Here is a 72,089-nt window from a genome sequence, read left to right on the forward strand (position 1 = left end):
ATTGGGGAGGGGTCCTCCGGAAACGGGAGGAGGGTGGCTAGGAACATCGGGTGGAAGCGATGGCTGGGGATTGCGAAGAAGGAGAGGGTTGTAAATGGGGTAAGTGAGGTCGTTTGATGGGGGACGATGGGTAGTTGAGTTGGTCGGGGAGAGGGACGGGATAGAGTCGGATGAAAGGGAGGGGGTAGGGTTGCAACTCGGACAATATTTAAGTGTGAGCTGGCATGTGGCAAATAACGGCATTGCAGTCAATGGATTATTTCCACAGAAAATAATCTAACCGTCCGGCTGGACTTCATTGGTAAAGAAAGCTTGTTGACCAGAACTGGTTCCATTAAGAAATCGGAGATAATCGGGAGAATGTGGGTATACTACTTTCCTGACATCCGAAGGCCTTTCTGCCGTATCCCACCAGCCAAATACCGGAAGTAATTATGAACATTCCGTATTTGCCTAAGTTTGTCCAGCTCCATCCAGCATTTAACAACATTCTCCAACCTATGGCTTGTATCACTTACTACGTCTCCAAGGAGGAAAAAAAAAGGTGGAAATCTGGGGAAAAGAGGCATAAAATGCCGAAAAGGATTTGGTGGTAATGCAGCATTCTGTAGAGAAAGAAGCAGTTAATGATTCAGATGTGATTCTTTATCATGGCAATGATCTTTCATCAGTTCTAAGAGCCATTAACCTGACACATTTGCTCTATTTCTCTGCAAAATGCTGACTGAAGTGGCAAGTATTCCCAGCACTTATTTTATTTCAAAAGATTGCCATTCTGTCGTTATATTATTCTCCCAGTTCCTTTCGTCCATCCCTGGGGAGCAATTTTTTTTTTGCAGGACCAGCCACAGATTAGCGTTTCAATAACCCTATGCAGTGAACCCTATTCGTTCAACACTATTGGTGTGATAGAAGAATACTAAGTTGTAGATTACAGAATGTTAAATAACCAGCACTGTAACATTCTGACTTCTTTGCCTTTCTCCCGCTGTGGTTTGGGAACTTTAAAGCTTGGCTGTTTGCAAGGCTGAAGTTTCTCAAATTTATTTTAATCATTTTCTTTTAAATGGTAGTGTAGCTGTGATTGAACAGGGAGATTGCTCTTCAGTGCCAGGGCACATCTCCTGGGCAGAATGTACTAGCCACAGGTCTTTATGATGCATGTTCTACGGGTCTGTGGTGGCCAGTGCTATCATGTTTGCTGTTGTGTTCTGAGGCAGCAGGCTGAGGGTAGCAGACACCGACAGAATCAACAACCCCAGCATCTGCAGATTATTTTGTGTGAACAGAATCAACAAACTCATTCGTAAGGCCAGTGATGTTGTGGGGATGGAACTGGACTCTCTGATGGTGGTGTCTGAAGAGAGGATGCTGTCCAAGTTGCATGCTATCTTGGACAATGTCTCCCATCCACTACATGATGTACTGGTTGGGCACAGGAGTACATTCAGCCAGAGACTCATTCCACCGAGATGCAGTACAGAGCGTCATTCCTGCCTGTGGCCATCAAACTTCACAACTCCTCCCCTGGAGGGTCAGACACCCTGAACCAATAGGCTGGTCCTGGACTTATTTCCTTGCATAATTTACATATTACTATTTAACTATTTATGGTTTTATTATTATTTATGGTGCAACTGTAATGAAAACCAATTTCCCCCAGGATCAATAAAGGTTGACTATGATTTTGGGTTACAGAGTTACCCTGGGACCAGCCTGCTGTGAGTTGCCAAGAGTACTGCGATTGGGATGCAAAGAAACTACCTGACACCATGGAAGAAGATTGAACCTTTCTCATTGAGTAAGGAAATGATTTGTAATCTGCCCTTTGGCTAGTGCCGCATTGAGTATAGTGAAGTAATTTGGTGTTGTTTTAAAATTTTGGGCTGTTTTTGGAGCGTTCAAAGGTAGACAGGTAAAACTTTCTCCACCACATTGATGACGTCATTGATGCTGTTTCCAGCTCCCGTGTGGAGCTCGTCAGACTTAGTCTGGAGTGAGCCCTGACGAAGGGTCTCGGTCTGAAACGTCGACTGTACCTCTTCCTAGAGATGCTGCCTGGCCTGCTGCGTTCACCAGCAACTTTTATGTGTGTTGCTTAAAATTCCAGCATCTGCAGATTTCCTCATGTTGTCGTCAGATTTGTCAACTTTCCCACCAACATACACCCCCTCTCTCAAATTTGCTTGGTCCATTTTCATGATCTCACTCCCCTTTCCTGATCTGTCTCTCTCTGTCTCCAGAAACGGATTACCTTCTGGCCTCTTTAACAAACCTACTGACTCCCACAGTTACCTTGTCCACAACAGTTACTTTCTGACATTAAATGGACCTATGGAAACTCTGCTCACACTGTCACTTTCAAGGATACTATTCCCTTCTCTCAGTTTCTTTGTCTCTGCTGCATCTGATTTTATGAGGAGGTTTTTCATGCTAGGACATCCAAGAAATCTTTTTTCAATCAATAAAGGGGTTTCCTGCCCACTGCAATCAATACAGAACTCACCCGTAACTCCTCCATTTCCTGCACGTCTGCCCTTCCCCATGTCCCCTCCACGACATAATAACGATAGGATTACCTTTTCTGCATCTGCCATTCACTGAAGCTCTGCATTCAACATATTCTCTGCAATTTCCACTATCTCCACCAGGATCTCACCACCAGGCACATCTTCCTCTCCACGTCCGTCTCCATTTATCACAGGGATCACTCTCGCTGTGACTCTCGTCTGCCAAACACCCTGCAACCACAATAAGTGTTACATCTATCCCTACACCTCTTTCATAATCACTCTTCCTCCCAGTGTAGCCTCCTCTACATCAGTGAGACCCAACTCAGTTTGGAGATCACTAACTGATGCACAAACACGAGGAATTCTGCAGATGCTGGAAATTCAAGCAACACACATCAAAGTTGCTGGTGAACGCAGCAGGCCAGGCAGCATCTCCAGGAAGAGGTACAGTCGACGTTTCAGGCCGAGACCCCTCGTCAGGACTAACTGAAGGAAGGGTCTCGGCCTGAAACGTCGACTGTACCTCTCCCTAGAGATGCTGCCTGGCCGACTAATTGATACATCTTCACTCTTTCTGCTACAAGTAGGACTAGAGGAGGAGTACACAGGTTGGAAAACCTTGAAAACCTTTGATTCCCCAGTTCTCTGGTGGGAAGCCACCAAGGAGAACATCAAGAAGTTCTTCATACGCAAGGGTATCCAGAAAGCAAGCCAGGAGCAGAGGGAACTGGTCGAGGCAGGTTTGAGGTTGTCATTTGAAGTTAAATTGGACAGGAAAGGAATGGAAGGTTATGGGCTGAGTGCAGGTCGGTGGGACTAGGTGAGAGTAAGAGTTCAGCGTGGACTAGAAGGGCCAAGATGGCCTCTTTCCGTGCTGTAATTGTTATATGGTTATATGGAACTGCGTAAACTCCAGACAGAGTTGCAGCAACTCCTCCTTCTGCAGGCGAAGGGGGTGGATGTCGGGGAGGAACTGCGAGAGGTGAAGAGCCGGAAAGCCCAGCACCTTGCCGCCGAATCCTCCAAGATCATCTACCGATCAAGGGTCCAAACCGTGGAGCAGGACGAGACGTGCTCAGGCTTCTTCTTCCAGAAGGTGCACAAGGGGAGCTCTGTGATCCTCAACCTTAAGGAAGAGGACGGCTCAGTCGTGTCCTCGTAGAATGACATACTGAGGATCTGCAGGTCCTTCTATGCCGGTCTGTACGATGAAAAGGCCACAGAATCCACAGCCTCCCGCAACTTCCTGTCATCTATCACGCAGGTCTTAGACGACGGCAAGCGGGAGAGTCTGGATCAGCCACTGACTCTGGTCGAGTTGACAGGCTCCATCCATTCCTTTGGGTCGGGTAAGACTCCCGGAGGCGACGGCTTACCGGCTAAGTTGTACTCGGCTCTGTGGAACTGGATGGGCCCAGACCTGCTGGAAGTGTACAACGCTATGCTTCTGGCCGGCAGTATGTCAGAGTCCATGAGGAAGGGCACGATCACCCTCATCTGCAAGCAGAAGGGGGAAAGGGAGGACATCAGGAATTGGAGACCCATCTCTCCTGAATGTGGACTACAAGATCCTGTTGAAGGCCATTGCCAACAGGGTCGAGTCTGCTCTGGGACAGGTGATCCACCCGGACCAAACCTGTGCTGTACCGGGCAGGAAGATCTCAGACAGCCTCACGCTGCTGAGGGACACCATCGCCGATGTGCAGGACGGGGGTGAACGCCTGCCTGGTCAGCTTGGACCAGGAGAAAGTCTTCGACAGGATATCGCACACGTACATGGCGGATGTGCTCTCCAAAATTGGTTTTGGGGAGGGAATCCGGAATCAGATCAGACTGCTCGACACAGACATCTGTAGTGCAGTCCAGGTCAATGGGTGGGAAACCTCACTCCCCTGTCTTGTTTGCTGCATTGAACCCTTTGCCGAAGCCATCAGGAGGGATGAGGGCATAAGAGGGGTGATGCTGCCAGGCAGTGGAGGGACCCAAGTGAAAACCTCCCTGTACATGGACGACGTCACCCTCTTCTGCTCTGATCCGAGGTCAGTTTGCAGGTTGATTGGCATCTGCGAACAGTTTGAGCTAGTGTCGGAGGCCAGGGTCAACCGCACGAAGAGCGAAGCTATGCTATTCGGCAACTGGCCGGACCGATCCAACGTCCCCTTCGCCATCAGGTCTGACCACGTGAAGGTGTTGGCAATCTGGTTTGGAGGGGCTGAGGCGTGCAACAAGAACTGGCAGGAGCGGACTGCCAAGGTGAAACAGAGACTGGGACTGTGGGGAGGGCGCTCCCTGTCGATAACGGGCAAGAACCTGGTCATCAGGTGTGAGGTGCTCTCAGGGCTGCTGTACTTGGCGCAGGTGTGGCCCGTCCCCAGCTCCTGCAGCTCGGAAATCACCCGAGCTGTCTTCAGATTCGTCTGGGGATCCAAGGTGGAGCGGGTGAGACAGACCGTTATGCACAAGTCCCTGGATAATGGGGGCAAGAATGTCCCCAATGTCGCCCTCATCCTGATGGCCAGCTTCGTGTGTGGCTGCATCAGGTTGTGTGTAGAACCCAGGTATGTGGGCACCAAGTACCACTCTGTGCCCAGGTTCTACCTGTCACCCGGGCTAGGAAGGATGGGTCTGGCCCCACTCCCGCGCAACGCCCCCGTCAGCTGGTCGTTGCCGGCATACCTGTCCTTCATAGAAAAGTTCTTCCAGGAGAACGCCTTTGACCACAGGGTCATCAGGCAGTGGTCGGCACGTAATGTCCTGCAGGCACTGCAGGAGAAGGACGAGATGGACACAGTGGGGTGGTTCCTTGAGCAGACCGTCCAGTTCATCTGGCAAAATGCCTCATCGCCAGACCTCACCAACAGTCACCAGGACCTTGCCTGGCTGGCGATGAGAGGGGCCCTCCCAGTCAGATCCCTCCTGTACGCCTGGAACATCGTCTCCGCTCCCCACTGCTCACGGGAGGACTGCAGTGAGGAGGAGTCTGTGACCCACCTCTTCGCACACTGTCAGTTCGCAGAGAGGGTGTGGAGGATGACAGAAGGGACAGTGTCACGTTTCAACCCCAGCAGCTGCGTAACCGAGGACTCTCTGATCTACGGGCTGTTCCCGGGGACGCACACGGAGACCAACATCCGGTGCTGCTGGCAGATCATCAACTCGGTGAAGGACGCTCTTCGGTCGGCCCGAAAATTGATGATTTACCAGCACATGGAGATGTCTGTGGGAGAATGTGCTGCCGACTGGCACATTCTCAGCTGCAGGAGTACTTTATTGTTGCCAAACAATTGATACTAGAGCGTACAATCATCACAGCGATATTTGATTCTGCTCTTCGTGCTCCCTGGAGTACAAATCGATAGTAAATATTAAAAATTTAAATTATAAATCACGTGCTGAGGGATGCACTCAAACTTGGTGCAGCCACCGCAAAAGCCGGCTGGAGAAGGACCACAGTTTTCGGTTTGTCACCCGCGCGCGGGAGTGCGAGGAGTCGGGTGGCGAAGAGTATTCCTCTCCTCAGTGGTGTGGATAGATGAATCAACATCGTGCTACAGGAGTGGCTGGAAATGTGGAAAGGTATAGACTGTAATGGAACATCAGTAAAGGAATGAGAGTCAATGAATGATTTATTGTAAACATCTTTATTTATTCTATAAGGACTTAGGGTCAACAAATGTTTTTTTGCAAATAATTTTATTTTGTAATATTTCTGAATAAAGTATATTTTTCAAAAAAATCAGTTCTTATCAGTTTAAAATCTGATGCGTCCCTTATCTGGGACCATATATTACATTGATTTTTGGAACAGGAAGATGGAATAGGGGCTTCCTTCGTCCACTCCGTGCATCGACCCAGTATTGCAGTACCCCTCGGAATGCTGCACCTCCCCTCGGGGAGATTAAACAACAAATAAAGAGTAGAATGCAGTTATCCGTACGCATTAACCTTCTTAGGCTTTTTCCCTATTCCTTCGTTGTACTTTTACAGGTAGTGTTAATGGTAAGACTCCTGGCAGTGTGGAGCATCAGAGGGTTCTTGAGGTCCGAGTCCATAGGATGCTCAAAGCAGCTGTGCAGGTTGACTCCGTGGTTAAGAAGGTGTACGGTATATTGGCCTTCATCAATCGTGGCATTGAATTTAGGAGCCGAGAGGTAATGTTGCAGCTATATAGACACTGGTCAGACCCCACTTGGAGTACTGGCTCAGATCTGGTCGCTTCACTACAGGAAGGATATGGAAACCATGGGGAGGGTGCAGAGGAGATTTACAAGGATATTGCCTGGATTGGGGAGCATGCCTTATGAGAATAGGTTGAGTGAACTTGGCCTTTTCTCCTTGGAGCAACAGAGGATGAGAGGTGGCCTGATAGAGGTGTATAAGATTATGAGATGCTTTGATTGTGGGGGTGTGAGCTGGGTCTGTGCGGAGGAAGCTTGACTCTGTCTGGCCCCGGGTTTGTGTGCCAGGTCTGTAAAGAGGGAGCTTCAGCCCGTGTTGATTGCTTCTGTTCCCTTCTGTTTGCGACCTTGGTGGACGTGGGTCCGATATTATACAGTATATGAGCTTCCAATCTCCTTTATTGTTTTTGACTGTGAGAGCAAGAAAGCACGCAGGAAGGTGGGGATCAGGATAGTGCGAGTATCTGGCGTGAGAGGATGCGGTGGTCAGCCGGGATGGGGAGTGAACAGATCCTGGGGACCAGACACTATCAGACTGACATCCCTCAGCCTGGAGCTGAGATGCTGCCGTACCAGTGTGAGGAGCTCACACCATTATTGCAGTTCACCGGGTGCGGTGGGCAGCAGTAACCCCAGGGTACTGTTTCTCCTCTAGTGAGACTCGAGTCTGACACCAAGACAGGAAATTACAGTGGTTTATTGATTTCATCATGACAAATGTAAATTAAACAATGTGTGAGCTGCTCGTGTGCAGGGATAAATAAGCTGCTCCCGACTCACTCAGAATCACACACAATTAACTGACCGGTGACAACGGGTGACAGTTTGAATAATCAGTCCCGTTTCTCACCGTCACTCTGCATTGGGGAACCGATGATTATAAAATCACACTTCAGGGCCGTGTCCGAGATCGCTGCAGATCCAGGGTCACTGCCGAGGTATTTGTCAATTTAACATCATTATATCAGCCAGACTGCCGAATGCACCGTCCTCAGCAAAGGGAGCAAAAGGATTCTCTCCCGGGATAATCCCGCCCCGGGACACCAGTGTACCAGACTGAGCCCCGGCCCCCAGGCTCTTCCTGTCTAATTCCCCGGGGTCTCGTGGGGGAGTCTCAAACCCGCACATCCACTGGAAGCTGTGCCACTGGACAGGAGGCGGAAATACGTCACTGTGGGAACGCTCCGAACGACAGACAGCTTCAGGCTGGAGCCAGTTCCGTTAGAACGGTTGGGAATTAAACCTGGCGTGCAGCCATTAAAGGGGAGGGCAGGGAATTGGCCAAAATGTCCCCCATCAAAAAAGGTAGTAGGGATAGTTTGGGTAATTATAGACCAGTGAGCCTTACGTCTGTGGTGGGAAAGCTGTTGGAAAAGATTCTTAGAGATAGGATCTATAGGCATTTAGAGAATCATGGTCTGATCAGGGACATTCAGCATGGCTTTGTGAAGGGCAGATCGTGTCTAACAAGCCTGATAGTTATTTGAGGAGGTGACCAGGCATATAGATGAGGGTAGTGCAGTGGATGTGATCTATATGGATTTTAGTAAGACATTTGACAAGGATCCACACGGTAGGCTTATTCAGAAAGTTAGAAGGCATGGGATCCAGGGAAGTTTGGCCAGGTGAATTCAGAATTGGTTTGCCTGCAGAAGGCAGAGGGTGGTGGTAGAGGGAGGGCATTCAGATTGGAGGATTGTGACTAGTGGTGTCCCACAAGGATCTGTTCTGGGACCTCTACTTTTTGTGATTTTTATTAATGACCTGGATGTGGGGGTAGAAGGGTGGGTTGGCAAGTTTGCAGACGACACAAAGGTTGGTGGTGTTGTAGATAGTGTAGAGGATTGTCAAAGATTGCAGAGAGACATTGACAGGATGCAGAAGTGGGCTGAGAAGTGGCAGATGGAGTTCAACCCGGAGAAGTGTGAGATGGTACAGTTTGGAAGGACAAACTCCAAAGCAGAGTACAAAGTAAATGGCAGGATACTTGGTAGTGTGGAGGAGCAGAGGGATCTCGGGGTGCATGTCCACAGATCCCTGAAAGTTGCCTCACAGGTGGATAGGGTAGTTAAGAAAGCTTATGGGGTGTTAGCTTTCATAAGTCGAGGGATAGAGTTTAAGAATCGCTATGTAATGATGCAGCTCTATAAAACTCTGGTTAGGCCACACTTGGAGTACTGTGTCCAGTTCTGGTCACCTCACGAAAGGAAGGATGTGGAAGCATTGGAAAGGGTACAGAGGAGATTTACCAGGATGCTGCCTGGTTTAGAAAGTATGCATTATGATCAGAGATTAAGGGAGCTGGGGCTTTACTCTTTGGAGAAAAGGAGGCTGAGAGGAGACATGATAGATGTGTAGAGGATAATAGGAATAGATAGAGTGGATAGACAGCGCCTCTTCCCCAGGGCACCACTGCTCAATACAAGAGGACATGGCTTTAAAGTAAGGGGTGGGAAGTTCAAGGGGAATATTAGAGGAAGGTATTTTACTCAGAGAGTGCTTGGTACATGGAATGCACTGCCTGAGTCAGTGGTGGAGGCAGATACACTAGTGAAGTTTAAGAGACTACTAGACAGGTATATGGAGGAATCTAAGATGGGGGGCTTACATGGGAGGCAGGGTTTGAGGGTCGGCACAACATTGTGGGCCGAAGGGCCTGTACTGTGCTGTACTATTCTATGTTCTATGTCTATGTTCTACGTAAGTATTTTTTACTTAATCTGAGATTTTTATTCTGCCATATATAAGAGTAACTTTTGTAATCAACAGTATTAAAAAAGGATTTAGGAAAAAAAATTGAACTTCAGTAAGTCCTTATGCTTCTTATTAATCAATTTGTAAGCGGAAAAGTTACTCAACTGAGGAAGCAGAGCTAAAACTGCCGGAATGGATTTCTCAGGGTTAGAGATATATAATAATTAATCATCTGCATATAGTGATAGTTTGTGTATCTCATTCCTGCGGGTAATGCCAAATATATTAGGAGAGTCACGAATAGCAATAGCTAAAGGTTCCAGGGCGATATCAAATAATAATGGACAAAGAGGGCAACCCTGCCGAGTACCAGGAAATAACTGAAAAAAGGGAGATCTTTGATTATTGGTAAATGCCGAAGGGGGTAAGGTATATCAGTTTAATCCAAGATATAAATATCGGACTAAAATTGAATTTCTCAAGCGAATTAAACAAATATGTCCATTCGACTCTGTCAAAAGCTTTCTCAGTGTCCAGTGAAATGACACATTCTGGAGTTCTGGATGAAGAAGTATAAACAATATTCATTGATCTAATATTAAAGAAGGAATAATGATTTTTAATAAATCCAGTCTGGTCAACAGAAATAATTGGAGGCAATACTTTCTCCAGTCTAGTTGCCAGTAATTTTGAAAATACCTTGGAATCCACATTTAGCAAGGATATAGGCCTATAAAGTTTCAAAGAAAGAAAAATAAAAAGTAAAAAAGAATAAATAAAATACAGAATCAGTAAAGAAAGAAAACTTATCCGAAAATATGAAAAATACCTACCCTACAAACCCAGGGCAAAAGCCCTCAGATTATAAAAATCCAAAGCTGTAAGCTTTTGGAGAGATGTTTTGAAAACCCTATCAAAAGTTTTGGATCTGGATCTACTGCAAAAACAAGCATGTAAGAACAAAGAGAATAAACAACAGTCCGTTAATTAGTCCGGAGCAGAGGAACGCTGATTGTCAAGAAAACTGAGCTTCATCCGGAGATTTAAACAGACGACGAGAGTTATCGGCAAGAACTATTTTCAAACGTGCTGGAAACAGCAACGCTGGTTAAGGCCTTTTTGATAAAATTCTGACATCTGTGGTTTAAAAGCTATCCATTCCCTCAGAACTTCAGGACTGAAATCTTCAACGAGGCAAAATTTGAAACTTTGAAATTCGATCATATCTTTCCGCTACGCAGCTCGTACCACACGATCCTTAATGTGAGCATAATGGAACAGAATAATAATGGGTCTCAGTTTAAATTCTCTGGAAGGTTTGGGGCGCAATGTATGGTGCACGCGATCGAGCAATGGAGGGGCCTCCAAAACCTCTGAACCAAACACATCCATTAAAAATTGAGAAAAGTATTTGGTAGGATCGGCCGTCTCGATATCTTTGGGAAGCCCGATTATCCGCAAGTTCTGTCATCGGGATTGATCTTCGAGATCAATAATCTTGGATTTATGACGTTCCAACATGGGATGTTGAAGCCAGATTTTTTTCCAGGGCTTCAATCTTTTGTCCTCTGCCAACGGGCAGCATCCAGTTCTGAAATTCTAGTTTGCTGTTGATCAATTTCACATCTAAACGATCTAATGTCATCTTGAATCATCTTCAAAACTTCTTCAAACACAGCAAATCTTTGATTAAGTTTTTCCTCTAGAAGATTCGACATTATTTCAAAAGTTATTGGTATTTGCTTAGATGCTTTAGGATCGCCATTTTTTTTTCCCGTTGCTGTTGGAGTCTTTCCCATTTTTAACTACTTGTCCTCTGGTTCACATTTCCAGCGAGTTAAAATCAAAGTTCAAAGATATATTTGTGTTATAAACCTATTAGTGTAGGTATAAACAGATTAAATAAGGGTGGTTACGGGTAAAAGAAGTAAAGGGAATGGAGCGAAGCCAAAATGTACCTCACACCATGAGCGCCTCCTGGAGAGTCCATTTCAAAAAAGGTTGTTAGCTTAATCTATAAACGGTTATCGAGTTCACGAATGATATCTGATGATAAAATTAAATGCTCTTCAAGAGTCATTTTCAGATAATCAATGGAGTAAAACTTTTCATTTGGTTAACAACTCATCTATTTGTGCCTGTCGTTCCTTGATACGGTTCAAGGTAGCGCATTGGGCCCATGTGTCAAAGGATAAACCAGCGCATATTTTCTCCAGTATTAATCCTACTTGTGACAGATGTAATATTGAGCTGGACACTTTAACTCATACGTATTGGTCTTGTATAAAGCCAGATAACTTTTGCAGAGATGTTTTTAAAACACTATCAAAAGTCTTGGATCTGGATCTACAACCTAATTTGCTTACGAAATATTCTTGTTTCCGCTCGATGTATGATAGCCGTTTCGACCTTACCGGCTGGGAGAGCCACTTTATTGGAGTGGAAGGATTCTAATCCACCTACAGTCATTTACTGGCTCTCCTCCATTATGTCCTGTTTAAGTTTAGAGAAAATAAGAAGTCGGACATTTGATACATCCTTTAAATTTGAGCAAATATGGTGACCTTTTATCCAATATTTTCATTTAATTTGATTTATTACTCTTACAATCTTTTTTTAATCGAAGTTTTAGATTTGATCAGAAAGTCTTTCTCTCTCTCTCTTTTTGGGTCGTATCCTCAAAATGAGATGCAGAGTCCCCCTTTTTTTGTTTTGTTATAGTGTAGTGTTTTTTTTCCCTTTTCATTTAGAACCCAATGTTTTTTCCTTTCTCTTCATAAACTGGTTAAGAGGAGAATTGTTATTTTCATTTTCTTTTATTATATATTATACTAGTTTAATATCTATGACTTTGACAATGTCTATCTTAATCTTGGTTTATATTGTTACTGATATATATACTTGAACTAATTCTCCTCTTTACTGTATTTATACTTTTAAATCAATAAAAAGGTTAATAAAGAAATTACTGATCACATTATTGTTCAGTGTCACACACTCAGTGACTGTAAACACAATCTCCCACAGTCTTGTACTTACCAGAGTTTCTGTATTTTACACTCCGGGTTCCTCAGAGCCGCAGACATCAGTTTCACTCCTGAATCTCCCAGTTTATTGCCACTCAGGTCTAGCTCCGTCAGTGATGGGTTTGTACTGAGAGTGGAGATGAGATCCTCGGCACTAGAATCTGTGAGACCGACACTGTCCAGCCTGGAGATGAGAGAGAGTGAGGGTGAAGGACACAGAGAGACAGGAGACAGTACAAATCCCCAGTGTTTATCAGCAACACAATTACTGATCACATTAATGTTCAGTGTCAGACACCCAGTGACTGTAAACACAATCTCCCACAGTCTGGTACTTACCAGAGTTTCTGTATTTTACACTCCGGGTTCCTCAGAGCCGCAGACACCAGTTTCACTCCTGAATCTCCCAGTTTATTGCCACTCAGGTCTAGCTCCGTCAGTGATGGGTTTGTACTGAGAGTGGAGATGAGATCCTCGGCACTAGAATCTGTGAGACCGACACTGTCCAGCCTGGAGATGAGAGAGAGTGAGGGTGAAGGACACAGAGAGACAGGAGACAGTACAAATCCCCAGTGTTTATCAGCAACACAATTACTGATCACATTAATGTTCAGTGTCAGACACCCAGTGACTGTAAACACAATCTCCCACAGTCTGGTACTTACCACAGTTTCTGTATTTTACACTCCGGGTTCCTCAGAGCCGCAGACACCAGTTTCACTCCTGAATCTCCCAGTTTATTCCTCCCAAGTCTGAACACAAACAAACAAGTTGATCAACAAAGTGATTCAAACTGTGGGTCTGAGGGAATTTCTCTCACTCGAATATTTCAGGAAACATTAAACCCTTCGGTAAATCACTGATCGGAGTTCCCATCATTATCAATGTCCCTCACTGCCCAGCTCCAGGGTATTCACCGAATGTCGGTAATTTAGTCTGTCGATGTGACCCTGTGAACTCCACATATTCTGCCTCATTTCCCGATGAGAGAAATGTTTCTGATGTGAGAGACTCCAGAGGGGTAGGGTTAACCATATAACGATATATAACAATTACAGCACGGAAACAGGCCATCTCGGCCCTTCTAGTCCATGCCAAATGCTTACTCTCACCTAGTCCCACTGACCCGCACTCAGCCCGTAACGCTCCATTCCTTTCCTGTCCATATAGCTATCCAATTTTACTTTAAATGACAACATCGAACCTGCCTCAACCACTTCTGCTGGAAGCTCGTTCCACACAGCTACCACTCTCTGAGTAAAGAAGTTCCCCCTCATTTTACCCCTAAACTTTTGCCCTTTAACTCTCAACTCATGTCCTCTAGTTTGAATCTCCCCCAATTTCAATGGAAAAAGCCTATCTGCGTCAACTCTATCTATCCCCCTCATAATTTTAAATACCTCTATCAAGTCCCCCCTCAACCTTCTACGCTTCAAAGAGTAAAGACCCAACTTGTTCAACCTTTCTCTGTAACTTAGGTGATGAAACCCCGGTAACATTCTAGTAAATCTTCTCTGTACTCTCTCAATTTTATTGACATCTTTCCTATAATTCAGTGACCAGAACTGTACACAATACTCCAAATTTGGCCTTACCAATGCCTTGTACAATTTCAACATTACATCCCAACTCCTATACTCAATGCTCTGATTAATAAAGGCCAGCAAACCAAAAGCTTTCTTCACCACCCTATCCACATGAGATTCCACCTTCAGGGAACTACGCACCATTATTCCCAGATCCCTCTGTTCTACAGCATTCTTCAATGCCCAACCATTTACCATGTATGTCCTATTTTGATTAGTCCTACCAAAATGTTGTACCTCACATTTATCAGCATTAAACTCCATCTGCCATCTTTCAGCCCACTCTTCTAACTGGCCTAAATCTCTCTGCAAGCTTTGAAAACCTACTTCATTATCCACAACTCCACTGATCTTAGTATCATCTGCATATTTACTCATCCAATTTACCACCCCATCATCCAGATCATTAATGTATATGCCAAACAACACTGGACCCAGTACAGATCCCTGAGACACACCGCTAGTCACTGGCCTCCAATCTGACAAACATTTATCCACCACTACTCTCTGGCGTCTCCCATCCAGCCACTGCTGAATCCATTTTACTACTTCAATATTAATACCTAACGATTGAACCTTCCTAACTAACCTTCCGTGTGGAACCTTGTCAAAGGCCTTACTGAAGCCCATATAGACAACATCCACCGCTTTACCTTTGTCAACTTTCCTAGCAACCTCTTCAAAAAATTCAATAAGATTTGTCAAACATTACTTTCCATGCACAAATCCATGTTGACTGTTCCTAATCAGACCCTGTCTATCCAGATAATTATATATACCATATATAGCAATACTCCAATTCTCCGGCACCATCCCCGTTTCTAATGACATTTGAAATATTTCTGTCAGAGCCCCTGCTATTTCCACACTAACTTCCCTTAAGGTCCTAGGGAATATCCTGTCAGAACCTGGAGACTTATCCACTTTTATATTCCTTAAAAGCTCCAGTACTTGCTCTTCTTTAATTATCATAGTTTCCATAACTACCCTCTTTGTTTCCCTTACCATACACAATTCAATATCCTCTCCTTAGTGAATACTGAAGAAAAGAAATTGGTCAAAATCTCCCCCATCTCTTTTGGCTCCATACATAGCTGCCCACTCTGATTCTCTAAGGGACCAATTTTATCCCTTACTGTCCTTTTGCTATTAATATAACGGTAGAAACCCTTTGCATTTACTTTGGATTTATTTTCACCTTACTTGCCAAAACAACCTCGTATCTTCTTCTAGCTTTTCTAATTTCTTTCTCAAGATTCTTTTTACCTTCTTTATATTCCTCGAGCACCTCATTTACTCCATGCTGCCTATATTTATTGTAGATATCTTTCTTTTTCCAAACCAAGTTTCCAATATCCCTTGAAAACCATGGTTCTCTCAAACTTTTAACCTTTCCTTTCAACCTGACAGGAACATAAAGATTCTGTACCCTCAAAATTTCACCTTAAAATGACCTCCATTTCTCTATTACATCCTTCCCATAAAACAAATTGTCCCAATCCACTCCTTCTAAATCCTTTCGCATCTCCTTAAAGTTAGCCTTTCTCCTATCAAAAATCTCAACCCTCGGTCCAGACCTATCCTTCTCCATAATTATATTGAAACTAATGGCATTGTGATCACTGGACCCGAATTGCTCCCAAACACATACCTTCGTCACCTGCCCTATCTCATTCCCTAACAGGAAATCCAGCACTGCTCCTTCTCTAGCTGGTACCTCTATGTGTTGCTGCAAAAAACTATCCTGCACACATTTTACTAACTCCAAACCATCTAGCCCTTTTACAGTCTGGGCTTCCCCGTCTACGTGTGGAAAATTAAAATCTCCCACACTCTCAACCGTGTGCTTACTACAAATATCTGCTATCTCCTTACAAATTAGCTCCTTCAATTCTTGCTCCCCATTTGGTGGTCTAGAATACACCCCTATAAGTGTTACTACACTGTTCCGATTTGTCAGTTCCACCCAAATAGCTTCCCTAGACGAGCCCTCTTAATCTATCCTGCCAGAGCACTGCTGTAATATTTTCTCTGACAAGCAAAGCAACACCTCCCCCTCTTGTCCCTCTGATTCTAGCACACCTGAAGCAATGAAATCCAGGAATATTTAGTTGCCAAACAAACCCCTCCTGCAACCATGTTTCACTAATAGCTACAACATCATACTTCCAGGTATCAATCCATGCTCTAGGCTCATCCACCTTTCTTACAATGCTCCTAGCATTAAAATAAATGCATTTAAGAAATTTTCCACCTCTATCTCTCTGTTTATCACAAACGGTGCAAACAACTTTACTATCTCCTTTTTCTTCCTTCTCCCCTACATCTGTTCCTACACTTTGGTTCCCCTCGCCACTTGTATCTCGTTTAAATCCACTGGAGCCTCTCTAGCAAACCTACCTGCAAGAATTGAAGGATGGAAGTAAGTCCCCCAGTGAGGAAGATTTGTGAATGGGAAAGTGTCGATGGGAGATAGTGGTGGGACTCCAGCCAAGCAAAAGGATAGGAAGATAGAACCTGCAGGAGGTAGGCGGATGAGGAAGCGAGATCCTGCGGGAGGAAGGCAGATGGGGAAGAGAGATCCAGCAGGAGGAAGGCGGATGGGGAAGAGAGATCCCACAGGAGGAAGGGGGATGGGGAAGAGAGATCCCACAGGATGAAGGGGGATAGGGAAGAGAGATCCCACAGGAAGAAGGGGGATGAGGATGAGAGATCCCACAGGAGGAAGGGGGATGGGGAAGAGAGATCCAGCAGGAGGAAGGGGGATGGGGAAGAGAGATCCCGCGGGAGGAAGGTAGATGGGGAAGAGAGATCCAGCAGGAGGAAGGCGGATGGGGAAGAGAGATCCAGCAGGAGGAAGGCGGATGGGGAAGAGAGATCCCACAGGATGAAGGGGGATGGGGAAGAGAGATCCCACAGGATGAAGGGGGATGGGGAAGAGAGATCCAGCAGGAGGAAGGCGGATGGGGAAGAGAGATCCCAGAGGATGAAGGGGGATGGGGAAGAGAGATCCCAGAGGATGAAGGGGGATAGGGAAGAGAGATCCCACAGGAAGAAGGGGGATGAGGATGAGAGATCCCACAGGAGGAAGGGGGATGGAGAAGAGAGATCCAGCAGGAGGAAGGGGGATGGGGAAGAGAGATCCCGCGGGAGGAAGGTAGATGGGGAAGAGAGATCCAGCAGGAGGAAGGCGGATGGGGAAGAGAGATCCCAGAGGATGAAGGGGGATGGGGAAGAGAGATCCCACAGGATGAAGGGGGATGGGGAAGAGAGATCCAGCAGGAGGAAGGCGGATGGGGAAGAGAGATCCCAGAGGATGAAGGGGGATGGGGAAGAGAGATCCCAGAGGATGAAGGGGGATGGGGAAGAGAGATCCCACAGGATGAAGGGGGATGGGGAAGAGAGATCCCACAAGATGAAGGGGGATGGGGAAGAGAGATCCCATATGAGGAAGGGGGAGGAGAAGAGAGATCCCACAGGATGAAGGGGGATGGGGAAGAGAGATCCCACAGGAGGAAGGGGGATGGGGAAGAGAGGTCCCACAGGATGAAGGGGGATGGGGAAGAGAGATCCCACAGGATGAAGGGGGATGGGGAAGCGAGATCCCACAGGAGGAAGGGGGATGGGGAAGACATCCAACAGGAGGAAGGGATTGGGGAAAAGATCCCACAGGAGGAAGGGGGATAGGGATGAGTTGTCTCACAGGAGGACTCAGGGGGGAAACGATAATCATACAAGATGAGGGGTTACAGAAAAAGATTGTACAGGAGGGGTGAGACTGAAAAGAGGCCCAGAAGAGATGCGCTCACGGTATCTGGTAGTGAGAAAAGTCACACACGGGGAAGGGCAGGGGAGGACAATCTCACAATGGTATTTATCTCCTTCTCACTGGGAAGGGGGTGTGAATCTCTGACCCACCTGCTGCAGTCAGTGTTGGTAACAGTGAACCATAGAAACATAGAAAATAGGTGCAGGAGTAGGCCATTCGGCCCTTCGAGCCTGCACTGCCATTTATTATGATCATGGCTGATCATCCAACTCAGAACCCCGCCCCAGCCTTCCCTCCATACCCCCTGACCCCCGTAGCCACAAGGGCCATATCTAACTCCCTCTTAAATATAGCCAATGAACTGGCCTCAACTGTTTCCTGTGGCAGAGAATTCCACAGATTCACCACTCTCTGTGTGAAGAAGTTTTTCCTAATCTCAGTCCTAAAAGGCTTCCCCTCTATCCTCAAACTGTGACCCCTCGTTCTGGACTTCCCCAACATCGGGAACAATCTTCCTGCATCTAGCCTGTCCAATCCCTTTAGGATCTTATACGTTTCAATCAGATCCCCCCTCAATCTTCTAAATTCCAATGAGTACAAGCCCAGTTCATCCATTCTTTCTTCATATGAAAGTCCTGCCATCCCAGGAATCAATCTGGTGAACCTTCTTTGTACTCCCTCTATGGCAAGGATGTCTTTCCTCAGATTAGGGGACCAAAACTGCACACAATACTCCAGGTGCGGTCTCACCAAGGCCTTGTACAACTGAGAAGGAACATTGTCAATGGACGTGTCACAGTCAGTGAGAAACACGGCCATTCCTGTGATTTACTACCATTAAACCAATGGCCGTTGTTCACTGATCTGATGAAGTCTCCAACATCCCTTCACAAGGAACCACAGAACCCTCCTGTCCTTGGGGAATTACTGACCGATCCCCTGGTCACTTGTCACAATTCTTCACAATCTGATTCACTACAGTTTTATCCAAATCCCTTTACAGGATATCCCCGGGATGTGGATTCAGGAACTGTGCTACTGCAGTTACAAACTCTTGGATGGTGAGGTGTGGGAAATGTGTACACCGCGCTCCGGGCAGAATCCTCTCTCTCCAAAAGCTCCATCAGGAACTGGGAAGGCTGCAGATTGTAGTTGATCAAATCTCCACCTGTAAACACAATCTTCTTCTCGAGCACTCCTCTGAAGGCCATCTGACCAACCCTGAGTAACACATCAGGGGACTGTCAATCTCACGACCATGGTTTTTCAGAATGTTGTAAATATAGTAGGAATATAGTTGGGGGATGGTCTTGGGAATTCGCTCTGGGTCCCTGACTCTGTGTGTGAAGAAGGGACCCAATGCCAGAGCGAGGATGCAGCAGTAGGAAGGGTTGCTGCCGCTACCGTCTGATCTTCAAAATACCTGATGAAATATTCGTTCCGTTCCTCACCTACAAATCCCAGGATTTCAGCCCAGACACTGATCTTCGCCTTTTCCAATAGATGTAACGCAGTGGGACGTGTGGTCACCAGCACTGAACACCCTGGGAGCAGCTTGCCCTGGATTAAACTGTACACAATGTCAGACACCTTGCACTTGAATTCAGGATCTGGGCACTGGTGCTTGGGTTCTGTATCTCTCTGACTGTCAGCAAAATCGATTCTGTGCTTGAATTCATCCAATCCATCGAATATAAACAGCAATCCCTCTGGGTTCTTCCAGACCTCTCTCAGGGCATTCCCAAAATGTGGATATTGATGCAGAATCAGTTCTTTCAAGTTTATTCTGCAATTAATGGAGTTTAAATCCCAGAATTTGAAACTGAAGGCAAACTGGAATTGTTGGTATATTTTCCCCGTGACCCAGTCATAAACAATCTTTTGAACCAATGTTGTTTTCCCGATCCCTGGGACTCCGGCCACTGCTGCTGAACATCCCGAAGTTGATTGTGTGAAGAATCTTTTCATTTTGTCCCAAAAACTATGTGAGTAACTATTCTCAAACAGATGAGCAATCCCGATTTTCTCCAGCTCTCTGCGGAGATGTTCCTCTCTCCACTCCTCGTGGTCTCTGCCTCTTGCCAGCAGCTCATGTTCCACCAGTCTCCGATCTCGAACAGTAGAAATGACCGTGAGCTCAGCGTATCGATCAACCAGCTGGAAAACCTTCACCTTCTCCCTCATCAGGATCGTGTTCACTCTCAGTGTTTCAGTTTGTGCCCGCAGAGTCTCCTTGTGTTTCTGCTGAACATCTTAGGATGGACAGAAATAGGTGGTCAATGCCTGATCTGATGAACACTGAACACTCACGTATTTACCCCAATAATAAGAAATTGTTAAGGACACTGTTTGGGTGAAATTGGGAGATCAGAGATAAGAGCGTCTGAAGATGAACGATGGCCCCGAAACATTTCTGATCCGATTCAGGTTCGCTGTTAAAGCCTCCCCTCTCCCCTCTGTTCGTAGTTTGCAGATTCCCCGGTGTTCCAGCGAGCACCAAGTGCACACGTGATTCTGGAGAGGAGAGTGTTGTGTGGAGCGGCTGGTTTCACCGCTTTCACTGCTCAGCTTCTGCTGAACTGGGCAACACCGCAGAGGGTAACAGTGGGGGTCGGGGGGCAATTTACTTGCTCTACTGACTTTTACTTTCTCATAATGGAGCGGATACTCTCGACACTTCTTTAGGTTGAAACTGTCAGTACTGAGCCACAGAAAAGGAACATTATTTCCATTTCCTTTTCCAAGCTCAGCCAGTCACGATGTAACACACCCCGCAGTAGTCTACAGTCTCTTCTTCTCCGAGGAACTGTTACATTAACTCAGGCTATACACCCTCACCACACCTCTACAGTCTCCTCTGCTCTGAGGAGCTAGTACGTGAACTCAGGCAATAAGCCCCACCACACCTCTACGGTATCCTATGCTCCGAGGAGCTGGGACATGAACTCAGGCAACTCCCGGATGTTGTGCAGAACAGCAGAAATCTGAAGAAGATGTCAGCAGTAATACGGGACTCTATAGTCAGCAGGAGAGGTAAGCGATTCTGTGGACTCAAAAAGGAGACACCGATGCTACTTTGCCTCTCAGGAGCCAGGGTCCGAAACGTTACTGGACACGTCCATAATATCCTGAAAAGGAAAGGTCACGAGTCGTGATAAATATTGGTACCAATGATATAGGAAGAGAACAGGGAAGAGGTCTGGAAAACAAAACACAGGGAGTTAGGAAGGAAGCTGAGAAGCAGGAACTCAAAGGTAGTAATCTCGGGATCACTGCCTGTGCCACCCGACAGTGGGGATAGGAATAGAATGAGGTGGCAGATAAGTGTGTGGCCGAAGAATACAGCAAGGGGCAGGGATTCCAGCAGGGTCCGATATTCTTGCAGGCGAATTTACTGGAGCTGTTGGGAGTGTTTTAAACTAATATGACAGGGCAATGGAAACCAGTATGATAGAGCTGAAGATGAGCCAGCAGGTTTAAATGTGGACACAGCCAAGTGTTAAATTGTACCACAGAGGCAAAATTCGATTTTGGTTGGTACGACGTTGTGGCCATTACTGAGTTGTGGCTGAAAGAAGATCTTGTTTGGGAGTTTAACATCAAAAGATATACTTTGTTTCGAAAGGACAGGCAGGAAGACATTGGCTATGTTTTCGAGATGGAATTACACCTTCAGAAAAAGGGGACATAAAGTCAGAGGACGTTGACTCTTTGTGGGTGGAGATAAGAAATTACAGGGGGTAACAAAGCACATTATGGGAATCATATACAGGCCTCCAAATAGTCGCCAAGATGTGGGTTTGAGTTGCAAAGGGAAAAGGCATGTAATAAGGGTAATGACACATTTGTCCTGGCGAACTTTAATATGCAAGGGGAATGGGAAAATCAAGCATACTTAAGGTGTCGGGTCGCAGGAGAGGGGATTTATTGCGATTGTGCTTGAGCCTACTTGGGGAAAGGCTCGCTTAGATTGGGTGTTGTGTAATAACCCAGATCTTGTTTAGTGGCTCGCCGAGCTGGCTTGTTCGCTTGCAGATGTTTCATTACCCAGCTAGGCAACATCACCAGTGCAACTTCGGATGAAATGCTGGTGATCTATACTGTTCGCCTTTTGTGTGTCCTGTGATTAGTCCATGAGTGAGTGAGTGTCAATATGGAAGCAAAAGTGAGTGGGAAGTTGGATGATTGGAAACCTTTTAAAATCTAACAAAAGGCAACTAAAAAAGCTATAAGAAGGGAAAAGATGAAATATGAGGTGAGACTAGACAATAATATCAAGCAGGATAACAAATGTTTTTGTTCAGTTACATAAAAAGAAAAAATGGAGTTGAGAGTTGATATTGGTCCACTGGAAAATGATATTGGTGAGCTAGTAATGGAAGACAAAGAAATAGCAGGTGAACTTTAGAAACATAGAAACATTGAAAACCTATAGCACAATACAGGCCCTTCAGCCCACAATGCTGTGCTGAACATGTACTTACATTAGAAATTACCTAAGGTTACCCATAGCCCTCTAGTTTTCTAAGCTCCATGTATCCAGAAGTCTCTTAAAACACCCCTTCATATCCGTCTCCACTACAGTTCCATGCACTCACCACTCTGCGTAAAAAAACATCTCCTCTGTACTTACAAGCACCTTAAATCTGTGTGCCCTCTCGTGCTAGCCATTTCAGCTCTGGGAAAAAGCCTCTGACTACCCACACGATCAATGCCTCTCATCATCTTATACACCCATATCAGGTCACCTCTCATCCTCCACCGCTCCAAAGAGAAAAGGCTGAGTTCACTTAACCTATTCTCATTAGGCATGCTCCCCAATCCTTGTAAATCTCCTCTGCACCCTTTCTGTAGTTTCCACATCCTTCCTGTAGTGAAGTGACCAGAGCTGAGCTCAAGTGGGGTCTGACCAGGGTCCTGTATAGCTAATGCATACTTTGCATATCTCTTCACTGTGGCCCGTGAGTGACGGGAAGCAGCAGTGACTGCCATCACTATTAATGAGAACAAGATTTCTGGATGGTGTGTTGCCATGGTCGGGGAAATCTCGCATCCAGTCTGAAACATGTTTAAGGGTAGTGTGAGCAGAGGTCAAGGTTCACGTCGGCACCAATGACAGGGCAGGAAGGGTGAAGAGGTGCTGCAAAGTGAGTTCATGGATGTAGGTGATAGGTTAAAGTGCACAACATCCAGGGTTGTGTCTTCAGGATTGCCACCCATACCACATGCTAGTGAGGCCTGAAATAGGATATAATACAGTCTAACGTGTGGCTGATGAGATGGTGCATTGTGGAGTGCTGCAGATGTTTGGATGATTCCAAGGAAGATGGGACCTGGACAGACATGATCGTTTTGCATCCGAACTGGAGGGGGACTGATACCCTTGCGGGAAGGGTTGTTAACACTGCATCGGGATGGGGTGAGGTGTCAAACTTGAGCTGCAAGGGGATGAAGAACCAGAGTGGATAGTGGAGTGGTTGTGTGGGAAAGATGCTGTTAATCCAACATAAAAAGTCAGGAGTCTAAAGAAAGAACATGGTGAAACAAATGTTCCCAAATGTGTATTATTTCATTGCAAGGAGTATTGTAGGAAAGGCTGATGAGCTTAGAGCATGGATCAGCGTATTGAATTACAGTATTGCAAGCATTAATGTGATTTGATTGGAGGAGGTGCAGGGCTGGCAGGTCAGTCTTCCAGGGTTCTGTTGCGTTAGACACAATTTGATTGAGTGGGAGGGATTAAAGAAGGACAAGTGACATAACTAGTTAGGGAAAATGTCCCTGCATTGCTCATACAGGACAAACTGGAAAGCTCATCCACTGAGGCCTTATGGGTGAAACTGAACAATAAGGAAGGGATGGGATTATATTACAGAGTGCCCAATAGTCAATAGGATTTGGGGGATCAAATTGTTTGAGAAATCACAGGCAACTTAGAAGGTTATGATGCTAGATGGTTGTAACTTTCCACTTATTGACCGGGACACCCATACTTTAAAGGGCTGTTTGGGATATCGTTGGTAAAATGTGTTCAAGGAAGTTCCCTTGATCAATATATTGAGGTCATAACTATAGACTGAAATACTATTAGGGTACATGACGGGGCAGGTAACAGAGGTCTGTGCAGGTAAATACTTTGGATCTAGTGATCATAATACCATTAGTTTAAAGATCATTATGGAAATGGGTAGGTCTGGTTCTAAATTGGAGAAAAGGCCAATTTTAATGGTATCAGAAAGGATCTGGTGAACGTGGATTGGAACAGGTTGATTTCGAGCAAATCTGTGCTTGGTAAGTGTGAGGCCTTCAAAACTGCTATTTTAAGAGTACAGAGATGGAATGCATAAATGACGACCAGTACAGAGTTTGAATGTTGCTGACAGAATAAAAGGCAGGGCTAACATGTTTAGGGAACCTTGGGTTTTGACAGATATTGAGACCCTGGTGAAGGAGTGCATAGCAAGTATAGGCAGGAAAGAACAAATGAGGTACTGATAAGTATAAATAATTCAAGAGTTACTAAAGGAGGGAATCAAGAGGGCTGAAGTACGGCACGAGTTTGCTCCAGCAGATAATGAAAAGGAGAGCACCAACTCCTTCATCAAATATATTCAAAACAAAAGTATACCAAAACGCAAAATTGGTCTTCTTGAAGTTCAGAGAGGGCATTAATGCATGAAGCTGACGTAGGTGGGGGAGATTTAAAATGGATTTTTTGCATTTATGTTTACTCAGGAGACAGACAGCGTCTTTACAGTGAGGCGAAACAGCAATGCGATCATGGACCCTATACAGATGATGGAGGAGGAGGTGTTTCTGTCTTGATATAGAATATAGAATAGTACAGCACAGTACAGGCCCTTCGGCCCACAATGTTGTGCCGACCCTCAAACCCTGCCTCCCATATAAGCCCCCACCTTAGATTCCTCCATATACCTGGCTAGTAGTCTCTTAAACTTCACTAGTGTATCTGCCTCCACCACTGACTCAGGCAGTGCATTCCACGCACCAGGAAGCAACAAATCTCTCTTTATATTAATCTCTGTCTAATCTTGCTGCTAACATTGTGTTTGTCACAGAGTCCAGAGTCTGGGAACAGCTAGATGGCAGGAAGCAGATGGTGATGATGGGAGGCTGGTTATTGGAGTCCAGGCCCGCGCCTCGTGGAGTTCCCCAGGGTTACACCCATTGCTACTTGTCATCTATGTCAATAATCTGGTTGAGAATGTACAGGGTATGGGGAGTGAGTTTGCAGCAAGTAATGTCAAACAATTACTTCTTTTTGCAAGATAGTAATATAAACACCCCTCTTTCCCTCTCCACACTCAGAACAGACCAAAAGCTACTTCATAAGATGCAAGTTCTTCAAATGAGCAAACACTGAGGGAATGTGAGTGAGATTAAAGAGCTGGGATACTGACAGTACATTACCAGACCAGGAGTGATTGCAACTGGGTCTGACAGAGGCATAACTGGTATTTCTGGGCACATTCAGTCTCACCATAACTATTCCCTACCTTACTCTGTACAGATATGTAATGTCTAAAGGACCAGTGTTTGAGTAAATGACACTCACCAAACTTGCTCCGGACTGAATCAATGGAAACCCTGAGTCAGAAGGGTTCTCTCCAGTTGGTGCTCTCAGTCCTCGGGCTGGGTCACTTGCTGCTGTTCCCTCATCTTCAGTCGTGGTTCTCTTCCAGTTGTGGGCTTTTCTTCCAATAAATCTCTCACCGCAGGTCTAACTTTAACATGAAAGATGATGAAGCACGTTAACAACACAAAGGAGAACAAAATATTTCTGCTCACTGAAATCTAAACATTGAAGACAAATCTAATGATCTCAGTGAACAAATCTGTAACTGCCCCTGACACGTCACAAAACCTGATGAGGGATAGGAAGGAGTCATCGTTCAGTCATCGCTAAGATATAAGATGCAGGAACAGAATTAGGTGATTCGATCCATCGAGTCTGCTCCAGCCCTCAACCATGGCTGAGATTTATTCCAACACCATATTCCCGCCTTCCTCCTGTAACCCTGAAGCTACTTAGTAATGATGAATATATTAATCTCTGCCCTAAATATACCCAAATGGCAGCCTCCAACCACCCTCTGTGGCAACAAATTCCACAGATCAGCCATCTTTTGGCTGAAGAAATTTTTCTCATCTCAGTTTTAAAGGGAAGCGTCTTTATTCTGAGACTGTGCTGTCAGATCACAGACTCTCCGTCTAATGGAAACATCCTCTCCATGTCCACTGTATCCAGGCTTCTCAGCATTCAGTAGGTTTACTTAACCACCTCCCCTTTCACCACCCCGTCTGAACTCCACTGAGCACAGCCCCATAACCATCAAATGCTCCTCACACATAAAACCGATCATTCCTGAGATTATTCATGTGAACCTTGTCAGCAACAACTGCACTGAACACATTCACAAGTAAAACAGACAATCAGGAAATGTAAACCATCCCAGAGTGAATTTAATAGAAAGAAACTGGAATCACCAGAGTCGCTCAACAGGAAAGGAACTGCTGTGGGGAGAGAAACAAATTTAACCATTCAGGTTCACAATCTTCTGTCAGAATGGGTTCAGAATTTAGTGCAGATCTCCAGCAAGTTGAGTTTCTGTTTGATTTCCACTGTCTGACAGACAAGTGACAGCGTGGAGGAATTTCCAAACACAGTTTGAACACTGAAACCCCCCCAGGTCTATTTCTGCTGGTGCAAACACAGAACAGCCCATTTAATCACAGCCTGTCCTTGTGAGGGATGGAATACAAACTCATTCTCTCCTCAGGTTAACAGCATTGCTTCCAGAGGAACTCCAGAAACAAACATTTGATCCCAGACCAGAAATACTGGCTCAACACCTCACAAACCCGGGCAGCTTGATCCCCGGGTCCATTTTACTTGGATCTAAACAGGGGTGCAGTGCTGCCGGAGCTCACCGGGGCACCACTCCGGCACCTCGGTAAAAAAACGTCAAAATGAACAAGCGGGGAATTTAACAGCGGCCGCATATTAAATAGGGGGAATTTTACAGAAGTGGGGGTTGGGGATAGGTGGTGGTGATTGGTGGGGAAAATACCACTAACAACATTAGGATAGGATATTTGATCGTTTTTGGTGAAATCCTGGATCTGTGACTGTTTTTTATTGAGGTATTTGTGAAGTTCGTCCTCGCTCGACCGTTGTTTTCCCAGCATGCCCTGCTGTAGCCTCCCGCCATTTCACAGATCCTCAGTCTCTCTCCAGCCGAGGGACGACTGTACACAAGTGTGAGCGTTTTTCCGCTCTTTCCAACGGGTACCATTGGATTCCAGGTAGCAGCTGTATTAAGCAAGGAATGAACATCGAAACCCAGGTTAAAAGTCCAAAATAATGAAAGAAAAATTCACTGCTCGCTTATCTTCGGCCTGATTTTGATGAAGAATTCAAGGTAATCATCCAAAATCTTCTTCTACATCTGGATAAAGTGAATTTAGTTTTTTTCACAAGGCAAATGGGGAAAAAAAATTTCTAGGCTATAAGCTAGTTTTACATCATTTCAACTGTCATTAATAGCGCATCAACCCCTTGGCCGAGCTCCACCAACTATAGTTGATTGGAAAGAGGCTGTTTGTCTCTTTGTGTTGATAGGAAAAAGAGTAACTTAGGGAGGCAATGAACGAGACGAAACGCATTTCCAAACCTCCCAAATGGTTGCCCTCCTCCCCTATTAACATTTATCACTTCCAAATACGATATTTTTTATTCGTATAGATACGACAATAATTTATGTAAAGATTCAAGCTTCTTTAACTTTTTATACATTTAAAGACTAAACAGAATCTGTATAGGTCTAACCATGTAGTACTCGACGTGTGAGGATATTGTGAGTATCGACACTCACAGATACACTTCCTGTCCAAACATTTCTGTGAGAGAAACGGTACGAGGCAGAGTTGCCAACCTTCCACTTTTGATACTAATATTCAGCAATATTCGTGGCTTTAGCAAAACTTCATTAGACGTTTTTTTTCATACTTGATTACTTGGTTCCAATGTAGATATCTAAAAGTGTAAAAAACTTACTTGCTTTATTTCTGTTATTTTTATACCTGCTTAGGAACACTGCTAAGCGCTGTGGGCCCTGCTGTCTGCTCTGACTCAGTCGTATCAGTAAGGCTACATCTGTGGTGGTCCGTGGATTACTCGCTGATACAAAAGTAAATTTTTCTCACTAACAACCCTATGGCTTCTAAGCAAACAATGTTAACTTCTTTCTTCCGTAAACAAGCTGAGGAGTGTAACAAGGATAACATACAAGTCATTGATAACAGTAAAACTAACAAAAGCTGTGTTTCGCCTGCATCTCGTTCAAATTTTCTAACCGGCTCCAAATGCAGTTCTGAAAGTAATGGTCCTTCGAAGTCAGGCTTGTATCCCTGTTCAGATGTTTGATAGGCTATAATCTTGTTAATGTCTTAACTGTCACTATATTTCTGTGTACATCGGTCACTGAAAGCAAGCATGCAAGTACAGCAGGCAGTGAAGAAAGCTAATGGCATGCTGGCCTTCATAACAAGGGGAATTGAGTATAAGAGCAAAGAGGTCCTTCTGCAGCTGTACAGGGCCCTGGTGAGACCACACCTGGAGTACTGTGTGCAGTTTTGGTCTCTAAATTTGAGGAAGGACATTCTTGCTATTGAGGGAGTGCAGCGTAGGTTCACAAGGTTAATTCCCGGGATGGCGGGACTGTCATATGTCGAAAGATTGGAGCGACTGGGCCTGTATACTCTGGAATTTAGAAGGCTGAGAGGGGATCTTATTGAAACATATAAGATTATTAAGGGATTGGACACACTGGAGGCAGGAAACATGTTCCCGCTGATGGGTGAGTCCAGAACCAGAGGCCACAGTTTAAGAATAAGGGGTAGGCCATTTAGAACGGAGTTGAGGAAAAACTTTTTCACCCAGAGAGTGGTGGATATGTGGAATGCTCTGCCCCAGAAGGCAGTGGAGGCCAAGTCTCTGGATGCTTTCAAGAAAGAAATGGACAGAGCAGTTAAAGATAGCAGAATCAAAGGTTATGGGGTTAAGGCAGGAACTGGATACTGATTGTGGATGATCAGCCATGATCACAGTGAATGGCGGTGCTGGCTCAAAGGGCCGAATGGCCTACTCCTGCATCTATTGTCTATTGAGCTCTGGATTTCATATATTTCTTTCATCTTGGTTTAGTGCTTGACATTATAAGAAGCCCTATTCATTTATATATGCCACACCCAATTTGTGTACCTGGTCATTACATGAAAGGGGAAAGGAAGTTACCCAGTGCATGAAATGAGCTGCTACACTAACTAGGTGTGAGATCGAGGTTCTTAGCCTAAGGTGGAAGGAGTCAATTTTGAAAACCAGTCAATTTTCAATTATCTGAAACAGAAATACCACAACAGTTATTAGCTTCAAACTTTCTGCATGATCACTCACAGAGCGGAACTACACGTACATGTAACGACAGCTGTAAACTTCAGGCCTTCTGACTTAGGCCACGAACTTATCAACCACCCCTCGTACAGCTCCAACACCTAAAAAAACTGGCACTGCACCCCTGCTCCAGCCGTCAGGCAGAGCTCGGGCCCGGGACTTTCCGAATTTAAGCGGCCCAGATTCACACAAACTCGGGGATGTTTCCACTCACCGCCGCCCCGAATCGGAGACCCGCCAGCGGTAGCTGCATTCGGCAGCGCGCATGCGTTTAGCAGGATGTTCGCGGCAGCGCCACCAGTGTCCGGAGGTCCATGCAGCGCCACCAGTGTCCGGCGGTCCGTGCAGCGCCACCAGTGGCCGGAGGTCCATGCAGCGCCACCAGTGGCCGGAAGGCCGGAGCGACAACAGGGAGGTAAATCACAAACACGACAAAGTCTGCAGATCAAAGTTGCTGGTGAACGCAGCAGGCCAGGCAGCATCTCTAGGAAGAGGTACAGTCGACGTTCCAGGCCGAGACCGTTCATCAGGACGTCGACTGCACCTCTTCCTAGAGATGCTGCCTGGCCTGCTGCGTTCACCAGCAACTTTGGTGTGTGTTGCTTGAATTTCCAGCATCTGTAGAATTCCTCATGTTTAAAGTCTGCAGATGCTGGAAATCCAAAGCAACACAAACAAAATGCTGGCGGAACTCAGCAGGCCGGGCAGCATCTATCGAAAAGAGTCAACAGTCGACGTTTCCAGTTGAACCCTCCTTCAGGACTGAGATGAAATGACGGAAATACCTGAATAAAATCGGTCCGGACGAGGAAATGTCTCGCTGGAAGGTGATAGGTGAAGCCAGGTAGGTGGGAAAGCTGAAAAGCTGAAGAAAATAGAATCTAATAGGAGAGGAGAGTGGAGAATAGGAGAAAGGGATGGAGCAGTGGACCTAGAGAGAAGTGATCAACAGGTGAGTGGACGTGGAAAGTCAGAGAGGAAGAGAGGGAGTGGGATGGAGGGGTGAGGGGAAGATTTGTTCACCGGAAGGAGAAATCGATATTCATGCCATCGGGTTGGGGGGCGGGGGGTACCCAGACGGAATATAAAGTCCTGATCCTGGACCCTGAGGGTGGCTTCATCTTAGCACAAGAGGAGGCGATGGGTTGACACGTCGGAACGGGAATGGGAATCGGAATGGGAATGAAAATGTTTGGACTCCGGGAAGTCCTGCTAGGAGCGGATAGTTCAAAGGTTAATTTATTATCAAGCAGGTATCCGTAAAAAACTCTGGAGTTTCTTTTCTTCTCCAGAGAGCCATGAAACAAAGAAAGAACATGAAAGTCGTTCAGAGAGAAAAATCAAACTCCCACCACACCCCCCGCATCAAAAAGAAATGCATCCCGATCATCAACCCCCAAAACCCACCCCTCCCGCACAAAAGGGAACAATAACATCGATCCCCCCCCAAAAAAAAACAACCCTACCCCGCACAACTGCGGAGGGTCTGGTGTCACCAGTGTCGAGGCGGCCGCATCGGGAGCAGCGGACACAACGGGCGACCCCGGAAGATTCACAGGTGAAGTGTCGCCTCACCTGGAAGGATGTTTGGACAACGGAGAGAGTTCGGCCGTCCGGCCCTTTCACTGTGACACCCCGAACTCCACATCAAATCCGTCCACACGAATCTGGGTGAACTTTAATGACCAATAAATATAATTCCTCTCAGTGATCAGCTGTCTGAGTGATCCCCTGACTCTGAGAGGAAGGGGTGTCTATGGTTCACATTGTCAGGGTGTTGAGTTTACCAGGAGACAGAGACTGCAGGGACGAGAGGTTTTCTGTTGACTAATACACTGTGTGTGGACCCCGCTGGCAATTCTGGTGTTGTGACCCGAATCGAGACAAACACCAGGCTGCCCACTCCACCAACAACACGGCACAGCCGGACACATAACAGGGGACTTTACATCTCACAACACTGGATTCAGTGATGAAACCCGTGATTAATGTTGTTGTCCCACCGAAATCATCAGAAACGTCCATTCAGGTGTTTTTCAATACAAGCGCTCCCCCACAGCTGACGTCACAAGGCGCACCCACGCGCCTGACGTCACACATGGGCTCCCCCACACCGGGATCTGCCCTCACGTGCGCGATGTCTTACGTCACCCACGCGCTGCGGTGCTCGAGCTTGTTCGGTTCAACGGCTGGGCTACGAATCACGTGACTAGACCCTCCCCCACCGCTGTCAACGGAGGAGTCAGGAGCTGCGCTATTCCCATTGGTGCGAAGAGATGTCAATCACTGGTTACAACCAATAGCCGAGGCGGACCAGCCGAGAGGGCGTTACCGCTCTCCGTCAAAACGGAACAAATCCCAAAGTAAATGTCCGCTTTCTGATTTATTTCCATTTCCCTCCGAGGGAACAAAATCTTTGACATCAGCTGTTGAGAAAATCACCTTTGTTCTACCCCCATGTGAGATGAGGAGAGGTGAGTTACTAACGGAGAGAGACAAAAGGTAAAATACCTATTGGGCGCCCGGTCGGTCTCCGCAGCCCCAGAGTGGCCCGGACACTAACTCAGTCTGTCCGCTTGTCTCTCCCTGTACTGGGATCCTGTTCATAACGCCAAATGTTAACATTAAATCTGAATAAAACTCAGTCTGTCCGCTTGTCTCTCCCTGTACTGGGATCCTGTTCATAACGCCAAATGTTAACATTAAATCTGAATAAAACTCAGTCTGTCTGCTTGTCTCTCCCTGTACTGGGATCCTGTTCATAACGCCAAATGTTAACATTAAATCTGAATAAAACTCAGTCTGTCTGCTTGTCTCTCCCTGTACTGGGATCCTGTTCATAACGCCAAACGTTAACATTGAATCTGAATAAAACTCAGTCTGTCCGCTTGTCTCTCCCTGTACTGGGATCCTGTTCATAACGCCAAATGTTAACATTAAATCTGAATAAAACTCAGTCTGTCCGCTTGTCTCTCCCTGTACTGGGATCCTGTTCATAACGCGAAACGTTAACATTGAATCTGAATAAAACTCAGTCTGTCTGCTTGTCTCTCCCTGTACTGGGATCCTGTTCATAACGCCAAATGTTAACATTAAATCTGAATAAAACTCAGCCTGTCCGCTTGTCTCTCCCTGTACTGGGATCCTGTTCATAACGCCAAATGTTAACATTAAATCTGAATAAAACTCAGTCTGTCCGCTTGTCTCTCCCTGTACTGGGATCCTGTTCATAACGCCAAATGTTAACATTGAATCTGAATAAAACTCAGTCTGTCTGCTTGTCTCTCCCTGTACTGGGATCCTGTTCATAACGCCAAATGTTAACATTAAATCTGAATAAAACTCAGTCTGTCCGCTTGTCTCTCCCTGTACTGGGATCCTGTTCATAACGCCAAATGTTAACATTAAATCTGAATAAAACTCAGTCTGTCCGCTTGTCTCTCCCTGTACTGGGATCCTGTTCATAACGCCAAATGTTAACATTAAATCTGAATAAAACTCAGTCTGTCTGCTTGTCTCTCCCTGTACTGGGATCCTGTTCATAACGCCAAATGTTAACATTGAATCTGAATAAAACTCAGTCTGTCTGCTTGTCTCTCCCCGTACTGGGATCCTGTTCATAACGCCAAATGTTAACATTGAATCTGAATAAAACTCAGTCTGTCTGCTTGTCTCTCCCTGTACTGGGATCCTGTTCATAACGCCAAATGTTAACATTGAATCTGAATAAAACTCAGTCTGTCTGCTTGTCTCTCCCCGTACTGGGATCCTGTTCATAACGCCAAATGTTAACATTGAATCTGAATAAAACTCAGTCTGTCTGCTTGTCTCTCCCTGTACTGGGATCCTGTTCATAACGCCAAATGTTAACATTAAATCTGAATAAAACTCAGTCTGTCCGCTTGTCTCTCCCTGTACTGGGATCCTGTTCATAACGCCAAATGTTAACATTGAATCTGAATAAAACTCAGTCTGTCCGCTTGTCTCTCCCTGTACTGGGATCCTGTTCATAACGCCAAATGTTAACATTGAATCTGAATAAAACTCAGTCTGTCTGCTTGTCTCTCCCTGTACTGGGATCCTGTTCATAACGCCAAATGTTAACATTGAATCTGAATAAAACTCAGTCTGTCTGCTTGTCTCTCCCTGTACTGGGATCCTGTTCATAACGCCAAATGTTAACATTAAATCTGAATAAAACTCAGTCTGTCCGCTTGTCTCTCCCTGTACTGGGATCCTGTTCATAACGCCAAATGTTAACATTAAATCTGAATAAAACTCAGTCTGTCCGCTTGTCTCTCCCTGTACTGGGATCCTGTTCATAACGCCAAATGTTAACATTGAATCTGAATAAAAGTCAGTCTGTCTGCTTGTCTCTCCCTGTACTGGGATCCTGTTCATAACGCCAAATGTTAACATTGAATCTGAATAAAACTCAGTCTGTCTGCTTGTCTCTCCCTGTACTGGGATCCTGTTCATAACACCAAATGTTAACATTAAATCTGAATAAAACTCAGCCTGTCTGCTTGTCTCTCCCTGTACTGGGATCCTGTTCATAACACCAAATGTTAACATTAAATCTGAATAAAACTCAGTCTGTCCGCTTGTCTCTCCCTGTACTGGGATCCTGTTCATAACGCCAAATGTTAACATTCAATCTGAATAAAACTCAGTCTGTCTGCTTGTCTCTCCCTGTACTGGGATCCTGTTCGTAACGCCAAATGTTAACATTCAATCTGAATAAAACTCAGTCTGTCTGCTTGTCTCTCCCTGTACTGGGATCCTGTTCGTGATGCCAAATGTTAACATTAAATCTGAATAAAACTCAGTCTGTCTGCTTGTCTCTCCCTGTACTGGGATCCTTTTCATAGCGCCAAATGTTAACATTGAATCTGAATAAAACTCAGTCTGTCTGCTTGTCTCTCCCTGTACTGGGATCCTGTTCATAACGCCAAATGTTAACATTAAATCTGAATAAAACTCAGTCTGTCTGCTTGTCTCTCCCTGTACTGGGATCCTGTTCATAACGCCAAATGTTAACATTAAATCTGAATAAAACTCAGTCTGTCCGCTTGTCTCTCCCTGTACTGGGATCCTGTTCATAACGCCAAATGTTAACATTAAATCTGAATAAAACTCAGCCTGTCCGCTTGTCTCTCCCTGTACTGGGATCCTGTTCGTGATGCCAAATGTTAAAACTGAATCTGAATAAAACTCAGTCTGTCTGCTTGTCTCTCCCTGTACTGGGATCCTGTTCATAACGCCAAATGTTAACATTAAATCTGAATAAAACTCAGTCTGTCTGCTTGTCTCTCCCTGTACTGGGATCCTGTTCATAACGCCAAACGTTAACATTAAATCTGAATAAAACTCAGTCTGTCCGCTTGTCTCTCCCTGTACTGGGATCCTGTTCATAACGCCAAATGTTAACATTAAATCTGAATAAAACTCAGTCTGTCCGCTTGTCTCTCCCTGTACTGGGATCCTGTTCATAACGCCAAATGTTAACATTGAATCTGAATAAAACTCAGTCTGTCTGCTTGTCTCTCCCTGTACTGGGATCCTGTTCATAACGCCAAATGTTAACATTGAATCTGAATAAAACTCAGTCTGTCTGCTTGTCTCTCCCCGTACTGGGATCCTGCTCATAACGCCAAATGTTAACATTGAATCTGAATAAAACTCAGTCTGTCTGCTTGTCTCTCCCTGTACTGGGATCCTGTTCATAACGCCAAATGTTAACATTGAATCTGAATAAAACTCAGTCTGTCTGCTTGTCTCTCCCCGTACTGGGATCCTGTTCATAACGCCAAATGTTAACATTGAATCTGAATAAAACTCAGTCTGTCTGCTTGTCTCTCCCTGTACTGGGATCCTGTTCATAACGCCAAATGTTAACATTCAATCTGAATAAAACTCAGTCTGTCTGCTTGTCTCTCCCTGTACTGGGATCCTGTTCATAACGCCAAATGTTAACATTAAATCTGAATAAAACTCAGTCTGTCCGCTTGTCTCTCCCTGTACTGGGATCCTGTTCGTAACGCCAAATGTTAACATTAAATCTGAATAAAACTCAGTCTGTCTGCTTGTCTCTCCCTGTACTGGGATCCTGTTCGTAACGCCAAATGTTAACATTGAATCTGAATAAAACTCAGTCTGTCCGCTTGTCTCTCCCTGTACTGGGATCCTGTTCATAACGCCAAATGTTAACATTAAATCTGAATAAAACTCAGTCTGTCCGCTTGTCTCTCCCTGTACTGGGATCCTGTTCATAACGCCAAATGTTAACATTAAATCTGAATAAAACTCAGTCTGTCTGCTTGTCTCTCCCTGTACTGGGATCCTGTTCGTAACGCCAAATGTTAACATTGAATCTGAATAAAACTCAGTCTGTCCGCTTGTCTCTCCCTCTACTGGGATCCTGTTCATAACGCCAAATGTTAACATTAAATCTGAATAAAACTCAGTCTGTCCGCTTGTCTCTCCCTGTACTGGGATCCTGTTCATAACGCCAAATGTTAACATTAAATCTGAATAAAACTCAGTCTGTCTGCTTGTCTCTCCCTGTACTGGGATCCTGTTCGTGATGCCAAATGTTAACATTAAATCTGAATAAAACTCAGTCTGTCTGCTTGTCTCTCCCTGTACTGGGATCCTGTTCATAACGCCAAATGTTAACATTGAATCTGAATAAAACTCAGTCTGTCTGCTTGTCTCTCCCTGTACTGGGATCCTGTTCATAACGCAAATGTTAACATTAAATCTGAATAAAACTCAGTCTGTCCGCTTGTCTCTCCCTGTACTGGGATCCTGTTCATAACGCCAAACGTTAACATTAAATCTGAATAAAACTCAGTCTGTCCGCTTGTCTCTCCCTGTACTGGGATCCTGTTCATAACGCCAAATGTTAACATTAAATCTGAATAAAACTCAGTCTGTCTGCTTGTCTCTCCCTGTACTGGGATCCTGTTCATAACGCCAAATGTTAACATTCAATCTGAATAAAACTCAGTCTGTCCGCTTGTCTCTCCCTGTACTGGGATCCTGTTCATAACCCCAAATGTTAACATTGAATCTGAATAAAACTCAGTCTGTCTGCTTGTCTCTCCCTGTACTGGGATCCTGTTCATAACGCCAAATGTTAACATTGAATCTGAATAAAACTCAGTCTGTCCGCTTGTCTCTCCCTGTACTGGGATCCTGTTCATAACGCCAAATGTTAACATTGAATCTGAATAAAACTCAGTCTGTCCGCTTGTCTCTCCCTGTACTGGGATCCTGTTCATAACGCCAAATGTTAACATCGAATCTGAATAAAACTCAGTCTGTCCGCTTGTCTCTCCCTGTACTGGGATCCTGTTCATAACGCCAAATGTTAACATCGAATCTGAATAAAACTCAGTCTGTCTGCTTGTCTCTCCCTGTACTGGGATCCTGTTCATAACGCCAAATGTTAACATTGAATCTGAATAAAACTCAGTCTGTCTGCTTGTCTCTCCCTGTACTGGGATCCTGTTCATAACTCCAAATGTTAACATTGAATCTGAATAAAACTCAGTCTGTCTGCTTGTCTCTCCCTGTACTGGGATCCTGTTCATAACGCCAAATGTTAACATTGAATCTGAATAAAACTCAGTCTGTCCGCTTGTCTCTCCCTGTACTGGGATCCTGTTCATAACGCCAAACGTTAACATTAAATCTGAATAAAACTCAGTCTGTCTGCTTGTCTCTCCCTGTACTGGGATCCTGTTCATAACGCCAAATGTTAACATTGAATCTGAATAAAACTCAGTCTGTCCGCTTGTCTCTCCATGTACTGGGATCCTGTTCATAACGCCAAATGTTAACATTGAATCTGTATAAAACTCAGTCTGTCCGCTTGTCTCTCCCTGTACTGGGATCCTGTTCATAACACCAAATGTTAACATTGAATCTGAATAAAACTCAGTCTGTCTGCTTGTCTCTCCCTGTACTGGGATCCTGTTCATAACGCCAAATGTTAACATTGAATCTGAATAAAACTCAGTCTGTCTGCTTGTCTCTCCCTGTACTGGGATCCTGTTCATAACGCCAAATGTTAACATTGAATCTGAATAAAACTCAGTCTGTCCGCTTGTCTCTCCCTGTACTGGGATCCTGTTCATAACGCCAAATGTTAACATTGAATCTGAATAAAACTCAGTCTGTCCGCTTGTCTCTCCCTGTACTGGGATCCTGTTCATAACGCCAAATGTTAACATTAAATCTGAATAAAACTCAGTCTGTCCGCTTGTCTCTCCCTGTACTGGGATCCTGTTCATAACGCCAAATGTTAACATTAAATCTGAATAAAACTCAGTCTGTCCGCTTGTCTCTCCCTGTACTGGGATCCTGTTCATAACGCCAAATGTTAACATTAAATCTGAATAAAACTCAGTCTGTCCGCTTGTCTCTCCCTGTACTGGGATCCTGTTCGTAACGCCAAATGTTAACATTGAATCTGAATAAAACTCAGTCTGTCCGCTTGTCTCTCCCTGTACTGGGATCCTGTTCGTAACGCCAAATGTTAACATTAAATCTGAATAAAACTCAGTCTGTCTGCTTGTCTCTCCCTGTACTGGGATCCTGTTCATAACGCCAAATGTTAACATTAAATCTGAATAAAACTCAGTCTGTCTGCTTGTCTCTCCCTGTACCGGGATCCTGTTCATAACGCCAAATGTTAACATTGAATCTGAATAAAACTCAGCCTGTCCGCTTGTCTCTCCCTGTACCGGGATCCTGTTCATAACGCCAAATGTTAACATTGAATCTGAATAAAACTCAGTCTGTCCGCTTGTCTCTCCCTGTACTGGGATCCTGTTCATAACGCCAAATGTTAACATTAAATCTGAATAAAACTCAGTCTGTCTGCTTGTCTCTCCCTGTACTGGGATCCTGTTCATAACGCCAAATGTTAACATTGAATCTGAATAAAACTCAGCCTGTCTGCTTGTCTCTCCCTGTACTGGGATCCTGTTCATAACGCCAAATGTTAACATTGAATCTGAATAAAACTCAGCCTGTCTGCTTGTCTCTCCCCGTACTGGGATCCTGTTCATAACGCCAAATGTTAACATTAAATCTGAATAAAACTCAGTCTGTCCGCTTGTCTCTCCCCGTACTGGGATCCTGTTCGTGATGCCAAATGTTAACATTGAATCTGAATAAAACTCAGCCTGTCTGCTTGTCTCTCCCTGTACTGGGATCCTGTTCATAACGTCAAATGTTAACATTGAATCTGAATAAAACTCAGTCTGTCTGCTTGTCTCTCCCCGTACTGGGATCCTGTTCATAACGCCAAATGTTAACATTAAATCTGAATAAAACTCAGTCTGTCCGCTTGTCTCTCCCTGTACTGGGATCCTGTTCATAACGCCAAATGTTAGCATTGAATCTGAATAAAACTCAGTCTGTCTGCTTGTCTCTCCCTGTACTGGGATCCTGTTCGTAACGCCAAATGTTAGCATTGAATCTGAATAAAACTCAGTCTGTCTGCTTGTCTCTCCCTGTACTGGGATCCTGTTCGTAACGCCAAATGTTAACATTAAATCTGAATAAAACTCAGTCTGTCCGCTTGTCTCTCCCTGTACTGGGATCCTGTTCATAACGCCAAATGTTAACATTAAATCTGAATAAATCTCAGTCTGTCGGCTTGTCTCTCCATGTACTGGGATCCTGTTCATAACGCCAAATGTTAACATTAAATCTGAATAAAACTCAGTCTGTCCGCTTGTCTCTCCCTGTACTGGGATCCTGTTCATAACGCCAAATGTTAACGTTGAATCTGAATAAAACTCAGTCTGTCTGCTTGTCTCTCCCTGTACTGGGATCCTGTTCATAACGCCAAATGTTAACATTGAATCTGAATAAAACTCAGTCTGTCTGCTTGTCTCTCCCTGTACTGGGATCCTGTTCGTAACGCCAAATGTTAACATTAAATCTGAATAAATCTCAGTCTGTCTGCTTGTCTCTCCATGTCCTGGGATCCTGTTCATAACGCCAAATGTTAACATTAAATCTGAATAAAACTCAGTCTGTCCGCTTGTCTCTCCCTGTACTGGGATCCTGTTCATAACGCCAAATGTTAACGTTGAATCTGAATAAAACTCAGTCTGTCCGCTTGTCTCTCCCTGTACTGGGATCCTGTTCATAACGCCAAATGTTAACATTAAATCTGAATAAAACTCAGTCTGCCTGCTTGTCTCTCCCTGTACTGGGATCCTGTTCATAACGCCAAATGTTAACATTAAATCTGAATAAAACTCAGTCTGCCTGCTTGTCTCTCCCTGTACTGGGATCCTGTTCATAACGCCAAATGTTAACATTCAATCTGAATAAAACTCAGTCTGTCTGCTTGTCTCTCCCTGTACTGGGATCCTGTTCATAACGCCAAATGTTAACATTGAATCTGAATAAAACTCAGTCTGTCCGCTTGTCTCTCCCTGTACTGGGATCCTGTTCATAACGCCAAATGTTAACATTGAATCTGAATAAAACTCAGCCTGTCCGCTTGTCTCTCCCTGTACTGGGATCCTGTTCATAACGCCAAATGTTAACATTAAATCTGAATAAAACTCAGCCTGTCCGCTTGTCTCTCCCTGTACTGGGATCCTGTTCATAACGCCAAATGTTAACATTAAATCTGAATAAAACTCAGCCTGTCCGCTTGTCTCTCCCTGTACTGGGATCCTGTTCGTGATGCCAAATGTTAACATTGAATCTGAATAAAACTCAGCCTGTCCGCTTGTCTCTCCCTGTACTGGGATCCTGTTCGTGATGCCAAATGTTAACATTGAATCTGAATAAAACTCAGTCTGTCTGCTTGTCTCTCCCTGTACTGGGATCCTGTTCATAACGCCAAATGTTAACATTGAATCTGAATAAAACTCAGTCTGTCTGCTTGTCTCTCCCTGTACTGGGATCCTGTTCATAACGCCAAATGTTAACATTGAATCTGAATAAAACTCAGTCTGTCTGCTTGTCTCTCCCTGTACTGGGATCCTGTTCATAACGCCAAATGTTAACATTGAATCTGAATAAAATTCAGCCTGTCTGCTTGTCTCTCCCTGTACTGGGATCCTGTTCATAACGCCAAATGTTAACATTGAATCTGAATAAAACTCAGTCTGTCTGCTTGTCTCTCCCTGTACTGGGATCCTGTTCATAACGCCAAATGTTAACATTGAATCTGAATAAAACTCAGTCTGTCCGCTTGTCTCTCCCTGTACTGGGATCCTGTTCATAACGCCAAATGTTAACATTGAATCTGAATAAAACTCAGTCTGTCCGCTTGTCTCTCCCTGTACTGGGATCCTGTTCATACCGCCAAATGTTAACATTGAATCTGAATAAAACTCAGTCTGTCCGCTTGTCTCTCCCTGTACTGGGATCCTGTTCATAACGCCAAATGTTAACATTGAATCTGAATAAAACTCAGTCTGTCCGCTTGTCTCTCCCTGTACTGGGATCCTGTTCATACCGCCAAATGTTAACATTGAATCTGAATAAAACTCAGTCTGTCCGCTTGTCTCTCCCTGTACTGGGATCCTGTTCATACCGCCAAATGTTAACATTAAATCTGAATAAAACTCAGCCTGTCCGCTTGTCTCTCCCTGTACTGGGATCCTGTTCATAACGCCAAATGTTAACATTCAATCTGAATAAAACTCAGTCTGTCTGCTTGTCTCTCCCTGTACTGGGATCCTGTTCATAACGCCAAATGTTAACATTCAATCTGAATAAAACTCAGTCTGTCTGCTTGTCTCTCCCTGTACTGGGATCCTGTTCATAACGCCAAATGTTAACATTGAATCTGAATAAAACTCAGTCTGTCTGCTTGTCTCTCCCTGTACTGGGATCCTGTTCATAACGCCAAATGTTAACATTGAATCTGAATAAAACTCAGCCTGTCTGCTTGTCTCTCCCTGTACTGGGATCCTGTTCATAACGCCAAATGTTAACATTCAATCTGAATAAAACTCAGCCTGTCTGCTTGTTTCTCCCTGTACTGGGATCCTGTTCATAACGCCAAATGTTAACATTCAATCTGAATAAAACTCAGCCTGTCTGCTTGTTTCTCCCTGTACTGGGATCCTGTTCATAACGCCAAATGTTAACATTCAATCTGAATAAAACTCAGTCTGTCTGCTTGTCTCTCCCTGTACTGGGATCCTGTTCATAACGCCAAATGTTAACATTGAATCTGAATAAAACTCAGTCTGTCTGCTTGTCTCTCCCTGTACTGGGATCCTGTTCATAACGCCAAATGTTAACATTGAATCTGAATAAAACTCAGCCTGTCTGCTTGTCTCTCCCTGTACTGGGATCCTGTTCATAACGCCAAATGTTAACATTGAATCTGAATAAAACTCAGCCTGTCTGCTTGTCTCTCCCTGTACTGGGATCCTGTTCATAACGCCAAATGTTAACATTAAATATGAATAAAACTCAGTCTGTCTGCTTGTCTCTCCCTGTACTGGGATCCTGTTCATAACGCCAAATGTTAACATTAAATCTGAATAAAACTCAGTCTGTCTGCTTGTCTCTCCCTGTACTGGGATCCTGTTCATAACGCCAAATGTTAACATTAAATCTGAATAAAACTCAGTCTGTCTGCTTGTCTCTCCCTGTACTGGGATCCTGTTCATAACGCCAAATGTTAACATTAAATCTGAATAAAACTCAGTCTGTCCGCTTGTCTCTCCCTGTACTGGGATCCTGTTCATAACGCCAAATGTTAACATTAAATCTGAATAAAACTCAGCCTGTCCGCTTGTCTCTCCCTGTACTGGGATCCTGTTCATAACGCCAAATGTTAACATTGAATCTGAATAAAACTCAGCCTGTCCGCTTGTCTCTCCCTGTACTGGGATCCTGTTCATAACGCCAAATGTTAACATTGAATCTGAATAAAACTCAGTCTGTCTGCTTGTCTCTCCCTGTACTGGGATCCTGTTCATAACGCCAAATGTTAACATTGAATCTGAATAAAACTCAGTCTGTCTGCTTGTCTCTCCCTGTACTGGGATCCTGTTCCTAACGCCAAATGTTAACATTAAATCTGAATAAAACTCAGTCTGTCCGCTTGTCTCTCCCTGTACTGGGATCCTGTTCATAACGCCAAATGTTAACATTAAATCTGAATAAAACTCAGTCTGTCCGCTTGTCTCTCCCTGTACTGGGATCCTGTTCATAACGCCAAATGTTAACATTAAATCTGAATAAAACTCAGTCTGTCCGCTTGTCTCTCCCTGTACTGGGATCCTGTTCATAACGCCAAATGTTAACATTGAATCTGAATAAAACTCAGTCTGTCTGCTTGTCTCTCCCTGTACTGGGATCCTGTTCATAACGCCAAATGTTAACATTAAATCTGAATAAAACTCAGTCTGTCTGCTTGTCTCTCCCTGTACTGGGGCCCTGTTCATAACACCAAATGTTAACATAAAATCTGAATAAAACTCAGTCTGTCCGCTTGTCTCTCCCTGTACTGGGATCCTGTTCGTGATGCCAAATGTTAACATTAAATCTGAATAAAACTCAGTCTGTCGGCTTGTCTCTCCCTGTACTGGGATCCTGTTCATAACGCCAAACGTTAACATTGAATCTGAATAAAACTCAGTCTGTCCGCTTGTCTCTCCCTGTACTGGGATCCTGTTCATAACGCCAAATGTTAACATTGAATCTGAATAAAACTCAGTCTGTCTGCTTGTCTCTCCCTGTACTGGGATCCTGTTCATAACGCCAAATGTTAACATTGAATCTGAATAAAACTCAGTCTGTCCGCTTGTCTCTCCCTGTACTGGGATCCTGTTCATAACACCAAATGTTAACATTGAATCTGAATAAAACTCAGTCTGTCTGCTTGTCTCTCCCTGTACTGGGATCCTGTTCATAACGCCAAATGTTAACATTGAATCTGAATAAAACTCAGTCTGTCTGCTTGTCTCTCCCTGTACTGGGATCCTGTTCATAACGCCAAATGTTAACATTAAATCTGAATAAAACTCAGTCTGTCCGCTTGTCTCTCCCTGTACTGGGATCCTGTTCATAACGCCAAATGTTAACATTGAATCTGAATAAAAGTCAGTCTGTCTGCTTGTCTCTCCCTGTACTGGGATCCTGTTCATAACGCCAAATGTTAACATTAAATCTGAATAAAACTCAGTCTGTCTGCTTGTCTCTCCCTGTACTGGGATCCTGTTCATAACGCCAAATGTTAACATTGAATCTGAATAAAACTCAGCCTGTCTGCTTGTCTCTCCCTGTACTGGGATCCTGTTCATAACGCCAAATGTTAACATTGAATCTGAATAAAACTCAGTCTGTCTGCTTGTCTCTCCCTGTACTGGGATCCTGTTCATAACGCCAAATGTTAACATTAAATCTGAATAAAACTCAGTCTGTCCGCTTGTCTCTCCCTGTACTGGGATCCTGTTCATAACGCCAAATGTTAACATTAAATCTGAATAAAACTCAGTCTGTCCGCTTGTCTCTCCCTGTACTGGGATCCTGTTCATAACGCCAAATGTTAACATTAAATCTGAATAAAACTCAGTCTGTCCGCTTGTCTCTCCCTGTACTGGGATCCTGTTCATAACGCCAAATGTTAACATTGAATCTGAATAAAACTCAGTCTGTCTGCTTGTCTCTCCCTGTACTGGGATCCTGTTCATAACGCCAAATGTTAACATTAAATCTGAATAAAACTCAGTCTGTCTGCTTGTCTCTCCCTGTACTGGGACCCTGTTCATAACACCAAATGTTAACATAAAATCTGAATAAAACTCAGTCTGTCCGCTTGTCTCTCCCTGTACTGGGATCCTGTTCGTGATGCCAAATGTTAACATTAAATCTGAATAAAACTCAGTCTGTCGGCTTGTCTCTCCCTGTACTGGGATCCTGTTCATAACGCCAAACGTTAACATTGAATCTGAATAAAACTCAGTCTGTCCGCTTGTCTCTCCCTGTACTGGGATCCTGTTCATAACGCCAAATGTTAACATTGAATCTGAATAAAACTCAGTCTGTCTGCTTGTCTCTCCCTGTACTGGGATCCTGTTCATAACGCCAAATGTTAACATTGAATCTGAATAAAACTCAGTCTGTCCGCTTGTCTCTCCCTGTACTGGGATCCTGTTCATAACACCAAATGTTAACATTGAATCTGAATAAAACTCAGTCTGTCTGCTTGTCTCTCCCTGTACTGGGATCCTGTTCATAACGCCAAATGTTAACATTGAATCTGAATAAAACTCAGTCTGTCTGCTTGTCTCTCCCTGTACTGGGATCCTGTTCATAACGCCAAATGTTAACATTAAATCTGAATAAAACTCAGTCTGTCCGCTTCTCTCTCCCTGTACTGGGATCCTGTTCATAACGCCAAATGTTAACATTGAATCTGAATAAAAGTCAGTCTGTCTGCTTGTCTCTCCCTGTACTGGGATCCTGTTCATAACGCCAAATGTTAACATTAAATCTGAATAAAACTCAGTCTGTCTGCTTGTCTCTCCCTGTACTGGGATCCTGTTCATAACGCCAAATGTTAACATTAAATCTGAATAAAACTCAGTCTGTCTGCTTGTCTCTCCCTGTACTGGGATCCTGTTCATAACACCAAATGTTAACATTAAATCTGAATAAAACTCAGCCTGTCTGCTTGTCTCTCCCTGTACTGGGATCCTGTTCATAACACCAAATGTTAACATTAAATCTGAATAAAACTCAGTCTGTCCGCTTGTCTCTCCCTGTACTGGGATCCTGTTCGTGATGCCAAATGTTAACATTAAATCTGAATAAAACTCAGTCTGTCTGCTTGTCTCTCCCTGTACTGGGATCCTTTTCATAGCGCCAAATGTTAACATTGAATCTGAATAAAACTCAGTCTGTCTGCTTGTCTCTCCCTGTACTGGGATCCTGTTCATAACGCCAAATGTTAACATTAAATCTGAATAAAACTCAGTCTGTCTGCTTGTCTCTCCCTGTACTGGGATCCTGTTCATAACGCCAAATGTTAACATTAAATCTGAATAAAACTCAGTCTGTCCGCTTGTCTCTCCCTGTACTGGGATCCTGTTCATAACGCCAAATGTTAACATTAAATCTGAATAAAACTCAGCCTGTCCGCTTGTCTCTCCCTGTACTGGGATCCTGTTCGTGATGCCAAATGTTAAAACTGAATCTGAATAAAACTCAGTCTGTCTGCTTGTCTCTCCCTGTACTGGGATCCTGTTCATAACGCCAAATGTTAACATTAAATCTGAATAAAACTCAGTCTGTCCGCTTGTCTCTCCCTGTACTGGGATCCTGTTCATAACGCCAAATGTTAACATTGAATCTGAATAAAACTCAGTCTGTCTGCTTGTCTCTCCCTGTACTGGGATCCTGTTCATAACGCCAAATGTTAACATTGAATCTGAATAAAACTCAGTCTGTCTGCTTGTCTCTCCCTGTACTGGGATCCTGTTCATAACGCCAAATGTTAACATTAAATCTGAATAAAACTCAGTCTGTCCGCTTGTCTCTCCCTGTACTGGGATCCTGTTCATAACGCCAAATGTTAACATTGAATCTGAATAAAAGTCAGTCTGTCTGCTTGTCTCTCCCTGTACTGGGATCCTGTTCATAACGCCAAATGTTAACATTGAATCTGAATAAAACTCAGTCTGTCTGCTTGTCTCTCCCTGTACTGGGATCCTGTTCATAACGCCAAATGTTAACATTAAATCTGAATAAAACTCAGTCTGTCTGCTTGTCTCTCCCTGTACTGGGATCCTGTTCATAACGCCAAATGTTAACATTAAATCTGAATAAAACTCAGTCTGTCCGCTTGTCTCTCCCTGTACTGGGATCCTGTTCATAACGCCAAATGTTAACATTAAATCTGAATAAAACTCAGCCTGTCCGCTTGTCTCTCCCTGTACTGGGATCCTGTTCGTGATGCCAAATGTTAAAACTGAATCTGAATAAAACTCAGTCTGTCTGCTTGTCTCTCCCTGTACTGGGATCCTGTTCATAACGCCAAATGTTAACATTGAATCTGAATAAAACTCAGTCTGTCCGCTTGTCTCTCCCTGTACTGGGATCCTGTTCATAACGCCAAATGTTAACATTGTATCTGAATAAAACTCAGTCTGTCTGCTTGTCTCTCCCTGTACTGGGATCCTGTTCATAACGCCAAATGTTAACATTGAATCTGAATAAAACTCAGTCTGTCTGCTTGTCTCTCCCTGTACTGGGATCCTGTTCATAACGCCAAATGTTAACATTGAATCTGAATAAAACTCAGTCTGTCCGCTTGTCTCTCCCTGTACTGGGATCCTGTTCATAACGCCAAATGTTAACATTGAATCTGAATAAAAGTCAGTCTGTCTGCTTGTCTCTCCCTGTACTGGGATCCTGTTCATAACGCCAAATGTTAACATTGAATCTGAATAAAACTCAGTCTGTCTGCTTGTCTCTCCCTGTACTGGGATCCTGTTCATAACGCCAAATGTTAACATTGAATCTGAATAAAACTCAGTCTGTCCGCTTGTCTCTCCCTGTACTGGGATCCTGTTCGTGATGCCAAATGTTAACATTAAATCTGAATAAAACTCAGTCTGTCCGCTTGTCTCTCCCTGTACTGGGATCCTGTTCATAACGCCAAATGTTAACATTGAATCTGAATAAAACTCAGCCTGTCTGCTTGTCTCTCCCTGTACTGGGATCCTGTTCATAACGCCAAATGTTAACATTAAATCTGAATAAAACTCAGTCTGTCTGCTTGTCTCTCCCTGTACTGGGATCCTGTTCGTAACGCCAAATGTTAACATCGAATCTGAATAAAACTCAGTCTGTCCGCTTGTCTCTCCCTGTACTGGGATCCTGTTCATAACGCCAAATGTTAACATTAAATCTGAATAAAACTCGGGAAACCAGCTTCTTATCATCACCACAGTTTATTGTACATTCTCCTGCAGGAGTTTGAGACCCAGTCGTCAAAGGGAAGGCACGTAAACACTGCCACCATCTGACAAGTGGACTGACTTAGTCAGGTTACAGCCATATATTTACACATAGTAAGCCCCATACATTACTATTGCAAGATGGTATTTGAAGTCGTACTCCCACCAAGTCTGTTGGTGCAAAACTTAATTACTTAGATAAGAGAGTTCGAAAAATGAAGTTTTAAATTACAGATGGATGTGCTCTCCAGTCCTTATCAGGTATTCCCTCTGCAAGGTCCTGATTTAATTACAGTCCTGTCATTCCTGTCCTTATCGGCGAGTCCTCCTCCCTTCACTCAAACGAGGGTACAAGGTATAATGTTATCAGCTCGCAGTGTCTCTCTCTGCAAGCCGCAGAGAACCAGTAATGAGCCTGTCTTAGCTCACCGCTGAAGACCGAGTTTACTTCAGTTAAAAAATTCCTTTTCAGTCTCAATTATTCTTTTATCCAGAGGTTACACAGGTTCAAAATGATTTTATAAAATACATCCTCAATTCCTCAGGAGGGTTCAGGGGAAATATTTACGTCCAATACAGAAACTGGTGTTACCTGTGTGTATTGTGGGGATGCAAAAGTTGATGGAGAATTTACAAGTGGGAAGAAGTGGAGTGATATTTGGAAATCTGACTTTTTAAAGCGTAATTTAGCAAACAAACCACATATGGACAATATGCAAAAGCTGTGGTGAGAAAATACTTCATAACCTGTTACAGGCCTGATACATAGGTTGTGTGAGAGTGCAGATGAACTCGATCGAACCTGGAGGAGATCAAAGTTGTTATCAACAGTGCTTTGCTGGCTGTTCAAATAAATATCTCTCCAGGTAAAATTCACTGTGCACCTCCAGTGTCCCTGATGCCCTCACCTACAAGATGTACATCCAGCTGCAGCTTGTAACCCTGCACTTTAAGGAGTTGGAACTTGAAATGGATGAATTCCGGATCAGCCAGGAGTTGGAGGCGGTGATAGATATGACATGAAGAGAGGTGAGTTACACCCAAGGTGCAGGACACAGGAAACTGGGTGAGAGTCGGGAAGGGGAATGGGTTTAAATAGCCATCGCAGAGTACTCTTGTTGCCATCCCACACAACAGGTGGAACCACTTTAGAAACTGTTGGGGGGATTACTGACAGAGGAAAGTCAAAGGGGTGAGAGGGGATTCGTTAGTGAGGGGAACAGAACAAGAGGGGACTAATATCCCAGTGGTAAGGCTCGCTAGTGCTAGTGTGGGGAGAGGGTGATGTGGTTCAAATAAGTTGTAGGGGGAATGGGAGCCAGAATGACAGAACAGATAGTGGGGAGGGTGAATTGACTTTATTACATACATCCTTCATATACATGAGGAGTAGAAATCTTTAAGTTACGTCTCCATCTAAATGTGCAATGTGTAATTTATAGTAATTTATAATAAATAGTTTGTACACAGGACAGTCAATATAACATAGAAATGCAATTGTATCAGCATGAATTAATCAGTCTGACGGCCTGGTGGAAGATGATGTCCCGGAGCCTGTTGGTCCTTTTGCTGTGGTACCGTTTCCTGGATGGGAGCAGCAGGAACAGTTTGTGGTTGTGGTGAATTGGGCCCCCAATATCCTTTGGGCCCTTTTTACACACCTGTCACTGTAAATGTCCTGAATAGTGGGAGGTTCACATCTACAGATGTGCTGGGCTGTCCACACCACTCTCTGCAGGTTCCTGCGATTAAGGGAAGTACAGTTCCCATACCAGGCAGTGATGCAGCCGGTCAGGATGCTCTCAATTGTGTCCCTGTGGAAAGTTCTTAGGATTTGGGGCCCCATCCCAAACTTCTTCAACCGTGTGAGGTGAAAGAGGTGCTGGTGTGCTTTTTTCACAACACAGCCGGTATGTACAGACCATGTGAGATCCTCAGTGATGTTTATACCGAGGCACTTAAAGCTATTCACCCTCTCAACCCCAGATCCATTGATGTCAATAGAGGTTAGCCTGTCTCCATTCCTCCTGTCGTCCACAATCAGCTCCTTTGTTTTTGGGACCATGATGGGGGAGTTTGTTTTCTTAACACCAGTCAGATGTGTTCAGACCTCAGACAGAGTCAGCAATCAAATGGTTGAGCATGGTGCGATGAATGTGCTGAGCTGTGTATATCACAATGCAAGAATCATCATAGGAAAGCCAGATGAGCTCAGGACAAGGAATTATGATATTGTAGCCATTATTGGGACTTGGTTGCACCCAACAGTCTGAGGGATTTAGAGGAACAAATTTGTAGAGTGATCGCAGACCATGCCAACAAACAAAGATGCCCTTAATCAGTACATAGAATTCCCAACGTAGAAGTGTGCAATAAGCTGTTAGGAAATGATCCAGGGCTGGTGACAAAAATTAGTGACCATAATTCCATGAGATTCAAAGTAAACATGGAAAAAGAGAGATCTGGACCACAGGTTGAGATTCTAAATTGGAGAAAGGTCAATTTTGATGGTATCAGAAAAGATCTGGCAAGTGTGGTTTGGGACAGGCTGTTTTCTGGCAAGGAAGTACTTGGTAAGTAGGAGGCCTTCTGAAGTGAAATTTTGAGGGTGTAGAGTTTGTATGTGCCTGCCAAAATAAAAGTTGAAAGGTAACTGGTGCAGGGAACCTTGGGTTTCAAGAGATATTGAGGCCCCGGATATTTTGTAGCTCTAAATGTCTCAGACTGTTGGGTGCTACTAACACTCATTAATGACTACAATATCATAATTCCACACCCTGAGCTCATCCGACTTTTTGTTTTTGTCATCTTCTACAGGTTTCTAAAAGTTTCCCAATAGTTTTTCCCCTTTTGTTTGCCCTCTCTTTGGATTTTATATTGGCTTTGGCTTCTCATTTCATCCACAGTTGTGTCCTCCTGTCTTTCCAATGCTTCCACTTCTTTGGGATGTATCGATCCACTCATCTCCCAGAAACTCCAGCCATTGCTGCTCCGTTGTCACTCCGACCTTTTCCCTTCCAAACAAGTTTGTCCAGCTTCTCTGTCATAGAAACATGGAGAGGTTCAGTACAGAAACAGGCTATTTGGTCCATCTAGTCAATGCTGGAAAAAAACATTTAAGGTCTCTACTGCAACTACCTGCAGTGGGACTTTCACCTTCAGACCCCTACCATCCAGGCTCCCATCCAAATTTCTTTTAAATGGTGAAACTGAGCTCATATTCACCACTTGTGCTGGCAACTCATTTCACACACTCATGACCATTTCAGTAAAGAGCTTTCCTCAATGTTCCTGTTAAATTTTCACCTTCCCCACTTACCCATGAACTCTGGTTGTCATCCCACCCAACCTCAGTGGAAAAAGCTGCTTGCATTTACCCTATCTATACCCTCATACTTTTATATACTTCTAACAGATCCTCAAAGCAATGTATAATTTTCTTGTTTATGTTTGGAGCCTTTTTTAAGTGTATAAGATGATGAGGGGCATTGATCGTTTGAATAGCCAGAGGTTTTTTCCCAGGGCTGAAATGGCTAACATGAGAGGGCATAGTTTTGAGGTGCTTGGAAATAGATACCAAGGGGATGTCAGATGTAAGTTTTTTACACAGAGAGTGGTTGGCGTGTGGAATGGACCGCTGGCTATTTGTGTGAGTGTTTCAGTTACCATGGGGCCAGGATTCCAAGTAGCTCAGTGGGAACAGGGAATAATACCAATGGAGAGAGTCAAACTGAGCCAGGTCACAGATTGGAGATGGCAGAAATACCCCATTCTTATAGAGTCAGGAAGAGCATCAGAGAGTTTGATGGTCATTCCAGATACCAGCACTGTGCCCAGTTAGAAGATGATTTCTCTCCAACTTGTGTTGAACTTCACTGTAATAGTGTGATGCAGGAATACACTTTGACAACTCAAGTGACCTCATCTGAAAGGTTTTCCAATACCAATTGATGGATTTTGTAAATCTTTTTACAGGTTAAAAATGACAAGGAATTTGTCTACTGGAATCTCGAACAGAACACGCCAGTTTTGCTGTCTCTGTCCAGATATTTAATAGTCATAGTCATACTTTATTGATCCCGGGGGAGATTGGTTTTCGTTACAGTTGCACCATACAGTGGAAGAAGTGGAGCAATGCATTCACTCAATCATCCCTCCTGCTCAGACTGTGGGGAGGGATTCTCTCAATCATCAGACCGACTGGCATTCCCGTCATTTTACACAGAGGGGAATCCATTCATCTGATCATACTGTGGGAATGGATTCAATCGGTCATCTCAACTGAAGGTACATTAGCAAGTTCACACTGGGACAAGGCCATTCACCTGTTCTGTGTGTGAGAACGGATTCAGGCGGTCTTCCCACCTGTGGACACACCAGTCAGTTCACCCTGGGCTGGGGCTGGTCATCTGCTGAACTTGTTGGGAAGAATTCACTCGATCACCTGACCTAATGTCTCACCAGCGAGTTCACACCGGGGAGCAGCCGTTCACCTGCTCGGACTGCGGGAAGGGATTCACTTGCTCATCTAAACTGAAGGTACATCAGCGAGTTCACACTGGAGAGAGGCCATTCACCTGCTCAGACTGTGGGAAAGGATTCACTCAGTCATACCATCTGCTGACACACCAGCGAGTTCACACTGGGGAGAGACCGTTCACCTGCTCAGACTGTGGGAAGAGATTCACTTGGTCAACCGATCTGCTGACACACCAGCGAGTTCACACTGGGGAGAGACCGTTCACCTGCTCAGACTGTGGGAAGAGATTCACTTGGTCAACCGATCTGCTGACACACCAGCGAGTTCACACCGGGGAGAGACCATACACCTGCTCAGACTGTGGGAAGGGATTCATTTGCTCATCTCAACTGAAGGTACATCAGCGAGTTCACACTGGGGAGAGGCCTTACACCTGCTCAGACTGTGGGAAGGGATTCACTCAGTCATCAAGCCTACAGAGACACCAGCGAGTTCACACTGGGGAGAAACCATTCACCTGCTCTCAATGTGGGAAAGGATTCGCTCAGTCATCTAACCTTGTGACACACTACCGTGTTCACACTGGGAGGAAGTTTCAATAAGCTGCATGCTGGGTATTTGTCCATCACTGTTGCTGAATGCAATTTCGAGAGTGACTGTCGGTGCCGAACTCTGCAATTATTGCTGCTGCTCACCGCACCTCAAATGGCCGACGCTTCACTGGAAATGTCTGCTGGGGAGGGAGTGACGGCTTTGGTAGAAGTGAGCACAAGAGAGGGAGGGAGGCGAGGATTTAAAATGGGCGAATCCTTGGTTCATGTGGCCGCCAGGGATGGAGTGAGACACTGCCTTACAATGGCCTCTGTCGCTCACAGAATCTATGGCGAAGGAACATGCGGTGCCCGTGGATACAATACGGGGATCGAGTGTCTTATTGATTGTAATAACAGTATTTTAATTTGTGTTTTATATAGTCTTAGGCATTGTATATATGTTTTAATTCTAATAATGTTGTCATTGAATAAACTTATGTATATATCTCAGATATTCACACATACACATATAACTGTGGATTTTGGGGAGGAAGGGTGAGGGGATTGGGAGGAAGAGGAGTGACGGGACGAGGAGTGGACTGATGAGACGGTGACCGTGGCAAAGTCACTGACTCAATAGGGACGAAAAGGGGAGGAGACAGTTCCTGTCACAAACTGGTGGCCGACATGAAGAAGATAAAGTCGGGGTGAGGAAGAGTGAAACGTCAGGAAAGGAGCGGGACTGATGGGACGAGGAGGGAGGGGAAGTGATGGGACGGGGAGGGAGGGGAAGTTATAGAATTTGAAGGGAGGCAGGGGGCTGATAGGACAGGGTGGGGAGTAATAGGATGGGGAGTGCGGAGGGGTGACTTACTCAATGGTGGATAAAGGGTGGGTGGTGATATTTCCTTCGCTAATAAGACGGACGGCAGGAAAGGGGAGGGGTGTGCTCGAGGGGCAAAGGGAGAGCGAGGGGTTAGGACGCGGTCAGGGCTGATGGGACGGAGAGTTGAGTGTCGTAACGGAGGGAGAGGGGAGAAACTCACTCAACGACGGAAGGAAGGGATCGGGTGGGGGAGCGAAATTTCCCATATGGAAATGTTCACCACCCAGGATGTGGTGGGTGGCGGAAGAAAGGACAAGGGGATAGAGAGGGGAGGGTGTCAGGGGTGACGGGGAGAGTTGGGGAGTGACTCACTGGGTAACAGAGAGAGAGAGAGAGATAGAGGGCGACGAGGAGAGGCGGAAATTAACATCGCAAAATGGTGGCCACCCAGCAGAAAGTGCACATGCACAACATAGAAGTGGTGGGGAGAGGAAAGCGAGTTGTATGCGGGAATGGGTTTGCGGGTGATGGGATGGGAAATAGGGTGACGAGATGATGAGTGTGAGGGAGTGACACATTTCGTGGTGGAGGAAGTGGGAGGGGGGGTCATACACTGCCGCAAAATGGCTGTCGGCAGAAGGTTAAATAGAGAATTGCAACAGCGGGCACCGAGGGAAAGGAGAGGAGGAATGAGGAGTTGAGATTGAATAAACAGGGAGGGAAGTGAGTGGAAGGTGAGGAAAAGGTTGTGCTTCATTCTACGATGCTGGGGGAGCAGTTGTCAATGGTAACCATCACAGAACGGCCGCCAGCCAGGGTGAGATGGGCGGTGAAAGAGGGGACAGAGAGCGGAGTGTGTCAGGGGTGACAGGATGCCGAGGGTGGGACAGGGCGACTCGTAACAAGGAAGCTGGAACACTGGGGAGGAATGTAGGTACGGGAAGAGGTTGGCACCGTTACCACCCCTTCCCATCTCCAAAATACCGCCTTCACTGTTTTCCCTCCCCTCCCCCCCTCAGGCCGCTCGGCCCGAATCCTTCAGGCTGTCCCGTGCAGTGGGGCACGTGACGTCACTGAGGCCCGTCAAAGGCAGGAGTGGGCGCGGGCTCGCTGGAGAAGATGGAGGCGAGTTCTGTCGGTGCGGGCTGGTTAGCAGGGGGCGGGGTGAGAGGGAGGGATCAGATTGAGGAGGGGAGGGGAGAAAGAAAAGGTGAGGAGGGGAGACGAGATGAGTAAAACCATCATCGCCTCTTCGTCGTCCATTACCCACTCCCTCAGCGTCTCTCTCCCTCACTCCCCTCTCTTCCCCCGTCCCCTTTTCCTTCTCTATCTCTTCCCCCACCTCTCTCTCCCCACCCTGTCCTCCAGCCCCTCTCACCAGCCTTTATTTCGTTTCTCCCTCTGTCCCTATCCCTTTCTCTCTCTGCCCCTCTTGCTCCCACCCGTCTCTTCCTACCCTCTATCATTCTCTAGGCCCCCAGTCTCTCTACCCTCCCCCACGCCACCTCGCCCCGTCTGTATATCCCGGGTCTCATCCCAAATCTCTCCCTCACCCCGGCTGCTCTCTCATCTACGATTTATCTCCCTCTCCTCCTGGTCTATCTCCCGTCTTGGTCTCTCCCTCTCCCTCACTGGCCTTTCTCCCCGTCTCACTCTCCTCCCTCCCCAGTCGTTCTCTCTCTGCCCTCCCAGATTCTCTCTCTCCAACAGTCTCTTTCAATGTTAAAAGCAAATTTATTATGAAAGTACATCCATGTCACCACATAGAGCTCTGAGATTCATTCTAAAAGCATAGAACATAGAAACATAGAAAACCTACAGCACAATACAGGCAGTTCAGCCTACAAAGCTGTGCCGAACAAGTCAGTTTCTTGCAGGCATACACAGAAAAAACAACATAAAATAATAACCATAATAGAATCACTAAAATATATCTGCTGATGGAAATTAGACAGGGTTTTCTTCCTCCAGGGTCCTCCACTCTCTCCTCACCCCCGTCTGTCTGCCCCAGACTCTCAGTCTCCCTCCAGACTCTCTATCCCAGAGCGCTTTCTCTCTCTCTCTCTCTCTCTCTCTCTCTCTCTCTCTCTCTCTCTCTGCCGTCTCCCTCTCTTTCCCCCATCACCTGAACGGTGACGTTGAGTGTGAGAAGTATGGTGGAGGTAAATCTCCCACTATCTCCCTCTCACTCCCCCTGTCTCCCCCTCTCTCCCCGTCTCTCTAAGCCAAATACTTATGTCACTCTTTTTTACATTCTGTCACAATGGAGGCGCTGGTAGATGGCGGACCCAAATGCAAGACACAGACACTGAAGTACCAGGAGCAGAGCTTGACTAGAGTAGGGACGTGACAGGATACAGATAAGAAGCAGGGACAAGAACGCAGACTTGGGCTTGAACGCAGAGCCAGAGATTGGACAAGGACCCAGAACCGGGATCTTGCCTCGGGCTCAGGCCCTAGAACCAGGCATGGACATGACATGCCTGCAGGACTGGAGGCTGGGGTCTTGAGGCTTGAAGACAGGCTTGGCATCTTAGGGTCTTGAGGCTTAGAGACAGGCTTGGAGTCCTGGGGTCTTGAGGCTTGAGGCTGTGGTCTTGGTCTTGAGGCTTGAGGATGCGGTCAGGGTCTTGAGGCTTGAGGCTGGGGTCTGGGTCTTGAGGCTTGAGGCTGGGGTCTGGGTCTTGAGGCTTGAGGATGCGGTCTGGGTTTTGAGGCTTGAGGCTGTGGTCTGGGTCTTGAGGCTTGAGACTGGGGTCTGGGTTTTGAGGCTTGAGACTGGGGTCTGGGTCTTGAGGCTTGAGGATGCGGTCTGGGTCTTGAAGCTTGAGGATGGGGTCTGGGTCTTGAGGCTTCAGGCTGGGGTCTGGGTTTTGAGGCTTCAGGCTGGGGTCTGGGTTTTGAGGCTTGAGGATGCGGTCTGGGTTTTGAGGCTTGAGACTGGGGTCTGGGTTTTGAGGCTTGAGACTGGGGTCTGGGTCTTGAGGCTTGAGGATGGGGTCTGGGTCTTGAAGCTTGAGACTGGGGTCTGGGTCTTGAGGCTTGAGGCTGGGGTCTGGGTCTTGAAGCTTGAGGCTGGGGTCTGGGTCTTGAGGCTTGAGGCTGGGGTCTGGGTCTTGAAGCTTGAGGCTGTGGTCTGGGTCTTGAGGCTTGAGGATGCGGTCTGGGTTTTGAGGCTTGAGACTGGGGTCTGGGTCTTGAGGCTTGAGGCTGTGGTCTGGGTCTTGAAGCTTGAGGCTGTGGTCTGGGTTTTGAGGCTTGAGGCTGGGGTCTGGGTCTTGAGGCTTGAGACTGGGGTCTGGGTCTTGAAGCTTGAGGCTGTGGTCTGGGTCTTGAGGCTTGAGGCTGGGGTCTGGGACTTGAGGCTGGGGTCTGGGTCTCGGGTCTTGAAATGCGGAGTCTGATAATTCGGAGGCTGGAGCTCAGAGACAGACTGGGAACTGAACATCAACATAGAGCCGGGACTTATCATTCGAAAAGCCGGGACTCATCTTTAACACGACACGAACACGAGACTGGACAGTACATAGACATAGAGCCGGGACTTATCCTTAGACAAGCCGGGACTCAACTTTATCTCCACACCAAGATGGGACAGGTCCCTCCTTCGGGTAACGGCAGAATGGCCGGACTTACCTAATAGAGGCAAAGACAAGACATGTCCCCCCGCAGGGCAACGGCTGAACGGCCTGATTTACCCAACGGAGACGAGGACAAGACAAGACAGATCCCCCTGCAGGGCAACTGCAGAACGGCCTGACTTACTCCACGGAGGCGAAGGCAAGAAGAGACAAACATCGAAGAACAATAGACAGTTCTATCCCTGCTTCGGGGTTGCTCCGAGTTGCAGTTACGTCCAACGACCTCGGCTGGCTACGGAAACAGCTGGATCCTTACCTAGCTCGGAGTGGCTGACGGCCCTTCAGCTGGCCCAGGAAACGGCCGAATCCATACCACAAAGACAGCTGCGACTACTGACAGCAAGGCTCCATGAGGGGATGGTTCCCCACCACGGCCTAAAGATGGCAAGTGGCCGTTCTGGCCTTCCACCGGGAGGTTGCTCCCAGGGGATCTTGACAAGACAAACCAGCAGCCCACACTCAACCCCAAGGCTGCTGATATTCCAAGCCCCAAGATAGGAATCAGTTGCCTATGATTAACTCAACCTAAACAAGGGACAACTGGAAGACCCAGAGTCCTGAGTCCACGGACCGAACCGTGAACCGGAATGCGGACTTCACAGACCGGACCATGACACATTAACAATATTCAAAAGTAAGCTTTTGAAACAAATTTCATCTTCCTCTCAACGAAAATCTGCACATTTTAGTTATCTTTGTCTTTGAATTTTACTCAGCTTCATTTTCGCTGAATCTACAAAATTGTTTCGAAATGCTGGAAATTATTTAACAGCACCTCACCACACCTGCTGCTCAGGAACTATGCAGAAATAATTAAATGCATGTGTCATTTCATTAAATGCCGATATCCACGAAGGATTCTGGCGTCACAAGAGAGTTTCCCTCTCCTATTAAATAGCATCTGAATCACAGAGTTCTCACTGAGCAGCCGCTCAGACACTCACAGCCATTCGCTGATCTTCAAAGCGGACAGAGAGAGCACACTCTGCGGAAGGAAGATTTTCTGGTTCCGTAATCGAGCAGAGACCGGGAACAGCAGAGTGGAATGTGGCAGAAATTCCGAAAAATATCGTCTGGGCTGCTCAATTTATCTTTGCAACTTTGACCTTGGATCTTCGAATTACGCACAAATTAAAAGTCATTCAAGTTATTTACTACCCCGGTCTCGCTATCATTGCTCTTCCCGGTGAGTCTCTTTCCAAAGTTCAACTATAAAACAATACCTAACTGCTTTCTAATGTTTATCACCCAATTGAAATTATTACTACTGTCGTGCCCTCCAGGTAAGAAATCTCCGAAAGTTCAAATTCTGCAACGATGCTCTTCACTGTGGCTCTTGTAATTGTGCTGGTGCAATGGCCAATGATCCATTCGGTAAACTCCGTTCAACCGTTGCTCACATCAGTTCATGAACGAGGTTTAATATTTTGCCTCTGGAAGCGTTGCTTTCTTTCAGTGGCTCCATCCTCCGTTCGAAAATATCGGCTTTGAATCAAGTTGCTTCCTCTCCTTGTGTTTGCAACGGAATTTAATCTGACTTCTAAACGTGCATTATTCTCACAGACAACCGGTCTGACTATCAACCAGCCGCCAACGTCACCGCTCACCCAGCACCGCCCGGCTCCGTACGTGCCTGCCACGCCATCGAACAGAACATCCCGCCTTCCCACTTCTCCCAGAACCGACTGTCTATTCTAAAACCCCCGGGCTGTCCAGGGAATCCGTGATCCTTTCCTCACGGTTCACCACTGGCATTCGTCCCGCTGCAGCTCCATCTCCGCATTACCGGAATTTGTGAGCAAATGTCTGAATTGTTCCACCTCTGCCCTTTCCTCTGGTAATTCACGTGATTTAAAACAATCCTTCATTCGCTTTTCAAATGTCACTCTGAGGCTTTCTCAGAATTGGGTTATAATAATGATAAAGAGAGACGGCTCATTATCTGTCTTCTCCTGTGAGAAGTTACATTATGGTGACTATAATCCCGACTCTCTTATTCTGTGGTCATTTCGAACAATATTCATCTGAATAACATTGTGCAGCAGAAAATGTAGCTGTCTGTATGGACTGAATAGCGCAATTCCGTTTGAGGTTTAGAATTCTTACTTGAATTCCATTGGCATTTTATTCAAAAAAAAAGGAAAGGCATCTCGATTTGTACTATACTATCGTTAAAATATTCTCGTGATCATTCGCTCTCCTCTGACTGTCCGCCAAACGATGTCTGTATCAGATGTCATTCTACAATTAGAACTCCACTATTATAAAATGCCAATGTCCTTACTGTTGTTCTCTTTTAATTCTCGGCCAGCTCATTTGACAGTGATCTCAGTGATTTCGAGTAGTCTTTGTACAAACTGATTCCATTCAAAAACATTCATCACTAATTATTTTATTATGGTCAGCATTTCAAGTCAAGTCAAGTAAAGTCAGTTTTTATTGTTATTTCGACCATAATTGCTGGTACAGTACACAGTAAAAACGAGACAAAGTTTTCGGAACCATGGTGCAAAAGGAAACAATACAAAAACCAGGCTGGAACACGTAAAGCAACACAAAACTACACTGGACTACAGACCTACCCAGGACTGCATAAAGTGCACAAAACAGTGCAGGCATTGCAATAAATAATAAACAAGACAATAAGCACAGTAGAAGGCAGTAGGTTGGTGTCAGTCCAGACTCTGGGTATTGAGCAGTCTGATGGCTTGGGTAAAGAAACGGTTACATAGTCTGGTCGTGAGAGCCCGAATGCTTCGGTGACTTTTGCCAGATGGCAGGAGGGAGAAGAGTTTGTATGAGGGGTGCGTGGGGTCTTTCAGAATGCTGTTAACTATGTGGATGTTTGCAGTTGACTGTGAACCCTGTCGGTGTTCTGAAACGAAAAGAAAAACACAAAAATCCGCAAACTGAAAAATTACTGATGGGCTGCGATGCATTGCTTTGGGGATAAAAGAGGACATTATTGTGGGTAAGTAAAATTTCAGCTGGAATGGAATAAATGCAGAGAAATGGAGGAAAATCTCTTTAATAAGGGCAGGAGTAACTGAACGGGATAAAGAACCTTGGAGGAAAAATTTCATAGGAATATCACCATCCCAGTTAACTTCCGGCCTGTGAACATAGCATCCGCCGCCGCAAAGTCAGATCTCCTGCTCAACGTGTCCTAGGGAGTCGACCAGTTTCTCCGAGTTTTAGGTCGGCGGCTGCGAATCAGTCAATGGGTCGTGTGAAACTTAGATAGATTCCGCTTCTCCGAATCACTCGCTCATTGAGCGAATTCACTGGAGCTACTGCAGATCGGATGATCGGTGACAGTATTTTATATATAGCGAGGGTGCCGGAGACCTTTCCCCAGTACCGTAGTAATTGCATGTACTACACTGTACTACTGCCGCAAGAATAACTAATTTCTTGACATAAGATGATGATGACAAATCTGTTTCTGATATGGGTCTCTGCTATGGACTGAGAGTGGGAAGGGATCAGGGAGAGGGGCTCATAGTTGGGAAAAGCGGGAGGGAGAGTGGAGGGCGCGGGAAACACCAGGGAGACATTTTGTAATTGTCAGTAATTCGCAACATAGTTTTCTCCCGCCAGATTTGCAAGCCGGTTCTCCACTCCACGTTGACAACACGGGACTGTGTCATATTCTCAGGCTCCCTAGCTATATATATGTGCCAAAGACTGTTGCACGGCAGGACGGCGGGTATAGTGATCAGTGGCGCAAGCCTGCCGTTGATGTAAGCAGTCGTTGTTGTGGAAAGTTATGTAAGTTTCTGTAGAGTTCGTGTTTGATGTCCCATTTACATCTTCTCCCCAAACACGCCCGAAGTTGCGAAATTATCAGTGATCCTTATCTGTGTTATTCGCTGCTGCTCTTGGGTGATACCTGTCGGCAAATTTTGCCTTTGATTTTTTCGCTAATTTCACCTAGGATTTGAATCTAGTAGTTAATTTTCTCTATAGACTTCCTGAGGAGCAATGATTTACTAACATGACAGAAAACAAATCTGATAAATTGTATGTCCACTTCACAGAGAAGGCTCCCTGATGTGTGTCTACTGATTATTTTCTATGCTTCTCGCAGTGAACCTGGTGACGATTTTAATCTTGTCGGGAGGAAAGTGCGGTCTCTCCAGAGTTGTCACTCGCTATCTGGTTGCCATGGCAGCGGCGGATCTTATGGTCGTTGCACTGGACCTGATACTGAGCAAGATCCCGCATCAATGGAACTTTTCCGCTGGGCCGGGGATACACCGGTGTGTAATATCCACGCCGTCCTGCTTTACGCCGCCACCGATTGTCCGGTGTGGTTCACCGACACTTTCACATTTGATGGATTTGTGGCCATCTGTCGCCAGAAACTGAAAACAAAATATTGCACCGGGAAAACTACGGCTGTGATTCTGGGGGCAGTGACTGCGATCAGCTGTTTAAGAAACATCTACTGGTATTTTCGGCTCCCAGGGCGTTATGCAATGATAATTCATCCATTTATTTGTATGGGTACCGCGCATTATATGTCTTTATCGGTCTCAATACCAATGGAATTATTTAATTACCTCCTGATCCTGTAATCCCATTCCTGCTGGTTCTCCTGACGAATGGATTCACCGCCCAGCGCGTTCTAATCACCAGCAGAGGGCGCAGCAGACTCCGGCGTGTTGACAAAGGAAAATGTGCCAGGGACCCGCAAATGGAGAGCCGCAGGAAATCGCTCGTTTTACTGCTGATCATCTCTGGCAATTTCGTCCTGCTGTGGGCACCGTTCACTGTGTATTCTGCGTGGAAACTGCTGTCTGCTTCCTCTGCGGTGACGCTGCCTCCTGATTCTCTGCGAGGACTGGGCTCGATGCTGCAGCTTCTGAGCTGCTGCACAAACACGGCTCTTTACGCCGTCACCCAGACCAAGTACAGGGAGCAACTGAAGGACGCGGTAAAACATCCCCTGGCTCTTATTACTGCAAGGATGTGATGAATTCGTAAAGTTTCCCTGCCTGGTCTAACTAATTCACCACTCATTGCAGGCAAACTCTGCACCAATGGGGATCCATGTAATTACGTGTACTTCACATTCCTCACTCGCTTTACCGTCGCGCATGATTCCTCTCTCCAGCTCAACTGACGATCCTTTCAATCGTTTTTTTTTCGACACTCACCCGTTTATATCCCCCTCTCTTCCTGAGCGGAACGACCTACGCTTGTTAGTGTAGATCAGTGCCGCCCTTGTGGCCCGCAGTTCTGTCTTGCAAGTCGCACTGTCCGCCTGGTTCGGATGCACTGCACCGCTCCAGCGTGCGATTCTGTGTTGCCGAAACCTCTCCTGTTTACCGGTTCATCCCCGCCCCCCACCCCCGCCACCCTCAGTTCGCTGTCGAGACTGGTGATAAGCTCTTGTCTCGTGACCCGGGTATCACTTATCAAAACCAAGGGATCCAGAAACATTTTGCAATCTCAATGTTAACTGAAGTTTGAAAAATCGATGTTAGTTTTGTGGAAGTGCGAATGTCAGTCCGCAACGCAGGTGCTTTTGTTGTAGTTAATTTTTAAAGCCTCAACTTGACCATGGGGGATGGCGAGGACAGACATGTCGCGGGATTTCAATGTGAAAGAGACGCGGGGGACATACAGCGCACATATGTTGCTGTTATAGCTATAGGGATCTATAGACTTAAAACTCTGGAACGCCTGTTCTTTCAGACTTATCACAGACCTAATGTCATTGGCTTGGGTTCTAAATTGACCAGACTTCCCCAAAATCTATTACAGTCATTTAGAGTCATTGGGCTATCGGTAAAATGGTGTGAAAAGTGGTAGATTGAATTCCATTCAGTTAACCGCGAGCTGTTGCACTTTGGGATAATTTACACGTTGAATGTTCGGTCACCGATGAGTGCGGTGGAACAGCGGGATCCGGGAATAGAGATCCATAATCTCTTGAAAGCGGCATCACAGGTCGACAGTGTCGTAAACAGAGCTTTTGGTACATAGACCTTCATAAGTCAAGGTATTGAGTATCGGGGATGAGATGTTATGTTGGAGTTGAATAAGACGTTTTTGAGGCCGCAGTTACGCTCAGCTGTCTGAAGGAAAGCTATCAGTAAGATTGAATGAGTTCATAGAGATTTTACGAGAATGTTACCAGGTCTTGAGGATAAATTTACGATAGATTGAATAGGTTGCCACCTTATTCCCTGGATCGTGGGAGAATAACGGGAGATTTGATATAGGTGTTCAACATTTTGAGGGGTATAGACAGGGTAAGTGCGAGCAGGCTGTTTCCCACTGAGGTTGGGTGGGATAATGGTCAGAGGTTAAGGGTGCAATGTGAAATGATTAAGGGGAACATGAGGGGATTTCCCACGTAGAGTGTGGTGAGAGTGGAACAGGCTGTCAGTGGAAGTGACGAGCGCAGGATCGATTACAACATTTAATCGGGTTTGATTCGAAGAAGGAGTCTGAGAGTCTGAGTGGGAGTGCCAAGAAAGACATTTTTGAAATTTTCGTTATTTTTTTTTCTCCAACGGCGTTCTGAGTAGGCGGACTGCGTAGGCGTGTGACGTCGGGCAGTGCAGCGCGGCAGATTTAAAAGGAACAGAGCCTCATAGAGCGGGCAGCGGAGTTTGCGGGCAGTGGAGTGAGCCGGGAGCAGAGTGAAGACTTAAGGGCTTCGGCTCAACGGGCTTAGGCGGAAACAGGCGAGGCGAGGGAGGTTTGGCATTCATTTTCTGTTGTTATTTGAGGAGAGGGGCAGTATGAGTGTGAGGACAGTTTGCTCTTCTCGGTGTCGGATGTGGGAGGCCCTGGAGTCTACAAGCCTCCCGGACGTCTACATCTGCGCCAGGTGCATCGAGATGCAGCTCCGAAGGGACCGCGTTACGGAACTGGAGCTGCAGCTCGATGACCTTCGTCTGGTCAGGGAGAGTGAGGAGGTGATAGAGAGGAGTTGCAGGCAGGTGGTCACGCCGGGGCCACGGGAGGCAGACAAATGGGTCACAGTTAGGAGGGGGAAGGGGAAAGGTCAGGTAATAGGGAGTACCCCGGTGGCTGTGCCCCTTAACAATAGGTACTCCTGTTTGAGTACTGTTTGGGGAGACAGCTTACCCGGGGGAAGCGACAGTGGCCGTGCCTCCGGCACAGAGTCCGGCCCTGTAGCTCAGAAGGGTAGGGCAAGGAAGAGGAGGGCAGTTGTGATAGGGGACTCGATAGTAAGGGGGACAGATAGGCGATTCTGTGGACGCAGTCCAGAGACCCGGATGGTAGTTTGCCTCCCTGGTGCCAGGGTCCGGGATATTTCTGATCGTGTCCAAGATATCCTGAAGTGGGAGGGTGAGGAGCCAGAGGTCGTGGTAAATATAGGTACCAATGACATAGGTAGGAAAAAGGATGAGGTCCTGAAAGGAGAATATAGGGAGTTAGGAAGGGAGTTGAGAAAAAGGACCGCAAAGGTAGGAATCTCGGGATTACTGCCTGTGCCACGCGACAGTGAGAGTAGGAATGCGATGAGGTGGAGGATAAATGCGTGGCTGAGGGATTGGAGCAGGGGGCAGGGATTCAAGTTTTTGGATCATTGGGACCTCTTTTGGCGCAGGCGTGACCTGTACAAAAAGGACGGGTTGCACTTGAATCCTAGGGAGACCAATATCCTGGCAGGGAGATTAGCGGGGGCTACTGAGGTGACTTTAAACTAGAATGGTTCGGGGGTGGGAATCAAATTAAAGAGGCTAGGCGTGAGGAGGTTAGTTCACTACAGGGGGATGGGAACCAGTGCAGAGAGACAGAGGGGTGTAAAGTGAGGGTAGAAACAAGAAGTACTATGGAGAAAAGTAAAAGTGGCAGGCCGACAAATCCAGGGCAAGCATTAAAAAGGGCAACTTTTCAGCATAATTGTATAAGGGCTAACAGAGTTGTAAAAGAGCGCCTGAAGGCTTTGTGTGTCAATGCAAGGAGCATTCGTAATAAGGTGGATGAATTGAAAGTGCAGATTGTTATTAATGATTATGATATAGTTGGGATCACAGAGACATGGCTCCAGGGTGACCAGGGATGGGAGCTCAACGTTCAGGGATATTCAATATTCAGGAGGGATAGACATGAAGGAAGGGGAGGTGGGGTGGCGTTGCTGGTTAAAGAAGAGATTAACACAATAGAAAGGAAGGACATAAGCCGGGAAGATGTGGAATCGATATGGGTAGAGCTGCGTAACACTAAGGGGCAGAAGACGCTGGTGGGAGTTGTGTACAGGCCACCTAACAGTAGTAGTGAGGTCGGAGATGGTATTAAACAGGAAATTAGAAATGTGTGCAATAAAGGAACAGCAGTTATAATGGGTGACTTCAATCTACATGTAGATTGGGTGAACCAAATTGGTAAAGGTGCTGAGGAAGAGGATTTCTTGGAATGTATGCGGGATGGTTTTTTGAACCAACATGTCGAGGAACCGACTAGAGAGCAGGCTATTCTGGACTGGGTTTTGAGCAATGAGGAAGGGTTAATTAGCAATCTTGTCGTGAGAGGCCGCTTGGGTAAGAGTGACCATAATATGGTGGAATTCTTCATTAAGATGGAGAGTGACATAGTTAATTCAGAAACAAAGGTTCTGAACTTAAAGAGGGGTAACTTTGAAGGTATGAGACGTGAATTAGCTAAGATAGACTGGCAAATGACACTTAAAGGATTGACGGTGGATATGCAATGGCAAGCATTTAAAGGTTGCATGGATGAACTGCAACAAATGTTCATCCCAGTTTGGCAAAAGAATAAATCAAGGAAGGTAGTGCACCCGTGGCTGACAAGAGAAATTAGGGATAGTATCAATTCCAAAGAAGAAGCATACAAATTAGCCAGAGAAAGTGGCTCACCTGAGGACTGGGAGAAATTCAGAGTTCAGCAGAGGAGGACAAAGGGCTTAATTAGGAAGGGGAAAAAAAGATTATGAGAGAAAACTGGCAGGCAACATAAAAACTGACTGTAAAAGCTTTTATAGATATGTAAAAAGGAAAAGACTGGTAAAGACAAACGTAGGTCCCCTGCAGACAGAAACAGGTGAATTGATTATGGGGAGCAAGGACATGGCAGACCAATTGAATAATTACTTTGGTTCTGTCTTCACTAAGGAGGACATAAATAATCTTCCAGAAATAGTAGGGGACAGAGGGTCCAGTGAGATGGAGGAACTGAGCGAAATACATGTTAGTAGGGAAGTGGTGTTAGGTAAATTGAAGGGATTGAAGGCAGATAAATCCCCAGGGCCAGATGGTCTGCATCCCAGGGTGCTTAAGGAAGTAGCCCAAGAAATAGTGGATGCATTAGTGATAATTTTTCAAAACTCGTTAGATTCTGGACTAGTTCCTGAGGATTGGAGGGTGGCTAATGTAACTCCACTTTTTAAAAAAGGAGGGAGAGAGAAACCGGGGAATTATAGACCGGTTAGCCTAACGTCGGTGGTGGGGAAACTGCTGGAGTCAGTTATCAAGGATGTGATAACAGCACATTTGGAAAGCGGAGAAATGATCGGACAAAGTCAGCATGGATTTGTGAAAGGAAAATCATGTCTGTCGAATCTCATAGAATTTTTTGAGGATGTAACTAGTAGGGTGGATAGGGGAAAACCAGTGGATGTGGTATATTTGGATTTTCAGAAGGCTTTTGACAAGGTCCCACACAGGAGATTAGTGTGCAAACTTAAAGCACACGGTATTGGGGGTAAGGTATTGGTGTGGATAGAGAATTGGTTAGAGACAGGAAGCAAAGAGTGGGAATAAACGGGACCTTTTCAGAATGGCAGGCGGTGACTAGTGGGGTACCGCAAGGCTCAGTGCTGGGACCCCAGTTGTTTACAATATATATTAATGACTTAGATGAGGGAATTAAATGCAGCATCTGCAAGTTTGCGGATGACACGAAGCTGGGTGGCAGTGTTAGCTGTGAGGAGGATGCTAAGAGGATGCAGGGTGACTTGGATAGGTTGGGTGAGTGGGCAAATTCATGGCAGATGCAATTTAATGTGGATAAATGTGAAGTTATCCACTTTGGTGGCAAAAATAGGAAAACAGATTATTATCTGAATGGTGGCCGAATAGGAAAAGGGGAGGTGCAACGAGACCTGGGTGTCATTATACACCAGTCATTGAAAGTGGGCATTCAGGTAAAGCAGGCGGTGAAAAAGGCGAATGGTATGCTGGCATTTATAGCGAGAGGATTTGAGTACAGGAGCAGGGAGGTACTACTGCAGTTGTACAAGGCCTTGGTGAGACCACACCTGGAGTATTGTGTGCAGTTTTGGTCCCCTAATCTGAGGAAAGACATCCTTGCCATAGAGGGAGTACAGAGAAGGTTCACCAGATTGATTCCTGGGATGGCAGGACTTTCATACGAAGAAAGACTGGATGAACTGGGCTTGTACTCGTTGGAATTTAGAAGATTGAGGGGGGATCTGATTGAAACGTATAAGATCCTAAAGGGATTGGACAGGCTAGATGCAGGAAGATTGTTCCCGATGTTGGGGAAGTCCAGAACGAGGGGTCACAGTTTGAGGATAGAGGGAAAGCCTTTTAGGACCGAGATTAGGAAAAACTTCTTCACACAGAGAGTGGTGAATCTGTGGAATTCTCTGCCACAGGAAACAGTTGAGGTCAGTTCATTGGCTATATTTAAGAGGGAGTTAGATATGGCCCTTGTGGCTACGGGGGTCAGGGGGTATGGAGGGAAGGCTGGGGCGGTGTTCTGAGTTGGATGATCAGCCATGATCATAATAAATGGTGGTGCAGGCTCGAAGGGCCGAATGCCTACTCCTGCACCTATTTTCTATGTTTCTATGTTTAACAGAAGTTTGGATAAGTACATGGACGGGAGTGGAGTGCAGGGCTACGGTCATACTTCAAGCCGACGGGACTCGGCAGAATAGTTCAGTATGACTACACGAGCCGAGCGGCCTGTTTCTGTGCTGTGTTTCTCCATTTTCTTAGAAACGTCCAACCAGCCTACCACACAACACCATTGGATAAGGTCTCTCTCAGCCCTGGGGATTTTTTTCTTAATTACGTATGTGACAAAAGAGGGTTACAAAAGTACACATAGACTAAGATGTTAACTGTCCTGTGCTATCACCAGTGGGATCATCAGTTGATCTGCCACCTGTCTTCAGGAGAGAGAGATAAGTAAGACAATGGAGCAGCATTTGGAAATGTTAATGAAGAGACGAGAGAGATTAACAGAAAGAGACACCGGTCTGAGTATTGTCAAGACTGGTTGCTTTGAACCTGAACTGATTGAAGTCTGATGGACAGGCGATAACCCTACAGGGGGATAAAAAGGGACAGGTTCGCTTAGCAACAGACACACCACACACGACACCACGAGGTTACGAGACCCTGGAAGCGGTGTGCCCCCACAAGGTGGTGGGTGTTTTGGAGGTCTAGTCGCGGGACCACCCATAGACGCACAGGGTGGAAAGATACGGTCGGGCGGGTACCTGGTGTGTGTGTCCGCCCTTGCCTGGGTGCCGGGTTCACCGCTGAAGAGCGATCGTATCTGGAACGGAGGGGTCACAGTCGGTGACCTCAGAAGACATTACAAAGGGCTCGCCCGAAAGCTAACTGCGAGGAATATCGAAGGTTTGTTTGGAATCCGATTTGAATATTCATTCGTTCTCTCTCTCTCTCTCCCGAACGGCACGACGGCGATTACTGCGAACTGAACTGAACTGAACTCTGTCACTTGTGATTGATCATTTTACCCCTAGACTGCGATAGAGCTTGATTGATCCGATTATCCTAGTTCTGTGTACATGTGTGTTTATTCATTGCTAACCTGTTGCATTTATATCCTTACTATTAGAGTACTGTGTTGCTTACTTCTTTAATAAAACTTTCTTAGTTCCAGTAATCCAGACTCCAACTGAGTGGTCCATTTCTGCTGGTTTGGCAACCCAGTTACGGGGTACGTAACACGTACGTGAGAATATCGACATTATTTATGGAGAACAGCAGCAGACGGGAAGTATTAATTTTGCGTTTAGAACTTCTACTGTACGATTAGATTGCACGTAGAGTCCCCCTGCAGTACCAGCACTTTCCACCAGCGATTGCATGTCCATGTTATGCTGAAAAAAAACTTCCGTATTAATATTAATGACGTCATCCAGGGAATTGCCTTCATCCCCAAATTTGTCATATTGACAGTTTCCTGAACTGGACGGGTTATCGTGACTTCGCGCAAGCGATATGCTATATATTCAGGTATTTCATGAATGAAAGCAAACTTTCACCATCGAGCGTGAAGATTAACAATTAATTTTATTGTACTTCTCGAACGTGAGTGAGATCACTGGCAGGGCTTCCTCCTTCAAAGTGACCCGTCACTGCAACATAGAGTAAACTGAAGGATCACGTCAGCTGGCGGCGCATGGCGGACCTTTTCTTTAAGTAATTTCTCACACGTTAACTCAAACTGGTTCATATGCATCCAGCGCGCACCTCTCTGACCCTGTGACTCAGTAACCCTTTTTCGGAAGGTTTCGCCGTCCTTTTGGAGCCTTTTGTGTTCTCCTCCAAACCTCTCTCGCTCGGCGTCACCGCTTTGCCGATATCCCAGGACCTCCTGTTGTAACCTCTCTCGCTCGGCTTCTGCTTTATGTTGACATTCCTTTTCCCTTTCTCATCCGTGTCATTCTGCCTTAGCATTTTCTTGTAATTTTATCAAATCCTCCATGAAACAAGAAACTACTATTGATTTCTGTAATTATTTAAACTTTTCGTCAGTCAGCCAACATTCAAAACAATGCAAGTCTTTTGGACTTGCAAAATTTCCTAAATTCTTCATCCTGGGGGGTTGGGGGGGTTGGTGAAGTAACAGCTCACTACCCAGTCCCAGATCTCTCTGTACCTCATCTACGCGGTCCGACTCGACTCTCCCGCTGAACAAAGAGATTTGTCCTCCAGCCCCAACAGGCACGCCAGTTCTGTTACAAAAATCACCCTTTGTAATAACGGTAAGTGAGGCACACAGAATCTGTGTTTGCCGATGAGTACCTGCGATTGTCTGAACTAAAAAGCGTGGGTTCACAAACTATCTCCCTTTGTGCACTTTACTAGAATTCCCGACACTCGATGAACAGTGAATGAAGAGAAAAGCTATTACCCGGGAAAAGGTGACTAGGCTGTCCAGGCGCTGCTTGTGGTCCCGCTCACCACGTGTCCGTGGGGTCCACCTTATCCGCGGCGGGAGGTCTCTGGCTGCTGGAGAGTTATCGCGCCTGCGTATTTGGAGTTCCCGAGTCTTCTACTGTTCCTCATCGACTGGACTGTTGGATCTCCGTCCCATTGACTCAAGGTCACCTGACCTACCTGAGTGACCTTCTCATTGGTCATTGTACAGGGCTACAACCAACACTGTTTCCTCATTCTGCCCACCCTTGCGTCTTTCAGCCTTTACACTCTGACTGGTCCAATACAGTTAAATGAGGCGACCCAGACAGAGTCTCATCAAAGTTGCTGGTGAACGCAGCAGGCCAGGCAGCATCTCTAGGAAGAGGTGCAGTTGTCGTTTCAGGCCGAGACCCTTCGGATGTGTGTTGCTTGAATTTACAGCATCTGCAGAATTCCTGTTGTCCAGACAGAGTCTTGCGAGATTACAGATTGCTTCTTTGGTAGGTCTGACATTTTACATAACAAGAAGCTACTCCTCTGAGAATGGCCTCAGGTTTAGCAGGTCATCACCTTGTTGCTTGTATCCACATTCAATTGCTCGGATTGGATTAGCCAAAAGCAAGAATCAATTCAGAGTCCACAAAATGGGTGGAAGCAAAGACACCTAGTTTGCCTGCGTCCCCTGTCCTTGATTAGACTGTAGTTTCTTCTGGCCAACACCAGGGAGTAAGTTTTGTGCTGATTAAAAGCAGGAGCTAGGGATGGAGTTAAAATGCCAGAATTTCAAATTGTCAACGGGGAGAGAGTGAAGCGTCGACTTAGTATCGTCACCAGGAAGCGGGGTGACAATGGTCACCAGGAAGGGAAAATACACAGACAGAAAATGGATGTCAGGAAAGCGGTGACACACTGAAATCCAAAGGGAGTGGTAGGTTTACATGAAATGATCACTGACTACTTTGTTACTATGGCCGACAAGGAGAGAGTTACGGGCAAAAAGTGAAGGAGAGGCTTATAAAAATGATAAAGAGCAGAGCTCTCTGAACTGATCCCAGTGAGAATCCACTGGTCGCCGACTTCCCGGCAGCATGTGTTACATCTCCGAGCACACTGCGCAATCCATGGGCAGGTCAGCTCTGTGTTCACCTGTGTTTGCCTGAATCTCATGGCTCGTGACGTGCTGAGCGAGTTTGCCATGGGGAACTTATCAAACGCCTTTCTGAAGTACAGACGCAACGGGCAGCGATCTCTCGCAGATATACTGTTCTTCTTAATTCAAAGCAATCAGTCTGACTCATGAACCCCCTCAGAATTCCCTGCTGACTGAATTTTAAACACCCCTCGCTTCGCTATACAGTACGCTTGTGAATCCTGTCTCTCATAATGTTCTCCAATAATTCGCCAAGCATGGAAGGAAGACTCCCTCGCCTATAACTGCCAGCGTTTTCCCCAATCCCTTACTTACACAAAGGAAAAGCATTTGCCTCGCCTCAATCATCTGATGCTGCTGCGGTGGCCAGTGGGGTCGGAAAGATTAGCGACAAAGGCGCAGTGATCTCTCCACTCGCTTCCTGCAGTAACGCGTGGTATATGCCTTCTCTCTCCAGGAGCCCATCTATCCCAATGATTTTCAAAATGTCCACCACATCCTGTGTGGTCCTACAGCCAGATCAATAATGCACTCAGTGCTGAGATTGATAGCGCAGTCCGAGCCCAGGTTAGATAACCAATGGCAAACTGCTCATTATTGTATAACTGAAAATAAAATTTCAACATGTTTTCATTTCCACAATCTGCCGACGTGTTGGTTCTACCAACGTTTATCACGGGTGAGGTGCTGGAGAACTGGAGGATTGCTAATGTATTCTCTTACTTAAGAAAGACTGTGGAAATAAGGCGTTGAACCCGACATTGGTAGATATAACGGACCGAACATGTAGGTGTTTGGTCAGTCGGCGTCTGATTCGGGATTGTTCGTCGATATAGGCCTGTGCGTGTTAGGGCGTGCCTCACCAATATTGCGAAGTTTTTTCGGGGAGGTTAGCAGGAAAGCTGATGAAGGCTTTTGTCCGGTTAACTTTAGCAAAGCCTTTGTCAATGTCCGGCATGAGAGGTTGGTCCGGTGTGTTCAGTCATTTGGCACTGTGGATGAAGTAGTAAATTGGATTCAAGATTGGCTTACAGCAGGGTTTCCCTTCCTGGTGTCAACGGACCCCTCCGTTAATGGTCGGGCTCCATGGCATAAAACGTTTG

At 45.6% G+C, this 72,089-nt stretch overlaps 1 protein-coding gene, 1 long non-coding RNA gene and 1 other non-coding gene across 3 annotated transcripts; 1 reads left to right on the plus strand and 2 right to left on the minus strand.

Annotated features, from left to right (window-relative positions):
• Nucleotides 1–6,218: 6,218 nt before the first annotated feature.
• Nucleotides 6,219–6,401, plus strand: LOC140208763 (U2 spliceosomal RNA). Its single transcript, XR_011888918.1, has one exon. It is a non-coding gene; the product is annotated as a U2 spliceosomal RNA (small nuclear RNA).
• Nucleotides 6,402–9,981: 3,580 nt separating this feature from the next.
• Nucleotides 9,982–16,646, minus strand: LOC140208678 (uncharacterized). The gene is made up of 3 exons (XR_011888866.1): nucleotides 13,077–16,646; nucleotides 12,751–12,921; nucleotides 9,982–12,595 (listed from the first exon to the last, which is right to left on the minus strand). It is a non-coding gene; the product is annotated as an uncharacterized lncRNA (long non-coding RNA).
• Nucleotides 16,647–18,249: 1,603 nt separating this feature from the next.
• LOC140208674 (NACHT, LRR and PYD domains-containing protein 3-like) lies at nucleotides 18,250–29,455 on the minus strand. Its single transcript, XM_072277533.1, has 3 exons — nucleotides 29,262–29,455; nucleotides 25,343–25,511; nucleotides 18,250–20,018 (listed from the first exon to the last, which is right to left on the minus strand). The coding sequence occupies exon 3, from the start codon at nucleotides 19,948–19,950 to the stop codon at nucleotides 19,033–19,035; it is 918 nt and encodes a 305-aa protein (XP_072133634.1). The 5' UTR covers nucleotides 19,951–20,018; nucleotides 25,343–25,511; nucleotides 29,262–29,455; the 3' UTR covers nucleotides 18,250–19,032.
• Between the last annotated feature and the right edge of the window lie 42,634 nt (nucleotides 29,456–72,089).

The sequence above is a fragment of the Mobula birostris genome, chromosome 13, assembly GCF_030028105.1.
Source record: "Mobula birostris isolate sMobBir1 chromosome 13, sMobBir1.hap1, whole genome shotgun sequence".
NCBI classification, from domain to species: Eukaryota; Metazoa; Chordata; class Chondrichthyes; order Myliobatiformes; family Myliobatidae; genus Mobula; species Mobula birostris.

Coding starts and splice junctions, on each gene's coding strand:
- LOC140208674 (XM_072277533.1), bottom strand. CDS start 19,950: ATGAGGGAGAAGGTGAAGGTTTTCCAGCTGGTTGATCGATACGCTGAG.